Source organism: Hemitrygon akajei, chromosome 19 (genome assembly GCF_048418815.1).
Source record: "Hemitrygon akajei chromosome 19, sHemAka1.3, whole genome shotgun sequence".
Taxonomy (NCBI): domain Eukaryota; kingdom Metazoa; phylum Chordata; class Chondrichthyes; order Myliobatiformes; family Dasyatidae; genus Hemitrygon; species Hemitrygon akajei.
Window position 1 is genome coordinate 907,262 of NC_133142.1, and position 72,089 is coordinate 979,350.

The following is a 72,089-nucleotide window of genomic DNA, read 5'->3' on the forward strand; positions in this document are numbered from 1 at the left end:
GATTCTTCAAGAATTTACAACAAGCCTTTTAGATCCACTGTGAGGTCAATTCCACTGAAACACTTGGACTTGACAGGGAGAAATGGACAGGACATCTTTCTGGTTCAGCTGTCTAGAACCATTGTCACAAAATACAAGGTTGGGATTGAAGAGACAGTTTTTCAATAAGAGAGATGAATCATTAGAATTCTCTCCCCAGAGGGCTGGGGTTTCAGTTATTAACAGCATTCTAAACTGAGGTCAATAGATCTGTGGATATTGGAGGAATTGACTGATACAGAGACAGGACAGGAACAAGCTTCAAAGGGAGAAATCAGCCATGATTTTGTTGAATCGTAGAGCAGACCTGTTGACTTTTCCTCATCCTCCTCCTACCAGATGAAACACAACTATCCGTCTTCTCCCACCATTCAGTGCAATACACACACACACATCTTTGACTCCACTGCTAAGGGAAAAATATCTGTCTGCTAATGGGACATGTGGCCACTGGGAGATCCTGCTTTCTCTGGCAGACAGAGCGTAGGTGTTCAGCAAAACAGTCTCCCAGTCTACGTCCGGTGCAGCCTTCAATATACTGGATATACTGCATCCGGTGCTCCCGGTGTGGACTTCTATACATCGGCGAGACCTGACGCAGATTGGGGGACCACTTCGTCGAGCACCTCCGCTCCGTCCGTCACAACAGACAGGATCTCCCAGTTGCTACCCACTTCAACTCTGCTTCATATTCCCATTCAGATATGTCCATACATGGCCTCCTCTACTGCTATGATGAGGCCAAACTCAGGTTGGAGGAGCAACACCTCATATACCGTCTGGGTAGTCTCCAGCCCCATGGTACAAACATCGAATTCTCCAACTTCCGGTAATTCCCTCCCTCTCCCTTCCCCCATCCCACTTTCACTCTGCCTCTTCTTCCAGCTGCCTATCACCTCTCTCATGATTCTGCCTTCTTCTACTACCTGTAGTGCTTTCTCCTTACATTCCTTCTTCACCTCTCCTGCCTATCCCCTCCCTGCTTCCCCTCCCCCACCCCTTGATCTTTCCTCTGATTGGTTTTTCACCTGGTAACTTTCCACCCTCACCCCACCTTCTTTATAGGGCCCCTGCCATCTCCCTCTTCAGTCCTGACGAAGGGTCTCTGCCTGAAACGTTGACTGCTCGTTTCCATGGATGCTGCCCAACCTACTGAGTTCCTCCAGCTTGTTTGTATGTGTTATATTTTGTCTGGGTAGCCTCCAACCTGATAGCATGAACATTGATTTCTCTAACTTCAGTTAATGCCCCCGTCCCCTTCTTACCCCATCCCTTTATTTATTTGTTTGTTTGTTCCCCCCCCCCCCCGCTTTTTTCTTTTCTCTCTTTGTCCCGCTGACAATAACTCCTTGCCTGCTCTCCATCTCCCTCTGGTGCTCCCCTCCCCCTTTCATTCTCCCTAGGCCTCCCATCCCATGATCCTCTCCCTCTCCAGCTGTGTATCCCTTTTGCCAATTACTTTTCCAGCTTTTAGCTTCATCCCTCCTGATTCTGTCAGTGATAATAAAACTGATTCTGATGTCAGTGATACTAAACGTGATTCTGATGACAGTAATTATAAATGAGATGGTGATTCTGATATCAGTGATAATAAAGTTGAATCTGATGCTGATATCTGTGATAATAAACATTTTGATTTTGATGACAGTGATAATATCCTTGATTCTGATTCTAATGTCAGTGATAATAAACCTGATTCTGATGTCAGTGATAATAAACCTGACTCTGATGTCAGTGATACTAAATATAATTCTGATGACAGTGACTATAAATGAGATTCTGATTCTAATATCAGTGATAATAAAGCAGAATCTGATTCTGATGTCTGAAATAAACCTGATTTTAATTCTGATGACAGTGACAATATCCTTGATTCTGATTTTAATGTCAGTGATAATAAACCTGATTCTGATGACAGTAATTATAAATGAGATTGTGATTCTGATATCAGTGATAATAAAGCTGAACCTGATGCTGATATCTGTGATAATAAACCTGATTCTGATATCAGTGATAAAAAGCCTGATTCTGACATTGACAATAAACATGATTCTGATGTCAGTGATGATAAATGTGATTCTGATTCTAATGTCAATGATAATAAACTTGAATCTGATGACAGTGTTAATAAACCTGATTCTGAGATCAGTGATCATAAACCTGATTCTCATGTCAGTGATAATAAACCTGATTTTGATTCTAATGTCAGTGATAATCAACGTGATTCTGATGTCAATGATAATAACCTGATTCTGATTCTAATTATAGTGATAATAAACCTGATTTTGAATATGATGACAGTGATAATAACCTTGATTCTGATATCAGTGAAAATAAACCTGATTCTGATGTCAGTGATAATGAGCTAGATTCTGACATTGACAATAAACCTGATTCTGATGTCAGTGAAAATAAAACTGATACTGAAGTCAGTGATTATAAACCAGATTCTGATGTTAGTGATAATAAAACTTAATCTGCTGTCAGTGATAATAAACCTGATTTTGAATGTGATGACAGTGATAATAACCTTGATTCTGATATCAGTGAAAATAAACCTGATTCTGCTGTTAGTGATAATAAACCTGATTCTGATGTCAGTGATAATGAAGCTGGTTTAGATGTCAGTGATAACAAAACTATTTCCATTGTCAGTAATAATAAACATAATTCTGATGTGACAATAAACCAGTTACTGATGTCACTGATAATAAAGCAGAATCTGATGTTAGTGATAATAAATCTGATTCTCATGTCGGTGATGATAAACCTGATTCTGACGTCAGTGATAATGAAAATAAATCTGATTCTGATGTCACTGATAAAATCGATTTTGATTCAATGTCAGTGATGAAAAAAACCCTGATTCTGATATCAGTGATAATGAACTCAAGTCTGATTCTGATATCAGTGATAATGAACTCAAGTCTGATTCTGATATCAGTGATAATGAACTCAAGTCTGATTCTGATGTCAGTGATAATAAACCAGATTCTTTTGCCAGAGATAATAAACCTGATCATAATGACAGTGAAAATAAACCTGATATTGATTGTCAATAATAAAAACCAGATTCTGATTCAGTGATAATAAACCAGATTCTGATGTCACTGATAATAAAACCGATTTTGATTCGATGTCAGTGATAATAATCCTGATTCTGATATCGGTGATAATAAACCTGACTCATGTCAGTGAAAAAAAACCTGATTCTGATATCAACAATAATAAACTGGATTCTGATGTCAGTGAAAATAAACCAGATTCTGATGTTAGTGATAATAAACCTGATTCTGCTGTCAGTGATAATAAACCTGATTTTGATTCTGATGTCAGTAATAATAAACTCAAGACTGACTCTCATGTCAGTGATAATAAACCAGATTCTGATGTCAGTGATTAAAAAAACCTGATTGCAATATCAGTGACAATAAACCTGATTCTGCTTCTGATGTTAGTGATATTAAACCTGTGTTTGATTCTGATGTCAGTAATAATAAACCTGATTCTAAAGTCAGGGATAATAAACATAAGTCTGATTCTGATATCAGTAATAATAAACCTGAGTCTCATTTGGATTATTTTGTGTTGATGTTAACTGAGGATTTGGAGGATAGTAAGGTCAGAGAGAGAGAGAGACAGAGACAGAGAGAGAGTAAAGCTTCTCTGCATTACTCCTTTATTCTTTCATAGAGTCATATAGTATGACAGTACAGAAACATGCCCTTCAGACCATCTAGTCCATACTGAACTAGTATTCTGCATAGTCACATCAACCTGCACTGGGACCATAGCCCTGCATGTCCCCATCATCCAGGCACATAACCAAATTTCTCTTGAAAGATGAAGTCAAGCACCACTCATGCTGGCAGCTCATTCTGCACTCTTACTACCCTCTGAGTGAAGAAGTTCCCCCTCATGTTCCTCTTAACCTTCTCACCTTTTACCCTTAAGCCATGACCTCTGGTTTTACTCCCAGGCAACCTCTGTGGAAAAAGTATGCTTGCAGTTACCGCTTAATACCCCTCTTAATTTTGTATACCTCTATCAAATCTTCTTCAATCTTCTACCTTCTAAATACAGTCCTAACCTATTCAATCTTTCCTTTTAAATCAGATTCTCCTGACCCAGCAACATCCTCCTACAGTTTCTCTGCACTCTTTCAACCTTGGTTACATCCATAAGTAGGTGACCAAAACTGCATCTAATACTCCAAGTTAACCCTCACCAACATCTTATACAACTTCAACATAATAACCCATCTTCTGTACTCAGAACATTCATTTATGAAGGCCAATGTGCCAAAAAGCTCCCTTCATGACCCTATCTACCCATGACTCCACCTTCATAGAATTACAGGTTTTTACTCCCAGATCCCTCTGTTCTACTACACCTCTCCATGCCCTCCATGTAAACCCTGCACTGGTTTGTCCTCCTAAAGTGCAAACCTTGCACTTAACTGCATAAATTCCATCTGATATTTTTCAGCCCATTTTTCCAGTTGGTCCAGACACTGTAGCAAACTTTGATAGTCTTCCCTACTGTCCATTACACCCCCAATCTTGGCATCAGCCACAAATTTGCTGATCCAGTTAACCACATTATCATCCAGATCATTGATACAGATGACAAAGGACCCAGCCTGATCCCTGAGGCACTCCACTGGTCACAGACCTCCCTCCAGTCAGAGAGGCAACCATCTACCACTCTCTGGCTTCTCCCATAAAACCAATGTCTAATCCAATTTGCTACCTTATCCTGAATTCCAAGCGACTGAATCTTCTTGACCAACATCTCATGTGGGACCTTGTCAAATGCCTTGCTAAAATCCACGCAGAATATCAACTTTCCGGCTAACTTCTTTGGAAAACTCTATATGTTTGGTTAGACACAACTTATCAGACACAAAGCCACGTCAACTATCCCTAAACAGTCCCTGTATGGCAATATACTTAATATATCCGGTCCCTAAGAATACCTTACAATAACTTACCCACTAAAGATGTCAGGCTCACTGGCCTATAATTTCCCAGTATATTCTCAGAGCTTTTCTCAATGGAAAAACATGAGTTATCCTCCAATCCTCCACCACCTCACCTGTGGTTAAGGATGTTTTAAATATCTCTGCTAGGCCTCTTGTAATTTCTGTGCTAGCCTCCCACAAGGTCAGACAGAACAGCTTGTCAGGCCCTGGGGAATTATCCACCCTAATTTGCCTCAAGACAGCAAACACCTCCTCCTCTGTAATCTGTAAAGGGTCTATGACCTCGCTGCAGCTTCAATAGACTGCACGAAGTGTCAGAAATAAGGCAGATGAGCTTGAAGCTCAGGTGCGAATGGGTAACTATGATGTTGTTGGGATAACAGAGACATGGCTGCAGGGAGATCAGACCTGGGAAATGAATGTACAAGGGTATACGTGCTATCGTAGGGACAGAAATGTGGGCAGAGGGAGTGGGGTGGCCCTGTTGGTAAGGAATGAGATTCAGTCCTTTGCAACGGAGGACATAGGATCAGGAGAAGTAGAGTCTGTGTGGATAGAACTGAGGAACAGTAAGGGCAAAAAGACCCCAATGGGTGTTGTCTACAAGCCACCAAACAGTAGCATTGATATTGGGTGCAAATTGAATAGGGAGTTAACATTGGCATGTGGCAAAGGTAATGTCACTGTAGTTATGGGGGATTTCAACATGCAGGTGAATTGGGAGAATCAGGTTGGTGCTGGACCCCAGGATAGGGAGTTTGTAGAGTGCCTACGGGATGCATTCTTGGAACAGCTTGTACGAGAGCCGACCAGGGACAAGGCTATTCTGGATTTAGTCTTGTGTAATGAACAGGATTTGATAAGCGATCTTGAAGTAAAGGAGCCATTAGGAGGTAGTGACCATAATATGATAAGTTTTTATCTGCAATTTGAGAAGGATAAGGGCAGATCGGAGGTGTCAGTGTTGCAGTTGAACAGGGGAAACTATGGAGCCATGAGGGAGGAGCTGGCCAAAGTTAACTGGACGGATATCCTAGCAGAAAAGACAGTGGAACAGCAGTGGCAGGTATTCTTGGGAATAATGCACAAGGTGCAAAATCAGTTCATCCCCCAGAGAAGGAAGGATTCAAAGGGGGGAAAGGGGCCACAGTGGTTGACAGAGGAACTCAGAGATTGCATAGCATTAAAAAAAAGTATGACAGAGCTAAGGTGAGTGGGAGGACAGATGATTGAGAAATTTTTAAGGAACAACAGAACTTAACTAAAAAGGCAATATGGGGAGAAAAAAATGAGGTACGAACGCAAGCTAGCCAGGAATATAAAGGAAGATAGCAAAAGCTTTTTTAGGTATGTGAAGAGAAAGAAGATAGTTAAGAACAATGTTGGGCCCTTGAAGAATGAATTGGGTGAAATTGTTATGGGAAACAGAGAAATGGCAGAAGAATTTAATAAGTACTTTAGTTCTGTCTTCATTAGGGAAGACACAAGCAATCTCCCAGATGTATGGATGGGCCAAGGACATAGGGTAACAGAGGAAATGAAACAGATTGACATTAGGAAGGAAACGGTGATGAGTAGGCTGATGGGACTGAAGGCTGACAAATCCCCAGGTCCAGATGGTCTGCATCCTAGGGCACTAAAGGAGGTGGCCCTGGAAATTGCAAATGCATTGGTAATCATTTTCCAATGTTCCTTAGATTCAGGATCAGTTCCTGAGGATTGGAGAATGGCTAATGTTATCCCACTTTTTAAGGAGGGAGGGAGAAAACAGAGAACTATCGTCCTGTCAGCCTAACATCAGTAGTGGGGAAGATGCTAGAGTCCATTATTAAAGATGAAATAGTGGCATATCTAGATAGCAGTGATAGGATTGGGCTGAGCCAGCATGGATTTACCAAGGGCAAATCATGCTTGACTAATCCATTGGAGTTTTTCGAGGATGTAACCAGGAAGTTAGACAAGGGAGATCCAGTGGATGTAGTGTACCTCGATTTTCAGAAGGCATTTGATAAGGTCCCACATAGGAGATTGAGATTGGTGGGTAAAATCAGAGCTCATGGCATTGGGGGGAAGATATTGACATGGATAGAAAACTGGTTGGCAGATAGAAAGCAAAGGGTAGCGGTGAATGGGTGTTTCTCGGAATGGCAGGTGGTGACTAGTGGGGTGCCACAGGGCTCGGTATTGGGACCACAGCTGTTTATGATTTACATCAACAACTTAGATGAAGGCATTGAGAATAACATCAGCAAGTTTGCTGATGATACTAAGCTGGGTGGCAGTGTGACGTGATGAGGATGTTAGGAGAATTCAGGGTGACTTGGATAGGCTGAGTGAGTGGGCAGATACTTGGCAGATGACGTTTAATGTGAATAAGTGTGAGGTTATCCACTTTGGGAGTAAGAACAGGAAGGCAGATTATTATCTGAACGGTGTAGAGTTAGGCAAGGGAGAAATACAAAGAGATCTAGGAGTACTTGTTCATCAGTCACTGAAGGTGAATGAGCAAGTGCAGCAGGGCAGTGAAGAAGGCTAATGGAACGTTGGCCTTTATTACAAAGGGAATTGAGTACAAGAGCAAGGAAATCCTTTTGCATTTGTACAGGGCCCTGGTGAGACCACACCTGGAGTATTGTGTACAGTTTTGGTCTCCAGGGTTAAGGAAGGACATCCTGGCTGTAGAGGAAGTGCAGCGTAGATTCACAAGGTTAATTCCTGGAATGTCCAGACTGTCTTACGCAGAGAGGTTAGAGAGACTGGGCTTGTACGCGCTGGAAGTAAGGAGATTGAGAGGGGATCTGATTGCAACATATAAGATTATTAAGGGATTGGACAAGATAGAGGCAGGAAATATGTTCCAGATGCTGGGAGAGTCCAGTACCAGAGGGCATGGTTTGAGAATAAGGGGTAGGTCATTTAGGACAGAGTTAAGGAAAAACTTCTCCCAGAGAGTTGTGGGGGTCTGGAATGCACTGCCTCGGAAGGCAGTGGAGGCCAATTCTCTGGATGCTTTCAAGAAGGAGCTAGATAGGTATCTTATGGATAGGGGAATCAAGGGATATGGGGACAAGGCAGGAACCGGGTATTGATAGTAGATGATCAGCCATGATCTCAGAATGGCGGTGCAGGCTCGAAGGACTGAATGGTCTACTTCTGCACCTATTGTCTATATTTGTAGTAAGCACAGGGTTGTGATTGTGGGAGATTTTAATTTTCCACACATAGACTGGGAAGCCCATACTGTAAAAGGGCTGGATGGTTTGGAGTTTGCAAATTGTGTGCAGGATAGTTTTTTTGCAGCGATACATAGAGGTACCAACTAGAGAAGGGGCAGTGTTGAATCTCCTGTTAGGGAATGAGATAGGTCAGGTGACGGAGGTATGTGTTGGAAAGCAGTTCGGGTCCAGTGATCACAATGCCATTAGTTTCAATATAATTATGGAGAAGGATAGGACTGGACCCAGGGTAGAGATTTTTGATTGGAGAAAGGCTAACTTTGAGGAGATGCAAAAGGATTTAGAAGGAGTGGATTGGGACAATTTGTTTTATGGGAAGGATGTAATAGAGAAATGGAGGTCATTTAAAGGTGAAATTTTGAGGGTACAGAATCTTTATGTTCCTGTTAGGTTGAAAGAAAAAGTTAAACGTTTGAGAGAGCCATGGTTTTCAAGGGATATTGGAAACTTGGTTTGGGAAAATATAGGCAGCATGGAGCAAATGAGGTGCTCGAGGAATATAAAGAATGTAAAAAGAATCTTAAAAAAGAAATTAGAAAAGCTAAAAGAAGATACGGGGTTGCTTTGGCAAGTAAGGTGAAAATAAATCCAAAGGGTTTCTACAGTTATATTAGTAGCAAAAGGATAGTGAGGGATAAAATTGGTCCCTTAGAGAATCAGAGTGGACAGCTATGTGTGGAGCCAAGAGAGATGGGGGAGATTTTGAACAATTTCTTTTCTTCGGTATTCACTAAGGAGAAGGATATTGAATTGTGTAAGGTAAGGGAAACAAGTAGGGAAGTTATGGAAACTATGACGATTAAAGAGGAGGAAGTGCTGGTGCTTTTAAGGAATATAAAAGTGGATAAATCTCCAGGTCCTGACAGGATATTCCCTAGGACCTTGAGGGAAGTTAGTGTAGAAATAGCAGGGGCTCTCTGACAGAAATATTTCAAAAGTCATTAGAAAAGGGAATGGTGCCGGAGGATTGGCATGTTGCTCATGTTGTTCCATTGTTTAAAAAGGGGTCTAGGAGTAAACTTAGCAATTATTGGCCTGTAAGTTTGACATCAGTGGTGGGTAAAATTAATGGAAAGTATTCGTAGAGATGGTATATATAATTATCTGGATAGACAGGGACTGATTAGGAACAGTCTGATGCACCATCAATAACTCTTGGAGACGTGAGGCGAGATATAGGCTTTTATTGGCTGGAAGAAAGAGCAAGCAGCAAGTGATCACCACACAACATCCTGGAGACTGAGGAAGGGGCTGTGCCTCCAATCGCCTTTATACCGGGGTCTGTGGGAGGAGCCACAGGAGCAGTCAGCAGGGGGGCATGTCCAGACAGGTATATGTAGTTCACCACACAGTCAACATGGATTTGTGCATGGAAGGTCATGTTTAACAACTCTTACTGAATTTTTTGAAGAGGTTACGAGGAAAGTTGATGAGGGTAAAGCAGTGGATGTTGTCTATATGGACTTCAGTAAGGCCTTTGACAAGGTTCTGCATGGAAGGTTAGTTAGGATGGTTCAATTGTTAGGTATTAATATTGAAGTAGTAAAATGGATTCAACAGTGGCTGGATGGGAGATGCCAGAGAGTAGTGGTGGATAACTGTTTGTCAGGTTAGAGGCTGGTGACTAGTGGTGTGCCTTAGGGATCTGTACTAGGTCCAATGTTGTTTGTCATATACATTAATGATCTGGATGATGGGGTGGTAAATTGGATTAGTAAGTATGCAGATGATACGAAGATAGGTGGCGTTGTGGATAATGAAGTAGGTTTTCAAAGCTTGCAGAGAGATTTAAGCCAGTTAGAAGAGTGGGCTGAAAGATGGCAGATGGAGTTTAATGCTGATAAGTGTGAGGTGCTACGTTTTGGTAAGAATAATCAAAATAGGACATACATGGTAAATTGTAGGTCACTGAAGAATGCAGTAGAACAGAGTGATCTAGGAATAATGGTGCATAGTTCCCTGAAGGTGGAATCTCATGTGGATAGGGTGGTGAAGAAAGCTTTTGGTATGCTGGCCTTTATAAATCAGAGCATTGAGTATAGGAGTTGGGATGTAATGTTAAAATTGTACAAGGCAATGGTAACTGTCCTGTCTCCCTTTCTCTTCACCATCTACACCTCGGACTTCAGCTACAACACAGAGTCTTGCCATCTTCAGAAGCTTTCTGATGACTCTGCCATAGTTGGATGCATCAGCAAGGGAGATGAGGCTGAGTACAGGGCGACAGTGGGAAACTTTGTCACATGGTGCGAGCAGAATCATCTGCAGCTTAATGTGAAGAAGACTAAGGAGCTGGTGGTGGACCTGGGGAGGGCTAAGGCACCGGTGACCCCTGTTTCCATCTAAGGGGAAAGTGTGGACATGGTGGAGGATTACAAATACCTGGGGATACGAATGGACAATAAACAGGACTGGTCAAAGAACACTGAGGCTGTCTACAAAAAGGGGCAGAGCCATCCCTATTTCCTGAGGAGACTGAGGTCCTTTAACATCTGCCAGACGATGCTGAGGACGTTCTACGAGGCTGTGGTGGCCAGTGCTATCATGTTTGCTGTTGTGTGCTGGGGCAGCAGGCTGAGGGTAGCAGACACCAACAGAATCAACAAACTTATTCATAAGGCCAGTGATGTTGTGGGGGTGGAATTGGACTCTCTGACAGTGGTGTCTGAAAAGAGGATGCTGTCCAAGTTGCATGCCATCTTGGACAATGACTCCCATCCACTCCATAATGTACTGGTTAGGCACAGGAGTACATTCAGCCAGAGACTCATTCCACCGAGATGTAACACTGAGCGTCATAGGAAGTCATTCCTACCTGTGGCCATCAAACTTCACAACTCCTCCCTTAGTGTGTCAGACACCCTGTGCCAATAGGCTGGTCCTGGACTTATTTCCACTTGGCATGATTAACTTATTATTTAACTATTTATGGTTTTATATTGCTATATTTCTTCACTATTCTTAGTTGGTGCGGCTGTAACGAAACCCAATTTCCCTCGGGAACAATAAAGTATGTCTGTCTGTCTGTAAGGCCAAATTTGGAGTATTGTGTACAGTTCTGGTCACTGAGTTATAGGAAAGATGTCAACAAAATAGACAATAGACAATAGGGAGAGTACAGAGGAGATTTACTAGAAGTTACCTGGGTTTCAGACCTAAGTTACAGAGAAAGGTTGAACAAGTTAGGTCTTAATTCTTTGGAGCGTAGAGGGTTGAGGGGGAACTTGATAGAGGTATTTAATATTATGAGGGGGATAGATAGAGTTGATGTGGATAGGCTTTTTCCATTGAGAGTAGGAGAGATTCAAACAAGAGTACATGAGTTGAGAGTTAAGGGGCAAAAGTTTAGGGGTAACACAAGGGGGAATTTCTTTACTCAGTGAGTGGTAGCTGTGTGGAACGAGCTTCCAGTAGAAGTGGTAGAGGCAGATTTGATATTGTCATTTAAAGTAAAATTGGATAGGTATTTGGACAGGAAAGGAATGGAGGGTTATGGCCTGAGTGCAAGTCGGTGGGATTAGGTGAGAGTAAGCGTTCGACACAGACTAGAAGGGCCGAGATGGCCTGTTTCCATGCTGTAATTGTTATATGGTTATAAAGGGAGACTTTCCTGGTTGGCTGCAGGTGACAAGTGGTGTTCCACAGGGATTTGTATTGAGACTGCTTCTTTTCACATTATATGTCAATGATGAAATGCTCGGATGATGGAATTGATTACGTTGTGGCAAAGTTCATGGATGATATGAAGATAAGTGAAGGGGCAAGTAGATTTGAGGAGGTAGCGGGACTTAGACAGATTAGGAGAATGGATAAACAAATGGCAGATGGAACAGAGTGTTGGGAAGTGTATGGTCATGCACTTTGGTCGAAGAATGAAAGGGTATCTTCTAAATGGAAAGAAAATACAAAAGAAACTGAGGTGAAAAGGGACTTGGGAGTCCTTGTGCAGGATTCCCTAAAGGTTAATTTGCAGGTTCAGTTGGTGGTGAGAAAGGCAAATGCAATGTTAGCATTCATTTCAAGAGGACTAGAATATAAAAGCAAGGATGTAATGTTGAGGTTTTATAAAGCACTGGTGAAGCCTCACTTGGAGTTTTGCAAGCAGTTTTGGGGCCCTTATCCAAGAAAGGATGTGCTGACATTAAAGAGGTTCAAAGGAGGTTTATAAAAGTGATTCTGGGATTGAAAACTATCATATGATGAGTGTTTGATGGCTCTGGATCTGTACTCATTGGAATTCAGAAGAATGAGGTGGTATCTCATTGATATGAATTGAATGTTGAAAGGCCTCAAGAGTAGATTTAGAGAGAATGTTTCCTATGGTCGGGGTCTAAGACCAGAGGGCACAGCCTCAGAGTAGATGTCGATTTAAAACAGAGATGAGGAGGAATTTCTTCAGCCAGATAATGGTGAATCTGTGGAAGGTGAAGCTGCGGAAGCCTAGTCATTGTATATACTTAATGCAGAGGTTGATTCTTGATTAGTTAAAGCATGAAAGGATATAGGGAGAAGACAGGAAATTGTGGCTGAGAGGGGAAATGGATCAGCCACGATGAAATGGCAAAGCGAACTCGATGGGCCAAGTGGCCTAATTCTGCTCCTATATCTCATGGTTGAGGTGTAGACTGGCATGGAGACCTGAATCAGCAATTTCCACTCTGTGAAGCTGAGTGTGTCACTCTAAGCTCTGACAGTGACTGAGACTGGTGGGAATGCCAAGCTGTACAGCACCCTCGCAGAGTGCACGAGGATTACAAGGTGTTTTCCAGTTTGGAGAGGCAACAGCTGGTGAACTGTAACTCCACATGAGAGAAAAGTGAAACATATCTCCTTTCACACCCCGGCATTTCCAGAGTAACTGCCAGACATTGCTCTGAAGTCACAGAGTCACTGACTCATAGAGCAAGGAAACAGGCCATTCAGCTAAACTTGTCCATACTGGCTGTGTGGCACAATGTATTGCCTTCATTAGTCAGGGGGTTGAGTTCAAGAGCCATGAGGTCATGTTGTAGCGCTACAAATCTCTGCTTTGACCACACTTGGAGTGTTGTGTTCAGCTCTGGTCGCCTCATTATAGAAAGTATGTGGAAGCTTTAGAGAGAATGCAAATGAGTTAAGACAATAAGATTTAGGAGCAGAATTAGGCCATTTGACCCATAGAGTCTGCTCCATCATTTCATCATGGCTGATCCATATTTTTTCTCAGCTCCAAGCTCCTGCCTTTCCCATGTCCCTTCATGCCCTGACTAATCACAAATCAATCAACTTCTGCCTTAAATATACATAAAGACTTGGCTTCCACAGCCACATGTGGCAATGAATTCCACAGGTTTACCACTCTCTGGCTGAAGAAATTCCTCTTCATCTCAATTCTAAAAGGATGCCCCTCTATTCTGAGGCTGTGTCCTCTGTTCATAGATTCACCTACCATAGGAAACATCTTCTCCATATCCACTATATTGAGGCCTTTCAATATTTGATAGGTTTCAATGAGGTCACCCCTCATTATTCTGAATAGTAGTGAACAGAGGGCCAGAACCATCAAATGGTCTTCATATAAGAAGCCTTTCAATCTCTTTTTGTGACACAGACTAAATTCCAGAGGAACTCAGTAGGCCAGGCAGCATCTATGAAAAAGAGTAAACAGTTGACGTTTCAGGCCGAGACCCTTCATTTTGTGTGTGTCGCTTGGATGTCCAGTATCTTCAGATTTTCTCACGTTGTGCTCTATCATCATTTTTGTGAACCTCCTTTGAACCCTCTCCAATGTCAGTACATCCTTTCTTAGATAAGGTGCTCAAAACTGCTCACAATACTCCAAGTGAGGCTTTACCAGAGCCTTATAAAGTTTCAACATTGCATCCTTGCGTTTATATTCTAGTCCTCTTGAAATGAATGCTAACATTACATTTGCCTTCCTCAGCGCAGACTTCACCTGCAAATGAACCTTCAGGGAATCCTGCATAAGGAATCCCAATTCCCTTCGCACCTCAGATTTTTGAATTTTCTCTCCATTTAGAAAATAGTCAACACTTTCATTTCTTCTACCAAAGTGCATGTCCATACACTTCCTGACACTGTATTCCATCTGCCATTTCTTTGCCCATTCTCCTAATCTGTCTAAATTCTTCTGTGGCCTACTTCCTCAAAACTACCTGCTTCTCCACCTATCTTCATGCCATCTGCAAACTTTGCAACAAAGCCATTAATTCCATCATCCAAATCACTGACATGTAACGCAAAAAGAATTGGTCCCAACACAGACCCCTGCAGAACACCACTAGTCACTGGCAGCCAACAAGAAAAGGCTCCCTTTATTCCCACTCTGCCTTCTGCCAATCAGCCCCTGTTTTATCCACGATAGAATCTTTTCTGTACGAAGAAGTGAAGCAGCTTGTTAAGATGCTCTCTACTATGCATCTGTAGAATGACAAGAGTATACATGTGCATAGTCTAGCTCTCTTCAGCCTCCTCAGAAAGTAGCGGCATTGATGAACTTTCCTGATTATGCACTCCCAGGAGTCTGAAACTGATCGCATCTGATAACCATCTCCTTTGTCTTTTTGACATTGCGGAGGAGGTCATTTGTCTGGAACCAGTCCTCGAGCTCTCATTGGCTGTCTCATTATTGTTGCTGATGAGCCCCACACTGTTGTGTCATTGGCAAACTGAACTTATGTGATTACTTGGGTGTTTGGCCATGAATTCATATGTGAGCACAGTGTACAGCAATGGACTTAGTACTGTGTACTTACACCTTTTCCTTTTGGGGTGAAAGAGAATGAGAAGCAACTTGATTCCGGTAAGAGGGCAGTGCCCTCCGACTTAGTGGCCACTTTGGGTACAAACAAAGATATAAATGTTCATCTTTTATGTCTTTTTTACAATCACAAGACACTACTGGACACTAAGAACATCAAGTACTGGCGACAGTCAGGAAAAGGGTTAAGGAGCCATTGCAGAGTACCCCTCTGGCCATCCCCCTCAACAACAAGTATATCACTTTGAATACAGTTGGGGGGCGGATGACCTAAAATGGGTCACAGTGGTCAAGTATCTGACACCGACTCTGCCTCTATGACTCAGAAGGGAAGGGGGAGAAGAGGCACGTTGTGGTGATAGAGGATTCATTAATTAGGGAAATAGACAGTTGATTCTGTGGGTGAGAATGAGTTTCCCTGATGGTATGTTGCCTCCTGGGTGCCAGGGTCCAGGATATCTCTAATCGAGTCCTCAGCATTCTTCAGTGGGAGAGTGAACAGAAGGCATGGTCCATGTAAGTACCAATGGCATGGGTAGGATGAGTGACAAGGTTTCGCTTAGGGAGTTCAGGGAGTTAGGTGCTAAGTTAAGGGCAGGACCTCCAGGGTTGAGATCTCAGGATTGGCACACATACCACATGCTAGTGAGGCCAGAACTGGGAAGATTATATAGTTTAATACATGGCTAAGGAGTTGGTGCAGGAGGGAGAGCATTAGATTTTTAGATCATTGTACTCTCTTCCAGGAAAGGAAGGACCTGTATGGAAGGGACAACTTGCATCTGAACTGGAATGGGACTAATATCCCAGTCGGAAGGTTTGTTAATGCTGCATGGTTGGGTTTAACTATAGTTGCAGGGGGATGGGAACCAGAGTACCAGAACAGTTAGTGGAGAGGTTGTGCAGGCAGATGTTGGTAAGACTTCAGACAAAGTTAGGAATCAAAAGTGAGCATGGTGTGACTACTCCTGAGCTGCCTGTATTTCAATGCAACAGATATCATAGGAAAAATGGATAACAGTGTTAAAGATGAGGTAGCTGGTTTACAAATAGAGGCAATGTGTACTGAGGAGAGGCCGTTGATGGGGCAAAATTGCAGTCAACAGGATGAGTTGCAATGAAAAAGGCAGACAAAGTCAAAAGGGTGAATACAGAACTGAATGTGTTGTATTTGAATGTGTGCAATATATATAAGGTAGATGAACTTGCAGCACTGTCACAGATTGGCAGGTATGATGTTGCAGACATCATTGAATCATTGCTGAAAGAAGATTATAGCTGGGAGCTTAATGTCCAAGGATACACATTGTATTAAAAGGACAGGCTGGAAGGCAGAGGGGGTGGTGTTGCTCTGTTGGTAAAAAATGAAACCAAATCATTAGAAGGAGGTGACATAGGGGTGGAAGGTGTTGAATAATTGTGGATAGAGCTAAGAAACTGTAAGAGTAAAGTCCCTGATGGGAATTGTATACAGACCCCAAAACGGTAGTAAGGAAGTGGCCTACAAATTAAAACAGGAGATAGAAGGGGTTTCAATATGCATGTTGATTGGGAATAGCAGGTTGGTGCTGGATTTCACGAGGCCAAATTTCTAGAGTGCCTACCACAGAGCAGCTCGTGGTTGCCCACTAGAAGATCAGCTATTCTGAAATGGGGGTTATGCAATGAACCAGAATTGATTAGAGAGCTTAAGGTAAAAGAACTCTGGGGCAAGTAATAACAATATGATCGCATTCACGCTTAAATTTGAGAAGCATTCATGCTGACACAACTGTATTTCTATGTTATATTGACTGCTCATGTTTAACCATTTTCTTACTGTCCTGTTGTACGTACTATTTATTATAAATTACTATGAATTGCACATTTAAACAGAGATGTAATGCAAAGATTTTTACTCTTCATGTACATGAATGATATAAGTAATAAAGTCAATTCAATTCAAGAAACACACAAAATGCTGGTGGAACGCAGCAGGCCAGGCAGCGTCTATAAGGAGAAGCACTGTCGATGTTTCGGGCCGAGACCCTTCATCAGGACTAACTGAAAGAAAAAAATAGTATCTTACCATCTTTTCTTTCAGTTAGTCCTGACGAAGGGTCTCGGCCCGAAACGTCGACAGTGCTTCTCCCTATAGACGCTGCCTGGCCTGCTGTGTTCCACCAGCATTTTGTGTGTGTTGTTTGAATTTCCAGCATCTGCAGTTTTCCTCATGTTTGCAATTCAATTCAAGTCAGATGTGTCAGTATTACAATGGATTAAAGAGAATTACAGAGGCATGAGAGAGGAATTGGCCAGAATGGATTGGAAAAGAACACTGGCAGGGATGACAGCAGATCAGTAATGGCTGTAATTTCTGGAAACAATTTGGAAGACACAGGATATATACATCTCAAAGAGGAAGAAATATTCTAAAGGAAAAATGACACAAGTGTGGCTAACAAGAGAAGTTGAAGTCAACATAAAAGCCAAAGAGAGGGTATATAATAGAGCAAAAATTAGTGGGAAATTAGAGGATTGGGAAAAGTTTAAAAACCAACAGAAGTCAACTAAAAAAAGTCAATAAGGTAAAGATGGAATACAAAAATCAACTAGCCAGTAATTTAGAAACATAGAAAACCTACAAAGCTGTGCCGAACATGTCCTTACCTTTAATTACCTAAGGTTACCCATAGCCCTCTATTTTTCTAAGCTCCATGTACCTATCCAGAAGTCTCTTAAAAGACCCTATCATTAATAAGGATTTATATCATCCTTGGTGACAGGAGAGGTAGGAGGAGGATTGGAAGATAGCAAATGTTATTCAGCTGATTAAGAAAGGTTCTAAAATAAACCACAAAGTTAGGTATTAAGGAAGATACCAAAAGTTTTCTCAGATACAAAAAAGTGTAAAAGAGAGGCTGCTGGAAAATGATGCTGGAGAGGTAACAATGGAGGACAAGGAAATGGTGGACAAACTAATTAAGTATTTTGCACCAGTCTTAACTGTGCAAGACAGTAGCAGTATGGAGGAAATTCCAGGTGTCAGGGACATGAATTATGTGAAATTACCATAACTAGAGAGAAGGGAATGGGAAACTGAAAGGTCTGAAGGTAGATAAGTCATCTGGACTTCAGTTCTTTGCAGGAATGGGACCCGCTCTCAGGATTTCATGACTAGCCATTATCCGACGTGCCAAGGGCATGGCCTAAGAGTTTGGCTCACATTTGTAGGCCTAGGGGCTTGAGGATCTGGAGATGGGTGGTTCGAAGGCCGGTGTCCCGACAGCCCAGTGTGTCGTGGGAGCTGGAAGATCTTTGGCTGTGTGCCCAGAGACCTGAGACCTTTGGGCACAGGGCTCAGAAAAAGCGATGCAATGGACTTTTAACATCATAAACCAGTGAGTTGTTTGTTATGTCTCCCCTCTCGCTGTGAAATGGAGACTCCTCTTTCTCCCTTATTAGGGAGAGAAAGCCTGTGGTATGTCGGATACCTGGTGAAATGCGAAGTCTTTGGGGTAACTACAAGTCTATGTCTTTGCTGTTGTTTTGCTCACGTTTGAGTGCTCAGTGGCAGGTGCCAATGCTTCTTTTTGTTGGTGGGGGGGGATTATTGTTGATTGTTGCTTTGCTGCAGCTTATGCGTGGGGAGGGTGAGCTTGGGGGGGGCTTTGGGGTTCTATCATTTAACTGTCATTCATTCTTTGGGGCACTCCTCTGTTTTCGTGATCCCTGTAGCTTAGCCTGGGATGGTAAGATACCCAGTTTCTGCATGTGGCCCCGAGGAGGCACTGCAGGAGTATTGGTGGTGGAGAGGCTCTGTACTGGCAGGAGGAGGTTTACACACTCGGCTCCTCTTTTCACCCTCTGTTGAGAAGGCTAGCCAGTGGCAATAGCCGTAAGCAGAGAGTAGCAAGCAGAGCACTATGCAGCATACAGCATGCAACATGCACTAACTTCAAGCACTACTACACTACTGCACGAGACGCTTCACACATACCCTCTGAGCAAATACTCCACCCACACTACAGGGGTTCTCGGAGCAATAGTGGGCCCCAGAGATGTGGTGTGCAGGCCCACCACTGTGTGGATACGCCCTGACGCCTGTCAACCACTGTCCCAGCTATGGGTAAATAACCCCACTGCCTTGTGGTAAGTTTGTTGAGACAAGGCTAAGGAAGCACAACCTGACAGAAAAGCAACGCGTTGGTGGCGCACATTAGGCAGGCCTTAACAGACAAAGGATCCGGCAGCCTCCTGCAGCCAAGATGTGGGACCGGTTGTCCTGGGTCCACCCTTGCCACCAGGATTTACCTCAACATGCTGAAGATAGTGCTACTGGGGATGGCGCACCCCCAGTGGCACTTTTATATCTTCCTTGTCATTGAATGGTTTATTGTACATAATTTTATTTTTGAATAAAATATATTTTGTTTAATAAAAAAATCTTCCTTGTGCAGGTCACCACCTCTGATCACAGTGAACAATACCTGGACCTTACATATGGTTAAAGTCTGACAGCGATGGGGTGTCTGGCAATGGGAGCAGGAATGAATAGACTGGGAGCTCCCATTCAGAACCCTGCATGGCAGCGGCACAGGGTATTTGGTCGCTAGCAGCTAGGACTGAGTGGCAGCTGTTTTTGGCAGACCCCTGTGTGACTGAGCAGCCCTATTTAGGGACCGCACTGCTCACCCCAGTTGGGGAAGGGCCTAGAAAAGGTGACCTAAAAAACTGACCATTCAACCACTCACCTGGATAGGTTACCGCACCTACCACGCTATTCCACTACTGCGGTCGAAATAAGAAACAATACAACTTAAAACTGGCAACATGGAATGCAAGGACTCTCCTGGACTCGTATGGCATCTCTGACAGACCTCACCGGAGAACAGCCTTGATCGCTGCTGAGCTGAGGCGCTACAACATCGACAATGCTGCCCTGAGTGAGACCAAGCTCCTGAATGAAGGCTCTTTAACAGAGGAAGGGACGGGTTCCACCTTCTTCTGGAAAGGTTTCCCCCCAAGTAGACAACATCTCCACGGAGTAGGATTGGCCATCAAGAACACCTTTCTACCAAGTCTCACAGAAACACCTCTTGGCATTAGTGAAAGACTAATGACCCTCCGTATCCCCCAGCAAAGAAACGTTATGCCACGCATCTCAGTGCCTATGTACCAACTTTGCCATCTGAGAATGCCAAGAAATGCTTTTATCATACATTGGATGAAGCTCTTTGCTGGATCCTAAGAATGATCAGATCCTTTTGCTTTGGGACTTCAACACCAGGGTGGGACAGAACAACAGGATATGGAGTGGAGTGCCAGGTAGGCATGGTATTGGCAAGGTCAATGCAAATGGCATGAGGCTACTTACTCTTTGCTCTGAGCATAACCTTACCATAACCAACACCATCTTCCAGCAGAAGGCAAAATATAAGACCTTGTGGATGCACCCTCGCTCTAAACAATGGCAAGTGATCGCCTTCATCATTGTGAGTCATAGTGTCATCAAGGATGTTCTCATCACCCATGCTACGAGAGGTGCAGAGAGCTGGACTGACCATCATATGATTGTGACCAAGCTCCATATGAAAATGTGTCCTCCCTTGCGGCTGCAAAAGCCCAATAAAAAGTGACTAAATTTCAACAGCCTGAGAAACACAGAAGCAAGAAGTAAGTTTCGACGCATCCTAGCTGAGAAACTAAGGGAGCTGGAACCTTGTCTGAGTTCAGAAAATACCATGGATTAACAGCAGACCTATATCAGCTCTGCACTCTATGAGGCAGCAGCCCAATCCATCAGCCATAAGAGCAGAAACCACCAAGACTGGTTTGACGATAATTCAGATACCATCCACAACTTGCTTAAGGACCTGCACAAAGCACACCGGGCAACTTTAGATAACCCTTCATCCATCAGCGTCAGACAGCACTAGCAGGCAGCTCGGAAGAAAGTGCAAAAGACAACACAGTACGGGTCATACAAAATGAGTGGTGGACTGAAAAGGCACATGAAATACAGTCCTTTGTCAATAATAATGACATGCATAGTTCTTACAATGCTGTCAAAACCATCTACGGCCCAATAAATCGATGCGTTACTCCCCTGAAAACAGCAGATGGTCTAACACTTCTGAAGAATCAGAATACCATTCTGCTGAGGTGGGCTGAGCATTTTAACACCCTGCTTAATCAGGAATCTGATGCAGACCCCACCATCCTGGAAGAACTGCCTGAACTTCCTCCTATCCATGACCTCAGTCTACCACCAATCTTCCAGGAGGTTCTATCAGCTGTCCATTCCCTTAAGAACAATAAGTCCCCTGGCAGTGACAATATCCCTGCTGAGTTACTGAAGAACGGAGGGTACATGTGTATGCGCATCCTCTACCAGTACATCACCAAGGCCTAGACTGATGAGAACATCCCACAGCAATGGAGAAATGCAAACATCGTTGTCATTTATAGAACAAGGGAGACAAGGCCATCTGCAGCAATAGTAGGGGCATTTCACTCCTTTCTGTTGCTGGAAAGGTCCTGGCTAAGGTGATGCTTCAGAGGCTCATCAGCAACATCAGTGAATCAATGATGCCTGCTGCCTCTGTTTTCGTGGATGGTTGCAAAGAAAAAGCATTTCAGGATGTATATTGTATACATTTCTCTGATGTGAAAGGGATAGATAAGATAGAAGTAGGAAAGTTGTTTCCATTGGTAGGTGAGACTAGAACTAGGGGACATTGCCTCAAGATTCAGGTGAGAAGATTTAGGATGGAGATGAGGAGAAACTGTTTTTCCCAGAGAGTGGTGAATCTGTGGAATTCTCTGCCCAGGGAAGCAGTTGTGGCTTCCTCACTAAATTATATTTAAGAAACAGTCAGTTAGGTTTTTACATAGTAAGGGAATTAAGGGTTATGGGGAAAAGGCAGGTAGATAGAGCCGAGTTTATAGGCAGATAACCCACGATCTTATTGAATGGCGGAGCAGGCTCAATGGGCCGGATGGCCTACTCCTGCTCCTATTTCTTATGTTCTTATATACCTTTGAAATCAGAGTTGACAAAGGCATGGCATAAACATGATGTAGACACAATGTAGAGGCAACGGAAACACAGTGTAATCAATATAGACATGACATACTGTAGATACAACATAGATATGATGTAGACACAACGTAGTTGAAGAATTTTAAGATTTTAAGGGAAACATCAGGTTTGGTGAATACCATTCTATCTTTGCAACTGTTACAGCTCATCCTGAGAATCAGGATGGCGAAGGAATCGAAGCTGGTCACCAACAATAATTCTCTCCTAATCTCTCCAAGGCTAAGATTAGCTCAGAGATGATCCCAGTATAAATAACAAAACAAGGCTTCTCTCTGTAAACATTTCCAATACTCTCCCTCCTCCCAGAACCTCAGAACAAGCACAAATCTTGCTAAAATTTCTAAAGCCGCTGTCTGCCTTTTCAGTTAAAACATCAGAAATTCTTATCATCATTTCTCTGCAAATTTTGGCCAATCCCAGAACAGCAACTACATAGAGTTGTAAACCCAGGCCTTGTACTCACAGTGGCTCTGCTCTGTCCTCCAGTGAACGGAACGTGCACAACATGATTGCAGTTTGCACTCAGCTGAGGAAAGCTCGGATTCCACACTCGATACTGAACCTGCCAAGGTTTTATATTTAGCTGCGTGCCTCTGTCAGAATGTAGAGATCGTTTGCTATCTGTTTACAGAGCCATCAAAACCTACAACTTTTCCCATGTGCCGAGCTATGGTCCTGGGATGAAATGTTACATGATTAGTTGTTATTTATTTACAGCTGATCAAGAGATATTAAAAAATGTAACAACAGATTCAAAGGTTAACTGAGATGGCACCAATTGAGATTAAAGCTTAATCCAAACTCAATATACGCCAGCACTCTGTGCTCCATCACGTTATTTCATTGCTCCCAGTCACTAACAATCCAAATCAATAGACAATAGACAGTAGGTGCAGGAGTAGGCCCTTCGGCCCTTCTAGCCAGCACCGCCATTCACTGTGATCATGGCTGATCATACACAATCAGTACCCCGTTCCTGCCCTCTCCCCATATCCCTTGACCACACTATCTATAAGAGCTCTATCTAACTCTCTCTTGAATGCATCCAGAGACTTGGCCTCCACTGCCTTCTGGGGCAGAGCATTCCACATATCCACCACTCTCTGGGTGAAAAAGTTTTTACGCATCTCAGTTCTAAATGGCCTACCCCTTATTCTTAAACTGTGGCCTCTAGTTCTGGACTCAACCATCAGCGGGAACATGCTTCCTGCCTCCAGTGTGTCCAATCCCTTAATAATCTTATATGTTTCAATCAGATCCCCTCTCATCCTTCTAAATTCCAGTGTATACAAGCCCAGTCGCTCCAATCTTTCAACATATGACAGTCCCGCCATTCCAGGAATTAACCTTGTGAACCTACGCTGCACTCCCTCAATAGCAAGAATGTCCTTCCTCAAACTTGGAGACCAAAACTGCACACAATACTCCAGGTGGGGTCTCACCAGGGCCCTGTACAGCTGCAGAAGGACCTCTTTACTCCTAAACTCAATTCCTCTTGTTATAAAGGCCAGCATGCCATTAGCTTTCTTCACTGCCTGCTGTACCTGCATGCTTGCTTTCATTGACTGATGTACAAGAACACCTAGATCTCGTTGTACTTCCCCTTCTCCTAACTTGACTCCATTTAGATAGTAATCTGCCTTCCTGTTCTTGCCACCAAAGTGGATAACCTCACATTTATCCACATTAAACTGCATCTGCCATACATTGGCCCACTCACCCAACCTGTTCAAGTCACCCTGCATTCTCATAACATCTTCCTGACATTTCACACTGCCACCCAGCTTTGTGTCATCAGCAAATTTGCTAATGTTACTTTTAATCCCTTCTTCTAAATCATTAATGTATATTGTAAACAGCTGCGGTCCCAGCACCGAACCTTGCGGTACCCCACCGGTCACAGCCTGCCATTCCGAAAGGGACCCGTTAATCGCTACACTTTGTTTCCTGTCAGCCAGCCAATTTTCAGTCCATGTCAGTACTCTGCCCCCAATACCATGTGCCCTAATTTTGCCCGCTAATCTCCTATGTGAGACTTTATCAAAAGCTTTCTGGAAGTCCAGGTACACTATATCCACTGGCTCTCCCTTGCTCATAGATAACACCTGAATGTAAAAAAGTTACCCCTCCCCATTCCTATTAAATCTCTCCCCTCTCAGCTTAAACCTGTGCCCTCTAGTTTTAGATTCCCCAACCCTGGGATAAAGACTGTGCATTCACCCTATATCTATATCCTAGATTTGATACACCTCTGAAATTCCCCAGGCTGTCATCTCTATTAGATAGGATGCACTTTGGGAGACCAAATACTGAAAGGTAAATGATAAAGTCCTTGGGAGCACCAACGTACAGACAACCTTTGGAGTGGAGGGGAGGTGGGGGGGGGGGGGGGGAAGAGGTCACCCTGAACACAATATTCCAGTCACAGCCTCACCTAGACTGAAGTCCAATGTGCCAAAAAAACCTTCTTTACCTACCTCCACTTTCTTACTCTGGCAACTCACCTTTTTTCCCCCAGTCCTAATGAAGGGTCTCAGCCCAGACTGTACTGTTTTCCATAGATGCTGCCTGGTCTGCTGAGTTCCTCCAGCATTTTGTGTGTGATGCTTGGATTTCCAACATCTGCAGATTTTCTCTTGTTTCTGATTTTACCACACTGTACTTGTGACTTCTCTTTCAGGGATCTATGTACCTTAAAGCAGAGGGACATTGGAGTACAACACTCCCCAGGGGCCTACCATTCACTCTGGAAGTGAACCTGGATTGGACCTTCTCAAATGCAACACCAAGTTCTTATCCAAATTAAACTCAGCCCATTCACCCAGCTGATCCGGATAAACCAGAACTTTTTGATAACCTTCACTATCCACTATACCACTAATTTAGTGTCAACTTTTGAGGGGTGATTGATAAGTTTGTGGCCTAAGGTAGAAGGAGTCAATTTTAGAAAACTTAGCACATTCATTTTTCAACATAGTTCCCTCCTACATTTACACACTTAGTCCAGCAGTGTTGGAGCACGCGGATCTTGGACTTCCAGGAAGTGTCCACAGTATGGGCGATTGATACATTCGTGGCCTAAGGTAGAAGGAGATGAGTTATACAGCTCTCTTTACATGTACATGCAGTTCAACTCTGAGTGATTATGCAGAAACTTTGATGTTAATAACTCATCTCCTTCTACCTTAGGCCACAAACTTATCAATCACCCCGATGAGTTATTAACTTCAAACTTTCTGCATAATCACTCAGCGCGTGTGCGGGACCATCCCCCAGTGAGGGTTAGCGAGGTTCAGTGTGCGTGCGGGACCGTCTCCTCAGTGAGGGTCAGTGTGCGTGTGGGACCGTCCCCCCCAGTGACGGTCGGTGTGCGTGTGGGACCGTCCCCCCTCAGTGAGGGTCAGTGTGAGTGCGGGACTGTCCCCCAGTGAGGGTCAGTGTGCGTGTGGGACTGTCTCCTCAGTGAGGGTCAGTGTGCGTGCGGGACCATCCCCCAGTGAGGGTCGGTGTGTGTGTGGGACCGTCTCCCAGTAAGGAAACATCCCACCGAGGTGCTGTCGGATCGGTGAGGGTCAGTGTGCGTGCGGGACTGTCTCCTCAGTGAGGGTCAGTGTGAGTGGGACCGTCCCCCCCAGTGAGGGTCAGTGTGAGTGGGACCGTCCCCCAGTGTGTCAGTGTGTGTGTGGGACCGTCTCCCAGTAAGGAAACATCCCACCGAGGTGCTGTCGGATCGGTGAGTGTAGGTGTTCCGGAATCACGCCTCTTACCTGTACCTTGAATAACGGATTGATAAGCCGCTGTTTCTGGACTCTCATCCCCAGAATGAAGTGTCGCCGCTTCCCCTTGGTCTCTGTCCAGCACAGGTCTCTGCCCCTTATCCGTCATCGGTCACCGTCTCGTGTCCATTCCCTCTGTCCGTCAGTCCATCGTTGGTCACTGGTCACCGGCCACCGGCCACCGCCCCCTGCCAGCCAGTGGTCCACGGCTCCTGTCCATCAGGGGTGCCCCATCCCATTTCCTCCCGTACCGTCACCGTACCCCACCAACCGTTTAGATGTCCTCGCTAATTAATCTAATCGATCTCTAGTATTCGGCCGTTCGCCCACGTCCCTCCCCAGCATCCATGCCGCGACTGCCAGCTCAGTATCCCGTTCTGGACCTGACCCCGTCCCGGCGCCTGGCTCCATCCTTGTGACAAACCTCGCCAATCAAGCATAGAGCGTTGTAAATCCAAGCAATAGTCACAAGATGCTGGAGGAACTCAGCAGGCCAGGCCGTCCGCGAAAAGGGTCTCGGCCCGAAACGTCGACTCCATAAATGCTGCTGCTGACGGGCTGAGTTCCTCCAGCATCTTGTGAGCGTCACTCAAACCCGGAGCCTGGCCCTGGCCCCGCCCCCAGCAGCACCTCCCGCCCTTGGCTCCGCCCCTGACCCTGACCCCGCCCTCCGTCCCATTATTGGCGGGAGGCCGGACTGTACTACTAATCCCCGTTTGGAGGGAAGATGATCAGTTCCCGACTCAAGGACCGAATGTTAGGGGGCCCAGGAACGGGGCTCAGCTAGCTGGAGGGGAGAGAATAGCGAACGATCTGAAAAGGGATACCGTGGGGTGGCTGCGTAGAGCAGCTGGAAAGCGGCTCGTTTGTTGTCGGAACAGGATTACCCCCTCTCTGGAGGGTGGTGAGTCTGGTTTAGGTTATCGCAGATGGGCCGAGTGGCGTCAGGACACGCCTGGTAACGGCTCCACGAAGCGGTGAGCAGAGCGAGTCTGTGCCGCACCACCTTGCCCACCCCCCCCCCCCGACAGACTGAGATCCGCCGTCCTATTCTGTCACACTCTCCGATATATCCTCCTTTCATCCACCCCCTCACCGACTTCCCACTTCACCCTCTCAAACCCCTCCCCTTCACCCTCTCAAACCCCTCCCCTTCACCCTCTCAAACCCCTCCCCTTCACCCTCTCAAACACCCCCTTCACCCTCTCAAACCCCTCCCCTCACCCACTCAAACCCCTCCCCTTCACCCTCTCAAACCCCTCCCCCTCCCCCTCACCCTCTCAAACCCCCTCGTCACCCTCTCAATCCCCCTTCACCCTCTCAAACACCCCACTTCACCCTCTCAAACCCCTTCGTCACCCTCTCAATCCCCCACCCTCTCAAACACCCCATTTCACCCTCTCAAACCCCTCCCCTTCACCCTCTCAAACCCCTCCCCTTCACCCTCTCAAACCCCTCCCCTTCACCCTCACAAATCCCCCTTCACCCTCTCAAACACCTTCCCTTCACCCTCTCAAACCCCTCCCCCTCACCCACTCAAAACCCTCCCCTTCACCCTCTCAAACCCCCTTCACCCTCTCAAACACCCCACTTCACCCTCTCAAACCCCTCCCCTTCACCCTCACAAACCCCCTCGTCACCCTCTCAATCCCCCTTCACCCTCTCAAACACCCCACTTCACCCTCTCAAACACCTCCCCCTTCACCCTCTCAAACCCCCTCGTCACCCTCTCAAACCCCTCCCCCTTCACCCTCTCAAACCCCCTCGTCACCCTCTCAAACCCTTCCCCTTCACCCTCTCAAACTCCCTTATCACCCTCTCAAACCCTCCCCCTCACCCTCTCAAACCCCTCCCCTTCACCCTCTCAAACTACCTCGTCACCCTCTCAAACCCCTCCCCTTCACCCTCTCAAACCCCTCCCCTTCACCCACTCAAACCCCTCCCCCTCACCCACTCAAACCCCTCCCCCTTCACCCTCACAAACCCCCTCGTCACCCTCTCAATCCCCCTTCACCCTCTCAAACACCCCACTTCACCCTCTCAAACCCCTCCCCCTCACCCTCACAAACCCCTCCCCCTCACCCTCTCAAACCCCTCCCCTTCACCCTCTCAAACCCCCTTCACCCTCTCAAACACCCCACTTCACCCTCTCAAACCCCTCCCCTTCACCCTCACAAACCCCCTCGTCACCCTCTCAATCCCCCTTCACCCTCTCAAACACCCCACTTCACCCTCTCAAACCCCTCCCCTTCACACTCTCAAACCCCCTCATCACCCTCTCAAACACCCCCTTCACCCTCTCAAACACCTCCCCCTTCACCCTCTCAAACCCCCTCGTCACCCTCTCAAACCCCTCCCCCTTCACCCTCTCAAACCCCCTCGTCACCCTCTCCTGCCATCTTCCCTCTCTCCTTTATCTTTTCCCTTTCCCTCCCCCTGTCCCACACCCTGCTCTCCCCTCCCTTTCACCCCTGTCTGAAACTCCACACATTGTCCCCTCAATCACACCTGATGCCTCCCACCATCTTTTCGCATCTCTGTCACTCGCTTCTAACTTAGTTCCATGGAGAATCTACCAGGAAGCTCTCCTGAAGGGTTTCCTGTCATTCTGACTAGCTGGAGATGAGGTGTGTTGGGATGGGTGAGGGTAACTAGGATGGAGAGGTAAGGGTGTGTGGGTTGGGAGTTACATTTCTCCCCCTCTCCCCAATCTCACCCTTTGGAAACACCAGCCTCTGTGCTCAAGTGAACATCTACAAATGTTTTTCATACTTTTAGCTGCTGCTCCCCTGTCTGTCCAGGTATCACTCAGTCACCAAGCGCTCTGTCCTGCCTTTTTTTTTACACTGTTGGTTTGTCCCTTATCTCTGGTCTTTATGGTGTCACATTGCTCCTTAAATGTGTGAATGATTCATTATTGAATTGTGACCTGGATCTGACCCAATAGTTTCTTGGGAAAGTTGTCTCATCACACAGTCAACATTCCCTGGATCTCAGGAGCAGTTTGACATTTCCTCCCCTTCTGATTGCAGTTACAGAAATGTACCAGCACCCCTGGGCCATTTACCAATTGAACCCTGCCGTCTCTTGTCTGTCCAACCAAACTAATCTAATCTGAATTCCCCCAGGTAGATTTAGGACACTGTCACAGGAAGGAATCCAGGTCAGACTCCAGAGAGTCACTACACTGCAGAGTTTCCTATCCCAGTGAATGTGGATATGAAATCTCCCGTTAAACCACCTTGCCTTTCAGATTCTAATTCAGATATAACCATCACATGGACACGCAAACACAGTGAAATATGCCACTTGCAATATGACCAGCACAAGCTGGGGGCAGCCTGCAAATTTCGGCTCCAACACAGCACGTCCACAATGTTCAGCAGAACACCTCGAAATAGAACATGAGGCTTGAATTGGCTTGCGGACTGAGCTACTCTCCGTACCCACCACCCACACTATCTGCACAAATTACCCATCAACCAGCACCTGGCAGGGATTCAGGAGTAAGCAGGAACATCTGACAGGTTAGTCAGGGAGAAGCCAGCTTGCCAGATTCAGGAGGAAGAATATTGTTTCCCCTGTGGTTCAGGTGTGGCCCATCCCTCTTGTACAGGTCACACCTGGCCCAGAAGAGGTCCAAATCCCTGCCCCTACACCAAGTCTTAAGCTGCACATTCATGGGCTATATCCTTCTCATTCTGCCCTCAATAGTGGGAGGCACTGGGGGGGAAATCTGGAGATTACTGGCCACTACCCACCCTCGAATACCCGCTTGTTAACTCTCCCCTCAAACAGTTGCAGAGATTTACAAGATTACATATCATCAGTTGCCTACATGCAACTATCAATGTGGATGTTGTAGCAGGCTTGATGGACTGGCATTGGTGTGGACCAAGTTGGCAATACTGTGTGCACCAGACACCTCTCCCTACAGCTTACCCCCTCTGTACCACTCTGTGCTTGGTGATGTTTGCCCATGTCACCCACAGCAACCCCACCAAACAAGCTATACCCCCTATAATGAAAGACCAGCCCTTCCTCGTCTTCTGGAACATTCCGACTGAGAAATGCAGCACTCACCGAGGGGTTGACCTCCACCTGGGTGACTATGGGATCGTGACAAATAAAAATGAAGTCTTTATGGGAGAGAACATCACCATATTTTATATTGGACAATTGGGCAAGTATCCCTACTACATGGGTGACGAACCAGTTAATGGGGGCTGTCCCCAGAATGCCAGTCTGAAGGAGCACAGCAGAGCGATGAGGGTTGATGTACAGAGGTATTTATCCAGGAACTACAGGGGCCTGGCTGTTATTGACTGGGAAGAATGGCGACCCTTCTACTGGAGGAACTGGGGCTCCAAAATCATCTACAGGAACAAGTCACAGGACATTGTCCGGGCCCGGCACCCAGAAAGCTCTTTCAAGCAGATAGAGAAGCAAGCCCAGGTGGAGTTTGACAAGGCCGCAAGGCTCTTCCTCAGCAGCACCCTGAAACTGGGCCAGCAGCTGAGACCTGCGGCACTCTGGGGCTACTACCTCTTCCCTGACTGTTACAACTACCATTACGGGCATGAATATGCCGAGTACGATGGCCGCTGTCCCGCAGTCGAGATTAAACGCAACAATGATCTGGGCTGGTTGTGGGCACAGAGTAATGCTCTTTTCCCGTCCGTCTACGTGGAGGAACAGTTAAAGTCTTGCAAACGAGTGAAGCTCTATGCCAGATACCGAGTGACAGAGGCCATGCGAGTAGCACTGATGTCAGGCTCCAAGTACGCACGGCCTGTCTTCGTATACACCCGCTCGCACTACGTTGAAACCCTCAAACCTCTGACACAGGTGGGTGCATCCGGATAGGAACTGGATTTGGAACTGCTTTTTTGTTGTTACGTGTACAGTGAAACCTATGAATGTCAAAGATAAAAGCTATGAGGGGCATGAGGGAGAATCTCACTGGGAGGGGTGGTGAGGGAGTCGCACACTGTGGGAGGGGCGGTGAGGGAGTCGCACACTGTGGGAGGGGTGGTGAGGGGGACTCTCACTGTGGGAGGGGTGGTGAGGGAGTCGCACACTGTGGGAGGGGTGGTGAGGGAGTCGCACACTGTGGGAGGGGCAGTGAGGGAGCAATCCCCAATGTGGCAGGTTTAGTCCAGCTGAAGCTTCTCAGAGAAGGAAGCCAACACTCAAAACCAGTTTCTCTACACCTAAAAACCTATTCACCTCCAACTCTCCCAGCTTGAACACAGATCAGTACAGCACTTGGGGCTCCACAGTGTTTTTAGTGAACACAATACCAAATTAAACTAATCCCATGTGCCAGCACAAGGTCCATATCTGTCCATTCCCTGGTCCTGTGCCTATCTAGCAACCTCTTAAACATATTGGTTGTGTTTGCCTCCACCATCTCCCCAAGCAGCAGATTCCAGGCACTCACCAAACTCTATAAAATCAAAAAAAATTCCTCACACATGCCCCTTGAAATCTTCCTTTCTCACCTTAAATCCATGCCATTTCCATCCTGAGAAAATGACTGTCCACCTTATCTGAGCCTCTCATACCTTTATAAAATTCTCTCAGATCTCCCTTCAGCCTCTGACACTCCCAAAAAAAATCCAAGTTTGTCCAACCTCTCCTTATTCCTAATGCTTTCTAATCCAGGCAGCATCATGGTGAACCTCCTCTGCACCCTTTCCAAAGCTTCCACACCCTTCCTGTAATCAGGTGATCAGAACTGCACACAATAATTCTGCCTACAGAGATGTAGCATGAGTTCTTGACATAGTCATTGTTGCAAATGATGGGGAGCACATGGTACACCTTCTGTACCACCCTTTCAGTAGTTATGGACTTGCACCCCAAGATCACTCTGTACATCAATGCTGTTAAGGGTATTGTCCTTTACTGTACACTTTCTCTTATATCTATCCCCTCAAGGTGCAACATCTCACACTTTCCAGGATTAAGCTCCTTCTGCCATCTCTCCGCCCATATCTGTAACTGATCTATATCCTACTGTATCATTTGATGTCCTTCTTCACTGTCCACGACTCCACCAATGTATGAAGGATCATTAACTGTTTCTTCTCTCTACTGATATTGCCTGACATGCTGAGTGCTTCCAGCATTCCCACATTTTTTTTTAATTTTTTTATTAGTTTTTCAAAACATTTTACAAAATTAAAAACCCCAAATCCCAATGAGGAGCATTAATACAGAGCAAGGTTAAGCATACAATAACAATATGCTACAAAGGAAGAGAATTTAATAAAAAAGCACCTAAATTAAAGACAAGTGAGCTTAGTGTCCTCCCCAAACCCCACAACACAAGAAAAAAACAACAATTCCAGACCAACCACCACACAATATAGAGAGTATAAGTCCGGACAGTCAAACTCCCAGACTGTGAATACACTTAGCAACAGAGGATAATAATGCCTACTACCAGAAAAAAAAAGGGAGCTGAAAGCAAGGGACCGAAAAGAAAAAAAACCCTAGTCAAGAGGAAGGTTATGAAAGTACTCGATAAAAGGCCCCCAGACCTTATGGAACTTTAAATCCGAATTGAGAACTGAATAATGAATTTTTTCGAGGTCCAAGCAGGCCATAATGTCGTTAAGCCATTGCGCATGAGTGGGCGGGGCAACATCTCTCCATCTAAGGAGGATCAAGCGTCTCGCCAGGAGAGAGGCAAAGGATAGTATTTGGCATTTGGTCGGACCCAGACATAAATCTGTCTCGCCCCAAAAACCGAACAGAGCAATTAAGGGGTTAGGTTCTAGGTGCTGATTCAGAATACCCGATAATGTAGTGAAGACATCTTTCCAGAATTTCTCCAAGCTAGGACAGAACCAGTACATATGGATGAGAGAGGACTAATGCCAGGGTAGAATCGAGATAGTTTGGATTTAGACATATGGGCTCTATGAACAATCTTAAACTGTAAGAGACAATGGTGAGCACAAAGAGAGGTTGAGTTAACCGATTTGAGAACTGAGTCCCAGCTCTCCTCAGATAAGGAGATATTTAAATCCTGCTCCCAGGCCATTTTAATTTTATCCACAGGGGCCCGTCGTAAGGCTGCTAGCTTATCTTGGATAATTGAAATTAAACCTTTACCTAGTGGATTAATGGAAAGAAATAGGTCCATAGCATTTTTCGCAGGCATTTCAGGAAAGTTAGGAATTAAAGGAGCAGTAAAGTGTCGGATTTGGAGATATCTGAAAAAGTGAGCGTTAGGCAGGTTGAACTTAACAGAGAGCTGTTGAAAAGAAGCGAAGCGATTATCAATGAAGAGATCTTCAAAATGTCTAATGCCCTTCCTGTACCAAACATGGAATGCTGAATCGAACGTGGTAGGTAAAAAAAGGTGATTATGTGCGACAGAGCTAGAAACGGAAAACCCCTGGAAACCATAGCATTTCCTGAACTGAGCCCATATACGCAAAGTGTGTCTAACCAGAGGATTAGCTATTGATCTGGGCAGACTGCTAGGGAGTGCAGAGCCAAGAAGTGCAGATATAGATACTTCTTTAGTGGAGCTCAACTCCATTGCCACCCAGTTAGGGCACTCAGGTTGACCGTGGAAGAAAGACCAGAAGGCAGCACAACGTATATTAGCTGCCCAGTAATATAAGCGAAAGTTAGGTAAAGCCATGCCACCCTCTTTTTTAGATTTTTGGAGGTGGATTTTATTAATTCTAGAGCGCTTATTCTGCCACAGATATGACAAAATAAGAGTCTAAGGAATCAAAAAAAGATTTAGGAATAAAAATTGGGATAGATTGAAATAAGTATAAAAATTTGGGGAGAACATTTTGACAACATTGATACGACCTACCAAGGACATAGATAGAGGTGACCATTGTACCAGACTCTGTTTTGTAGCATATAAAAGATTGACAAAGTTTTCACGAAAGAGATCTTTAAACTTCCTTGTGAGCATTCCCACATTTTATTTACACATTTATCCTACATTTTATCTCTCTTTTGCCAGTGTGTCCAGAGAACCCATGAGTGGAGCTATTCAAATGGAGTTCTGTAGGTTTTTAAATTCCTCCCTCCACTATGCCATCTAAGCTCCTTTCTCCTGAGAACAAAGCCAGCCTCTTTTCTTTACATTGTCCCTGCGGACCGTGTTAATGAAGGGTTCGACGGCATCGTTCCAACCACTCCCAGAACACTTCCTGCGGATCAGTCCCCACCCGGGAACTGCTGACCTTGATTTCCTGTTGACAGGATTAGCCCACATCCCGTTAGCTCGCTCACTCCCTCATCTTCTGGATGGCTATTGTTAATCATTCATCTCTCTCCCCCTCCCCCAATCACCCTCTCCCCATCACCTGCTGCAGGCTCTCCCATCCCACTCCTTTCCCTGCAGCCCCACCCCCATCGCCCTTCCCTCCTCATCTGTTGCCTTGTGTTACAGATTGATCTGATACACACCATTGGAGAGATTGCAGCCTTGGGGGCGAGTGGAGTAGTTCTCTGGGGGTCTATCGACTTCTCCAGAACCACGGTAGGGAGCACGGTCTTTCACTCATTTCCCTTACATATTCACACTGGCGTGCATCACACCTAATTGCACCCAACTTCCTTTACAGACACAATGGCATGCTTCACACACTTGATCAGACTCACTTCCCTTACACATTCTTACTTACCTTACACACTCACAATGGTGTGCCTCAAAAACCTCTTCACCCTCACTTCCCTTACACACTCTCACTGACAAGCTTCACACACCTGATCACTCTTACTTCCCTTACACACTCACACTGGCATACTTCACACACCTGTGTGGTGTAATGACCCATTGTTTTGTGGTGACATCATTGGGGATGCCCTAGGATGTTGGCCAGTACCTCAAACGAACAGTGGAGCTGTAGATGGGTTTTGGGGGTTTACACCGTGAAATGTGTGGGCAGTCACTGACAAACCAGGGTCACCGAGTTCTGCTACATCACTGCACAGAAATGCCCCGAGAGTCCAAAACCAGACAGCATTGAGTTGCAGAGAGCGTGGAGGAAATTTATGAGGACATTGCTGGAATTTGAGGGACTGTGCAGAGAAAAGCCACAACTTTTTCACCCAGAGGGCAGTGGGTATATGGAATGGGCTGCCAGAGGAAGTAGTTGAAGCAGGTACATGAACAGCATTTAAGAGATACAAGGAACTGGGACAAGCACCTTGGTGGGCTGAAGGGTATTTCTGTGCTGAGTGATTGCTTTCCTGTTGTGCCCGTTTAGGACCTCATCAGAAGCCATTGCTGTGATCTATCACATGACTGCACTGAATGATACCTTCCTGCTGCCGGCCTCAGTGGATCTGTGAGCTGGACTTGGTGGGTTTGGTCAGGAAGGTCTCGATGGCTTGCTAACTAAATGAGAAAGGAGCTGACGGCGAACCAGCCAGGGTTGAGTGTTGCCAAGTCAAGTTGATGTTGTTGTCACGGTGAGGTACAGATATTGGAATTAGTTTATTATTGTTATATGTACTGAGATACAGTGAAAGACTTGTCTTGCATACTGTTCTTTCAAATCAGATCATTACACATTGAGGTAGAACAAGGGAAAACAGTCACAGTGCAGAATAAAGTGTTCTAGCTACAGAGAAAGTGTGTAGGTGATGTACAGTAAATCTGTGGAAGTTTGTTAGAGTGTTCAGTGACAAGCCTAGTCTCCTTAGACTTCTCAGAAAGTTGAGGTACTGGCCCACCTTTATCATGATTGCATCTGTGTGTTGGGCCCAGGACAGGTAACCCGAGATATTAACGCACAGGAATTAGAAGGTGCTGACATTCTGTGTCCTGTCTCTATGCAGGAAAACTGCCAGAGTGTGAAGGATAATCTGAAAAACATCCTGGGCCCCTACATTTTGAATGTGACAATGGCCGCCCGTTTATGCAGTCACATGCTGTGCAGGAAACATGGGAGATGTTACCGCAAGTGGCCCGAGGATGATGCCTTCTTACACCTGAGTCACAAGTCCTTCCACATGGTGACCCGGGAAAGAATCTATGTTAAAGGCCGTCTCAAGTTCTCGGACCAGAGGTGGATTCGAGCCCACTTCCACTGTCAGTGCTACAAGGGCTGGAGTGGTTTACGATGCAGCCACTTTGAGGATAGCTCAGTGGCACCTCGTAGTGAACAGTCTGTCTTCACCATGGCTTTTCTCCCACTGCTGATGCTGATCCAGTTCCTCTGCTGACAGGAGCCATCTTTCCCAAAATGAAGACAACTTCCTGAAAGTTATTAAGTTGACTGGCATTGTTAATTCTACATGATTGTTGTTGCTGTTACACACAAAGCTATAGAATCAGGCCATTTGGTCCATTTAGTCCATGCCAGTCTATTAAGCTGTCTAGTCCCATTGACCTGCACCAGGACCATAGCCCTCCATACCCCTCCCATCCATGTACCTATTCAAACTTCACTTAAATTTGAAATCAAGCCCGCATCCACCAGTTCTACTGGCAGCTCATTCCACACTCTCATCACCTTCTAAGTGAAGAAATTACCCCTCAGGTTCCCCTTCAATATCTCACCTTTCACCCTTAACCCATAACCTGTAGTTGTAGTTTCATCCAACCTCAGTGGAAATAGCCTGCTTGCATTTACCTTATCTATACCCCTGATTCAGGGTGTTTCAGGTCTCAATGCTTTTAAATGAGGTCCCTGCCTCCACCTCCCCACTGGACAGAGAGTTCCAGATTCCAGCCACTTACTCATGTGAAAATAGCTCCCCCCCCCCCCCATTCCCTCCCTCTCGCTTTAACCTGTGTCCTCATGTCATCCACTCACACCATAGGGAAAATATTTTTACTACCTCACTATCCAGTCCTACCTTCCCACACCTCTATTGGGTCCTCCAGAGAAGACAAACTCAGCCTCTCCAGCAGGCAACATCCTAGTGAGTATTTTCTGCATCTCCTCCATTGATTGAGTTATAATCACTGTTCCCAATTGCCTGACCTGGCCTACTTCTCAATAACGGTCTAGAACAGCCCCTTCCCTAATTGGATTATCTAGATACTGTGCCAAGAAACCCACCTTGCAACTTCTGCCCCACCTACGTCTCTTGCATAATGGAAATCTGGACCACCTATGGAGAAAATGAAGTTACTGACAACACAAACTGAAGCTTTTACATCTTTCCATAACCTGAGACAGATCTGTTCCTCCATCTCCCACTGACAATTGGGAGGCCAAGCTTGTTACCCCATCATAGTGACTGAATCATTCTTAATCCTGAGTTCTCCCCGAACTTTCTCAGTGGATGAGCCCCTGCATGCAGCGGATAGGAAGGGTTTAGAGCAGGGGTTCCCAACCTGGGGTCCGCTGACCCCTCAGTTAATGATAGGGGTATATGGCGTAACAGAGGTCGGGAACCCCTGGTTTAGTTGGATATAGGCCAAATCTGAACAAATGGGACTTAGAAGGTAATCTTGGTCAGCATGTTGATAAGCACTGGGACTTTATTGAATCAATGACTACAGTTCACTGTGTCTTGGATGTAAAATGTTCCGAGTTGCCGTGTCTGGGAGTTCAGTTGCTACCAGTACACCATCCTTGGTCATGGAGGGACATCCCCATGTGTCATTGACCGGACTGGGCGACATTTACCAAGGTGGTGTTTTCACTTCTTGGGGTCAGCCATTGTCATGCAACCAGGAGAAACCCAGAGGGAGATTCAGGTTCCTGGCCTCGACCCGGCCCATCCTGTGCCCCTGTCCTGTGCTCCGTGCTACTGCCTCGGCCTGGCCTCACCCCTCTCCCGTGCCTCACTGCGCTCTTGTCCCGCTTTCCTTCCTGTGCCGCACTCTGTGCCCCTGTCCTGTCCTGCCCTTGCATTGCCCCGACCGACACGCTCACCTTCTCCCGCACTGCTGTCCGTCGCCCTCTCCCCATCCCATTAACCGGTCATGCTGGGAAACAAACTGGCTTGGACTGAGAGTCACACGCAAAATGCTGGAGGAACTCCACTGGTTGACAAATCGGGCCGCCAGCTCATGATACCTGACATTGGGCATTACATTGCCCGAACTACACACACAAAATGCTGGAGGAACTCCGCAGACCAGGCAGCATCAATGAAAAAGAGTACAGTCAATGTTTCGGATCGGGATCCTTCATCGGTACACTCATCGAGACCCTTCAGTAATCAGTGGGGTGGACAAAGGAGAGGCGTTTACTTGGATTTTCAAAAGGTATTTGATAGGGATGATTCCAAGAGTGAAAGGGTTAAGAAATGAGGGACGTTTAGCAGCTTTGGGCCGATACTCATTAGAATTTAGAAGAGTGAGTGGGGGATCTCATTGAAACTTACTGAATGTTGGGAGGACTGGATAAGGTGGATGTGAAGAGAATGTTTCCTGTGTTGAGGGTATTCACAACTTCCAGAACTAGAGGGCGCAGCCTCAAAATAGAGGGGTGACCTTTTATAAAGAGGTAAGGATGTCTTTTTTTAAACCAGAGAGTAGTGAATCTGTGGAAAGCTCTGCCACAGGTTGCGGTGGAGGCTAAGTCTGTGGCTATATTTAAAGCGGTTGATAGTTTCCTGATTGATTGGGGCGTCAAAAGATATAGTGAGAAGGCAGGTGTATGGGGTTGAGTGGAATCCGGGATCAGCCATGATAGAATGGCAGAGTAGACTCGATGGGCTGAATGGCCTAATTCTGCTCCTATGTTTTGTGGTCTTATCAGGACTGAGTCCTGATGAATGGTCTCAGGCCGAAACGTTGACTGTTTGCTCTTTTCCACAGATGCTGCCTGGCCTGTTGAATTCCTCCAGCATTTTGTTTGTGTTGCTTTGGACTTCCAGCATCTGCAGTTTGTGATTGGACTGAGAGTTTTCCCTTCCACGAGCGATCTGATCCCCCTCTCCCTCCCCTGTGGCCTGCTCCCGACACGGTAGGCGGGAGTAAGTGACTTTAGACGAGGGCACAGGAGAAAGTGAAGGAGCTAGGTAGCTGGTTTAATATTGTTGCACATACCAAGGTACAGTATATCATGTTTTGTAAATGATCCGCAGTTTCATTTCAGTGCATCGAGGTGGTACAAGGGGAAAAAAACAATGCAGAGTAAAATGTTACACTTACAGAGTGCAGTGCGGGTAGACAGTAAGGTGCAAGGCCATAACGAGGAAGATTGTGAGTTCAAGATTCTATCTTATTGTTCTAGGGGGCCATTCAATAGTCTAATAACAGCTATCCTTGAGCCTGGTGGGAGAGGGGAGAAGAGACAATGTCTGGGGTGGGTGGGGACTTTGATTATACTGGCTGCTTTACTGAGGCAGTGTGAAGTCCGTGGAGAGGAGAATGGTTTCCATGATCAAAACACAGCACAACGCTCTGTGGTTTCTTGTGGTTATACGCAGAGTGTAAGTTCGGCCCATTGACTGTTCCTCGGACATCTGAATAGAATGCTTTGTATGGTACTTCAGTAAAAATTGGTGAGGGTCGATGGGAACATGCTGAATTGCTTTAGCCTTCTGAGGAAACAGAGGTGTTGGTGAGTTTCTTGGCCATGATGGCTACGTGGTTGCACCAGGAAAAATTGTTGGTGGTTAATACCTGGGAACTTGAAGCCCTCAACCACCTTGTAACAAGAATCACCCCTTGTAATAATGATAAGTGAAGCACAGAGAATTTGTATTTACCAATAAGTAACTTTTAATGTTTCAATTAAAAAGCATGAGGGTTCACAAACTATCTACATGTGTGCACCCTACTGGATTCCCTGACCCTCCATGAATAGTTAATGAAGAGAAAAGGTATTACCCAGGAAAGGAGTCTACACTGGCCAGGTGTTCCTCGTGGTCCCGATCGCCACGTGTCCATGGGGTCCTCCTTATCTGCGATGGTTGGTCTCTGATTGCTGGAGAGTTATCGCCCCTGCGTATTTGTATCTCCTGAGTCTTATACTGTTCCTCATCAATTGAGCCCAATGGATCTCCATCCCATTGGCTCATGGTCACCTGACCTATCTGGGTCACCTGCTTACTGGTCATTGTACACGGCTACAACCAACATTGTTTCATGGTTCTGCCCACCCCAGCCTTGTGTCTCTAAACTCTGACTGGTCCAAACCAGTTAAATGAGGCAACACAGAGAGAGTCTAATGAGATTACAGATTGCCTCTTTGGTAGGTCTGTTATTATTTTACATAATAAGTAGCTACTCCTCCGAGAATGGCCTCAGATTTAGCAGGTCGTTACCTGAAGTTCCTTGTGTCCACATTCAATTGCTCTGATTAGATTATCCAAGAGCAAGAATCAGTTCAGAGTCCACAAATTGGGGCAGAACAAAGACGAAGGACACCTCCTGCCTGGAGGTGGAGGAGGTTGGGGAGGTCCTAAGTGAATACTTTGCTTCAGTATTCACAAGTGAAAAGGATCTTGATCAGGATGAGGTCGAAGTAGAGCAGGCCTGTGTGCTGGACAATGTGGAGATTAAGGAAGAAGAAGTGCTGGATCTTCTTAAAAACATTAAGATTGATAAATCCCCAGGGCCAGATATGATACACCCCAGGTTGTTGTGGGAATTGAGAGAAGAGATCACAGGAGCATTAGCTATGATCTTTGAATCCTCTTTGGCTGCAGGGGAAACATAGAAACATAGAAAATAGGTGCAGGAGTAGGCCATTCGGCCCTTCGAGCCTGCACCGCCATTCAGTATGATCATGGCTGATCATCCAACTCAAAACCCCGTATCTGCTTTCTCTCCATACCCACTGATCCCTTTAGCCACAAGGCCCATATCTAACTTGTGCCAGAGGACTGGAGAATGGCAAATGTAGTTCCCTTGTTTAAAAAAGGTAACCATATAACCATATAACAATCACAGCACGGAAACAGGCCATTCCGGCCCTCCTAGTCCGCGCCGAACTCTTAATCTCACCTACCCGCACTCAGCCCATAACCCTCCACTCCTTTCCTATCCATATACCTATCCATATACCTATCCAATTTTACCTTAAATGACACAACTGAACTGGCCTCTACTACTTCTACAGGAAGCTCATTCCACACAGCTATCACTCTCTGAGTAAAGAAATACCCCCTCGTGTTTCCCTTAAACTTTTGCCCCCTAACTCTCAAATCATGTCCTCTCGTTTGAATCTCCCCTACTCTCAATGGAAACAGCCTATTCACGTCAACTCTATCTATCCCTCTCAACATTTTAAATACCTCGATCAAATCCCCCCTCAACCTTCTACGCTCCAATGAATAGAGACCTAACTTGTTCAACCTTTCTCTGTAACTTAAGTGCTGAAACCCAGGTAACATCCTAGTAAATCGTCTCTGCACTCTCTCTAATTTATTGATATCTTTCCTATAATTCGGTGACCAGAACTGTACACAATATTCCAAATTTGGCCTTACCAATGCCTTGTACAATTTTAACATTACATCCCAACTTCTGTACTCAATGCTCTGATTTATAAAGGCCAGCGTTCCAAAAGCCTTCTTCACCACCCTATCTACATGAGACTCCACCTTCAGGGAACTATGCACTGTTATTCCTAGATCTCTCTGTTCCACTGCATTCCTCAATGCCCTACCATTTACCCTGTATGTTCTATTTGGATTATTCCTGCCAAAATGTAGAACCTCACACTTCTCAGCATTAAACTCCATCTGCCAACGTTCAGCCCATTCTTCTAACCGGCATAAATCTCCCTGCAAGCTTTGAAAACCCACCTCATTATCCACAACACCTCCTACCTTAGTATCATCAGCATACTTACTAATCCAATTTACCACCCCATCATCCAGATCATTTATGTATATTACAAACAACATTGGGCCCAAAACAGATCCCTGAGGCACCCCGCTAGTCACCGGCCTCCATCCCGATAAACAATTATCCACCACTACTCTCTGGCATCTCCCATCTAGCCACTGTTGAATCCATTTTATTACTCCAGCATTAATACCTAACGACTGAACCTTCTTAACTAACCTTCCATGTGGAACTTTGTCAAAGGCCTTGCTGAAGTCCATATAGACTACATCCACTGCCTTACCCTCGTCAACATTCCTCGTAACTACTTCAAAAAATTCAATAAGGTAATAGGGAGAAACCTGGGAACTATAGACCCGTGAGTCTTACGTCAGTGGTATGCAAACTACTGGAAAGGATTCTTAAGGGTAGGATCTACGAGCAGTTGGAGAAGTACAGTCTACTCATGGATAGTCAACATGGCTTTGTGAAGGGAAGATCGTGCCTCACGAGCCTGACTGAATTTTTTGGAGAGGTAACAAAAGAAATTGATGAGGGTAGGGCAGTGGATGTGGTCTACATGGACTTTAGCAAAGCATTTGACAAGGTCCCTCATGAGAGACTCATCCAGAAAGTCATGAGGCATGGGATCACTGGAACCTTGGCTGTTTGGATAAAAAATTGGCTTAAAGGAAGAAAGCAGAGGGTCGTTGTGGAAGGAAAGTATTCTGCCTGGAGGTCGGTGACTAGTGGAGTGCCGCAGGGGTCTGTCCTGAGACCCCTGCTATTTGTGATTTTTATAAATGACCTGGATGTAGAGGCGGAAGGATGGGTGAGTAAGTTTGCAGATGACATGAAGATTGGAGGAGTTGTGGATGGAGCTGTAGGTTGTTGAAGGTTACCAGAGGATATAGACAGGCTGCAGAGTTGGGCAGAAAAATGGCAGATGGAGTTCAATCCGGACAAGTGTGAGGTGATGCATTTTGGAAGGACAAACCAGAAGACTGAGTACAGGATTAATGGTCAATTACTTAAGAGTGTGGACGAACAAAGGGACCTTGGGGTTCAAATCCATACATCCCTCAAGGTCGCTGTGCAGGTTGATAGGGTAGTTAAGAAGGCCTATGGGATGCTAGGCTTCATTAATAGGGGGATTGAGTTCAAGAGTAGAGAGGTCATGTTGCAACTCTACAAATCTCTGGTGAGACCGCACTTAGAGTATTGTGTTCAATTCTGGTCACCTCATTATAGGAAGGATGTGGAAGCTATGGAGAGGGTGCAGAAGAGATTTACCAGGATGTTGCGTGGTTTGGAGAACAAGTCATATGAAGCAAGGTTATCAGAGCTGGGTCTTTTCTCGTTGGAGCGTAGAAGAATGAAAGGGGTCTTGATAGAGGTCTACAAGATTCTGAGAGGCATAGATAGGGTGGATAGTTAGTACCTGTTTCCCAGGGCACCAATAGCAAACACCAGAGGGCATATGTACAAAATTAAGGGAGGGAAGTTTAGGGGAGACATCAGGGGTAAGTTTTTTTTACACAGAGGGTTGTGAGTGCCTGGAATGACTTGCCAGGGATGGTGGTGGAGGCTAAAACATTAGGGGAGTTTAAGAGCCTCTTGGACAGGCACATGGATGAAAGTAAAATGGAGGGTTATGGGGTAGTGTGGGTTTAGTACTTTTTTTTAAGGATTATATGGGTTGGCACAACATGGACGGCTGAAGGGCCTGTACTGTGCTGTAGTGTTCTATGGTTCTATAGCCTGCAGGTCACCCTTGGGCAAGGTGTAGCACCTGCTTAGGCCCCCCATCAGGGTCATGTGAAGTCGTGGGAGCAAGTGGTGGATGGTCGTATGAGCATCTGGTGCAGATCACGAGTCTTGATTATGCGACCACTGATGCCAAGTAAATCTCTGAAGAGTATTGATAATGGCTGGGGTCACCCATCTTGTAAAGACACTGCTCAGAAGAAGGCAATGGCAAACTACTCCTGTAGAAGAAAATGCCAAGAACAATAATGATCATGTGACCTTCATCGCCCAGAATATGACTCGGCACATAATGATGATGATCTTCGGAACAGACTAATTATGTCTATCTATGTCCCTCATAATTTTATAAAACTCTATCAGATTTCCTCTCCGCCTCCACCGTTCCAGAGGAATGGACCCAAGTTTGTCCAGCCTCTCCTTATAACCAATGCACTCTAACCCAGACAGCATCCTGTGAGCAGAACTGCACACGATGCTCCAAGTGTGGCCTAACCAAAGCACAGAGCTACACCACGACTTCCTGACTTTTATACTCCGTATGGCACCTGCATATCAGCCAGGACGGATGAAGGCCAGCATTTATAACTACCCTGCTTGCCTGTGCGGCCACTTTCAGAGAGCTGTGGACTTGCACCCCAAGATCTCTCTGTACATTAGTGTCTGCGCAGTCCTGCCATTTACTGCATGTACACTTTTCTGGTAAATTGGTTTATTATTGTCACATGTACTGAGGTACCCTGAAAAACTTTGTTTTGTATGCTGACCAGACAGTTCATTTCATCACATCGGTGCTTTGAGGTAGTACAACATAAAACAATTAACAGCATGCTGAGTAAATTGTTACAGTTACTGAGAAAGTTCCTTGCAGGTTGACAGTAAGGTGCAAGGGACCATTTAATAGTCTCAGAATAGTGAGGTAGAAGCTGTCCTTGAGCTTGGTGGGACGTGCTTTCAGGCACTTGTGTCTTCTGCCCAATGGGAGGCGGAGAAGAGAGAACGTCTGGGGTGGATGAGATTATGTTGGTGGCTTTTTTTTAATTGATTTTTTTAATGCATTTTCTACAACACTACAAACAAAAAAAAAACCCCAAAACAAAGTAAGAAATTAGTACAGTGCAAGATAAACATACAATAGTAATATAATACAAAATAAGATAATTGAGAAAGCACCCAAGTTGAAGTCATGTAAAGTTAGTGTCCACCCCAAGCCCCACAACAAAAAAAAACTCCAGACCAACCAAAACAAAATGTAGAAAATATAAATCAGAACATTCAAACCCCTAAAACTGTAAATACACTTGAAAACAGAAGATAATAATGCCTACTACCCAAAAAAAAGAGCTGAAAGCAAGGGACTGAAAAAAAAACTTAATTAAGAGGAAAATTATGAAAATACTCAATAAAAGGTCCCCAGACCTTATGAAACTTTATATCCGAATTAAGAATTGAATAATGAATTTTTTCAAGGTCTAAACAGGACATGATATCGTTAAGCCATTGCGCATGCATGGGTGGGGCAACATCTCTCCATCTAAGGAGGATTAGACGTCTAGCCAGGAGAGAAGCAAAAGATAATATTCGACATTTAGTTGAACGCAAGCATATATCTGTCTCACCCAAGAAACCAAACAGAGCAATTAAAGGGTTAGGTTCTAAGTGGTGATTCAGAATACAAGATAAGGTTATAAAAACATCTTTCCAAAATTTCTCTAAGCTAGGACAGGTCCAATACATATGAATAAGAGAGGCCTCGCCACTTTTGCATTTATCACAAAGAGGACTGATATTAGGGTAAAATCGAGATAATTTTGATTTGGACATATGGGCCCTATGAACAATCTTAAACTGTAAAAGACAGTGGCGAGCACAGAGAGAAGTTGAATTAACCGATTTGAGAATCGAGTCCCAAACCTCATCAGATAAAGGGATATTTAAGTCACGCTCCCAAGCCATTCTGATTTTATCCACAGGGGCACGCCGTAAGGATACTAATTTATCACAGATAAAGGATATTAAGCCTTTACCCAGTGGATTAATAGAAAGAAATAAATCCATAGCATTTTTCTCGGGCATTTCAGGGAAGTTGGGAATTAAAGGATTGATAAAGTGTCTGATTTGGAGGTATCTAAAGAAATGGGCATTAGGCAGATTGAACTTAGCAGAGAGCTGTTGAAAGGATGCGAAGCGATTATCGATAAAAAGATCTTCAAAATGCCTAATGCCCTTTCTATACCAATCATAGAATGTTGAATCATACATAGTAGGTAGAAAAAGATGATTATGTAAGATAGGACTAGAAAGGGAAAACCCATAAAAACCATAAAATTTCCTAAACTGGGCCCATATTCGCAAAGTATGTCTAACAAGAGGATTAACAATTAGTCTAGACAAACTACTAAGGAGTGCAGATCCAAGAAGTGCAGAAATAGATAGATCTTTAGTGGAATTCAGCTCCATTGCTACCCAATTAGGGCAATTAGATTGGCTATGAAAAAAAGACCAGAAGATAAGGCAACAAATGTTAGCTGCCCAGTAGTATAAACAAAAATTAGGTAAGGCCATGCCACCCTCTTTTTTAGATTTTTGAAGATAAACTTTATTAATTCTAGAACGCTTATTCTTCCACAGATAGGACAAAATAATAGAGTCTAAGGAATCAAAAAAGGTTTTAGAAATAAAAATTGGAATAGATTGAAATAAATATAAAAATTTAGGGAGAACGTACATTTAAATAACATTAATACGACCTACCAAGGACATAGATAGAGGTGACCAGTGTGAGAGACTCTGTTTTGTAGTGTATAAAAGATTGGCAAAATTTTCATGAAAAAGATCTTTAAACTTCCTTGTAACTGTAATACCAAGGTAAGTAAATTGATTATGAACTACTTTAAAGGGGCGGTCATGAAATGCTAATACTTGTGCTTTATTAATTGGGAAAAGTTCACTCTTATGTAAATTAAGTTTATAGCCAGAAAACTGGCTAAATTGATCAAGAAGTGAAAACATTGGAGGTAAGGATGTGGACAGATCTGAAAGAAAAAGTAATAGATCATTAGCATAAAGAGAAACTTTATGCTCAACACCCCCCCTCCAAATCCCGGTCAATTCAGGACAGCTTCGGAATGCTATCGCCAGAGGTTCTACAGCCAAATCGAAAAGAAAGGGACTTAAAGGGCATCCTTGACGGGTGCCACGTTTAAGGTTAAATAACTGGGATTGCTGAGAATTAGTCAAAACAGAGGTGGTAGGACATAGATATAGCAATTTGATACAAGAGATAAAACTTTGACCAAGGTCAAATTTTTCTAAAACCGCAAAGAGGTAGTTCCACTCTATATGATCAAATGCTTTCTCCGCATCGAGAGAAATAACGCATTCAGGAATCCCAGTTGAAGGTGAATATTAAATATTAAATAAATGCCGTATGTTAAAAAAAAGAAGACGGTTTTTAATAAAACCAGTTTGATCATCAGAAATAATAATAGAGGGAATAACAGTTTCTAATCTATGAGCCAAAACTTTGGCCAAGATTTTAACATCAACATTAAGCAAAGAGATCGGTCTGTATGAGAAACACTCTGTTGGGTCTTTACCCTTTTTTAATAAAAGAATAATACATGCCTCATTAAATGAGGGTGGCAATTTACCATAGTTAAACGAGTCAGATAGTACTGAGAGTAACTGAGGTGAAAGAAGTGAAGAGAATGATTTATAAAATTCTGCGGGGAACCCATCAGGTCCAGGAGATTTGCCTGAAGACAGTGCAGAAATTGCAAAAGATATTTCTTCTAATGATATAGGCTCATTAAGTTTTGCTTTAGAATCAGATGAAAGCGAAGGGATATTCAGAGTATTTAAAAAAAGATCAACAGAAATATTCTCATTCAGAGATTCAGAGGAATAAAGCCGAGAATAACATTTTTTAAATATGTCATTGATTTCTGAGTGATTCGATGTAATATCCCGTTCTCCTTCCGGATCTTTGTGATATGTTGTTTAGCTTTAGAACGCCTCAACTGATTAACTAGAAATTTACCAGATTTGTCACCGTGAATATAAAAACGACTCTTACTTTCAAGAAGCTGACTTTCAACAGGTTGAGTAGAGAGAAGGTCAAATTTAGTTTGAAGTTCTACACGCTTCTTATATAATTCAGGATTATTAGTTTGAGCATATAATTGATCTAATTCTTTAATCTGATTAATTAGGTCTAATTGATCTATAAGGGACTTTCTATTAAGATTTGCTGTATATGAAATTATTTGACCCCTCAGATATGCTTTCATACAATCTGGGATGACATTTCAGATGACGTATTAGTGTTTTAAAAAAGTTATCGGATCCTTAATAAATTTTAGAAAATCATCATCCGATAATAAACAAAACGCTGGTCGACGTTTCGGGCCGAGACCCTTCGTCAGCGCTTCTCCCTATAGATGCTGCCTAGCCTGCTGTGTTCTACCAGCATTTTGTGTGTGTTGTTGTTTGAATTTCCAGCATCTGCAGATTTCCTCGTGTTTATCCGATAATAAAGTCAGGTTAAAATGCCAATGTTTATTCCTATGAGGGAGACCAGGAAAATTTAGAGACAAAGACAAAGTAATTGGGGCATGATCGGAAATCAGTATACTCTGATAGTCACAAGAATGGACAAATGAAATAAGTTGACTATCAATTAAAAAATAGTCAATTCTATTAAAGGTATGGTGAAAAGGAATAATCTCTCTCAGTAGGATGAAGGAAACGCCATATATCAGAGATACCATAATTAGATAGAAAAGAGTGAATAGCTAAAGCAGATTTAGTAGGTGATCTAGTAACAGGGGACGATCGATCCAAATTTGGATCTAACCAGCAGTTAAAGTTTTCTCCTCATTACCAGATTTAAATTCATATTCTCTTATATTGGGTGGCGACTTTAACTGCTGGTTGGCGGCTTTACTGACTCATTGAAATGTAAACAGAGGGAAGGTTGGTTGTGAAGTATTTTTTACTGTCTTAGACTGCCCTTCTTGGCTCGTTATCTGAGTTCCCAGCGCCCCACTCCCGGTGGCTCCACTCTTCACTCCATCCACACGCAGTCAATACAGACTTCCTGCCTCTGGTCACAACTCCCTCCCTTTCCTCAGCCCTCAACCTTCTCTCAATCCTCTTCCTTCCTCCCTTCCCTCCCGCACCTTTGCTTATCCTTTTCCTCACTCAATATTGTTGTTCCCTGACACATTACATCCTGGGCTTTGCTTCAACGCCCTCTCCCCATCTTCCTGAATCATCCACTCTGCCCGAAAGGTCTGTTCCTCTGCCCCCTCCCAGTTCGGTGCTTTGGCAGGGGGCCGCTAAGTTTTCGATCCAGTTTCCAGAGGTCACGTCACTCGTCGTTTTCACATTTCACACAGGCAACCCCCCCCTCCCCCCCGCCATCACTCCGGGTTTCTCCCTCACTACCTCCTTCTCCTTCCCCACCCCACCCAGTCTGACAGTATCACCTCCCCCCCCCCCCCCCCCCCATCCGCGTCTCACACCGAGTCCAGTCCTGTTCACCGAAATCATCAGGGGAAAGAAGGAGACGTACTGGGGAGACCATGAGACCGATGAGCAGAATTCGGCCGTTCGGCCCATCGAGTCTGCTCCACCATGGCCGATTTATTACCTTATCCTTCTCAACCCATCCTTCTGCCACTCCCTTAATGAGCTTGCCTCCACAGCCGTCTGCGACAATTAATTCCACAAATGCACCACTCTCTGGCTAAAGAAATTCCTCCTCATCTCTGTTCTAAAGAGACGACCCTCTACTCTGAGGCTGTGGAAACTATAGGAAACATCCTCTCCATTCTTTGGTGCGCTGAGGGGGAGGTCCCGGCGGAAGGAGGAAAGGAGAGGGAGATCCCAGGGAGGGGTGGAGTGAGGGGTGAGTGGAGGAGAGCAGGAGTGGGGAATAACCTCCCCGAGCCACAGGTCCGAGGAGTCCGTGTGAAGATCCCAGAGGATGGAGATCGCGGGATACGAATCCCCGGGGGTTCCGGTTTAAGGATGGAGAGAGATCGGGGTCCAGTTGACTTGACTGGGAATAGTAGAGCCGCAGTCTAGTACAGGAGTGACGGACTGAGCGGCCGTTGGCTCGGAATGGAAGTGTAGATGAACATCGGGTGACAGGAAGCGGGTGACGTACGGGGCCGCGCGGAGAGTGCAGCGTCCAGCCGAGGCTGCGGAGCGGAGATAGGATCAGGTAGGAGCAGTGCCTGTCTCGGAACGGAAAAAGGAGCCGTTGGAAAGGGGCTGAGGAAAGGTTGGGAACAGGGGAAAGGGGCTGAGGAAAGGTTGGGAACAGGGGAAAGGGGCTGAGGAAAGGTTGGGAACAGGGGAAAGGGGCTGAGGAAAGGTTGGGAACAGGGGAAAGGGGCTGAGAAAAGGTTGGGAACAGGGGAAAGGGGCTGAGGAAAGGTTGGGAACAGGGGAAAGGGGCAGGGGAACGGGCAGGAGAAAGAGACAGAGCTACGTGCAGGAGCGGGATCTGATCCTATAACCGCGACCGCCGGCACTCTAGAATCTGCATCAGGTTTATTAACGCTGACATGTAGTTCGAATTTTACCAGGTCACGCAGCACAAAGAGGAATAAGCAGTCTACGTTTCGGGACAAGACCCTTCATTAGGACTTGATGGAGAGCCCTGAAGAAAGGTCTCGGCCTGAAACGTCGACTGTTTAGATGTTGCCTGACCTGCCGAGTTTCTCCAGCATTTTGTGTGTGTTGCTCTGAATTTCCAGCGTCAGCAGAATCTCTTGTGTCTATGATTTGAAATGTGTAGTTTTGTGGTAGTGGTACAATACAAAGACACAAAATTTACCATGTTGTAAAATAAACAATGCAAAAGAGAATAAGAAATGGGATGGTGGAGGGGAAGAAGCTGCTCCTGAATCATTGAGAGTGTGTCTCCAGGCTCCTGTACCTCCTCCCTGATGGAAGTAATGAGAAGAGGGCATATCCTGGATGGCGAGGGTCCTTCATGGTAGCTGCCACTTTTCTGAAGCTCTGCCTTTTGAGAATGTCGGACCGTGGCCTCCTCGTTAACATCTGAGATTCTGACAACAGTTGTGTCATTGGCAAATTTATAGATAGCGTTGGCACTGTTCTGGCCACAGTTGTGGGTGTAGAGAGAGTAGAGCAGTGGCCTAAGCACGTCCTTGAGGTGCCTCAGTGTTGATTGTCAGCGAGGAAGAGATGCTATTTACGATCCACACTGACTATAGTCTCCCTGTGAGGGAGTCACAGCAGGAGGCCCAGAAGCCCAGATTTTGGAGTTGGTGGATTAGATTGAGGGTACGATAGTGTTGAATGCTGAGCTGACACTGATGTTGCTATTGTCCAGGTTATCCAAGACCGAGTGGAGAGTTAGTAAGATTGCATCTGCCATAGGGTGGTAAGCATATTGCAGCGGGTCCAGATCCTTGTTTACACAGGAGTTGGTTCTAGCCATGACCGATCTCTCAAACACTACATTGAGTGTTCCTCTTGGGCAGGTGGTCTTGGTGTGATTGATGCCCGTTTGAAGCAGGTGGGAACCTCTGACTACAACAGTGAGAGATTGAAGATGTCCTTGAACACTCCTGCCATTTTGTCGGTACAGATTTCAGTCTCCTACCCGCTTCCTAGTCCTGAAGAATGTTCTGGCATTGGTCTCCGAATCAGAGATCATGGGGTCGCCGGGTAAACTGTGCATTTACCCTGGACCGTGGCTGTTGTGTATGGCCTGATGAAGGGTCTCGGCTGTTCTTCCCCCTCCATAGATGCTGCTTGACTTGCTGAGTGTGTGAGGCTGTGCACGGCAACCGGGACTCTGTGCACGTGTACGAGACAGACGTGGAAATCTCCTGCTGTTCAAAATCTGCTCCACAAGAGAGTCCGCAGATGCAGGAAATCCAGAGCAGGCCTCACAAAATATGGAGGATCTCAGTTGGTCAGGCAGCAGCTATGGAAAGGGATAAATAGTCGAGACCCTTCATCAGGACTGGAAAGGAAGAAGGAAGGTGGCAGCTGATAAGTGAAACCAGATGAGGAGGAAAGTAGGGGAGGGGGATGAAGTGAGAAGCTGGGAGGCGATAGGAGACCCCGATGGGGTGAAGAGGAGGTGGGAGTTCAAAGTTCAGAAGTTCAAAGTAAAATTTATTAGAACAGTACGTATCGCGACAACCATGATCTTTTTTTTCCTTGCGGGTATACTTCGCAAATCTATAGGGCAGTAACTGTAAACAGCACCAGTGAACAGCAAACTGTGCAAATGCAGATATAAATAAATAGCAATAAACAATGAAAGCATGAAACAGGGTAAAGAGTCCTTGAAATGAGACCGTCGGTTGTGCGAACACCAGAAATAGAATGAGTGCAGTTATTCCCTTTTGTTCAAGAGCCTGATGGTTGAGGGGCAGTAACCGTTCTTGAACCTGGTGGTGTGAGTTCTGAGGCACCTGTACTTTCTACCTGATGGCAACAGCAAGAAAAGGGCATGGCCTAGGTGGTGGGGATCTCTGAGGATGGATGCTGCTTTTCTACCGCAACGTTTCATGTAGATGCTCAATGGTTGGAAGGGCTTTACCTGTGATGTTCTGGGCCAAATCCACTACCTTTGAAAGATTTTCCGCTCAAAGGAATTGGTGTTCCCAGTCAGTCGGTAGACTTTCTACCACCCATCTATAAAACTTTTCCAAGATCTTTGATGACATGCTGAGGAAGTAGTGGTGCTGTGGGGAAAGGGGAATAAAGTGAGAAGCTGGGAGGTGATAGGTGGAAGAGGTAAAAGGCTGAGGAAGGAGGAATCTGATAGAGAGGAGAGTGGACCACTGGAGAAAGGAGAAGAAGATGGACACCAGAGGGAGATGGACACCCGAGGAATCTGACAGAGAGGAGAGTGGACCATGGGGGAAAGGGGAGGAAGATGGACACCAGAGAGAGATGATGGGCAGGTGAGAAGAAGATGTGAAAAGGGGAGCAAAATGAGGCATGGAATAAAAGAGAAGGGGGAGGACAAAAAAGTGTGAGTGGGATGACAGGAATTAGAGAAATTGATGTTCATGCCATCAGGTTGGAGGCTACCCAGACGGAATACGAGGTGTTGATCCTTCAACCTCAGTTTGGACTTCCTGATGAAGGGTTGGCCCAATATGTCGACATATTCCTCTCCATAGATGCTGCCTGACCAGCTGAGTTCCTCCAGCATTTTCTGTGTGCTCTGAAACGTGAAAGAGAGGACCTAATTTAATATCACACCACGCCTTTCACACAGGGTGTGTGGGGAGGGCGGAGGTGGTGAGCATCGGTCAGTGGGAGTGGGATTGGTTTGGGCACTGTTTTGGTGAGGTATTGTTCTGGTGGTGCGTTAATGTCTGGGTCTGGAGAGGAATTTGCCTAAAGGATTGCTTGGGTACAGGTACCTTAAAATCAACACTCAATGATTCAAACTCAACGATTCAGGAACAGCTCCTTCCCTTTCGCCTTCAGATTGCTGAATGAGTCATTGAATTGAATTGACTTTATTGCTCACATCATTCACATACATGAGGAGTAAAAATCTTTACATTATGTCTCCTTCTAAATGTGCAATGTGCAATTTATAGTAATTTGTAATGAATAGTATGTACAACAGGACAGTTAATATAACATAGAATTACAGTTGTGTCAGCATGAGTTAATCAGTCTGATGGCCTGGTGGAAGAAGCTGTCCCTGAGCCTGTTGGTCCTGGCTTATGCTGCAGTACCGTTTCCCGGATGGTAGCAGCTGGAACAGTTTGTGGTTGGGGTGACTTGGGTCCCCAATGATCCTTCAAGCTCTTTTTACACACTTATCTTTGTAAATGTCCTGAATCATGGGAAGTACACATCTACAGATGCCTTTTTCAACACACAGCCAGTGTGTACAGCCCACGTGATATCCTCGGTGATGTGTATGCCAAGCAACTTAAAGCTATTTCCCCTCTCAACCCCAGATCCATTGATGTCAATAGGGGTTGACTTGTCTCCATTCCTCCTGTAGTCCACAACCAGCTCCTTTGTTTTTGTGACATTGAGAGAGAGGGTGTTTTCTTGACACGACCATGCCAGGGTAATTACTTCTTCTCTGTCGGCAGCCTCATTATTATTTGAGATAAGGCCAATCAGTGTAGTGTCGTCGGCAGATTTAGTTAGTAGACTGGAGCTGTGGGTGGCGACACAGTCATGGGTACACAGAGCTTAAAGGAGTGGGCTTAGTACACAGCCCTGAGGGGCACCTGTGTTGAGGGTTGGAGGGGCAGCGATGAGGGAGCCCACTCTTACCAATTGCCGGCGATCTGACAGGAAGTCCAGGATCCAGCTACACAAGGCAGGGTGAAGGCCGAGGTCTCTGAGATTCTTGTCCAGCCTGGATGGAACTATGACGCTGAATGCTGAACTGTAGTCCAAGGACACCATTCTCATATAAGCATCCTTCTTCTCCAGATGTGTAAGGAGGGTGTGTAGAGCTGTGGCTATTGAACTCATGATCATGATCTGATTGTTGTTTCTGCATTTTATTTATTTTATGTATGGTAATTTTAATGTATTGCAAAGTACTGCTGCCGCAAAACTACAACTCTCACGACATATGTCAATGGTAGTTAAATAAAACCCGACACCTGAAACGAACGGCCTTAATTTCAGTGCGGGGTTTGGTCGGGGTGTAGGAGGGGAGGGTGATTCGCAATGTCAGCTATGTTTTGGGTGAGGTAACAGTGAACCCCTAATGGTTCGAGCGGGTAGATCACCTACCCCGAGGGCGGGGCCTGTAACTAGGGCCGGAACTATTAAACAGAGGGCGGGTCTGTAACCAGAGGCGGCTCTGTATCCTGGGGGGAGGGGGCGGGCCTGTATCCATGGGGCGGAGACTGTAACCAGAAGGTGGGGCCTGTATCTGCGGTGTCTGTATCCAGGGAGCGGAGCCTCCTGTGCTCCTCCCCGGCCCCGCGAGTCGCCCGGCGGCGACACAGCTCCGGGATGAAGCGGGAGGCCCGATCGGGGCGCGGGTGAGTGGGGATCGGCAGGCCAGGTCCCAACCGCAACAACCCAGGGTAGGTGAAGAGATAAATCGAGTTCGGAGGCTGCGGCCTAGTGTCCGTCGTAAGGCCGGAGCCGGGGAAGGCTTGCAACCACGTGACCACATCGCGAATGGGATCTTGCTGTGTTAGGGTGGTGGGAGCTGGGGGAGTCCCCGGACTCTCTGTGAGTATGGTTCACATACGGAGAGAGAGGAGGACGGAGACCCAGGAGAAGCCAGCAATGGTATCCCGGGCTGGATAGAACGGGTGGTCCTAGGGAAGGCGAGGGGTGTCGTCCCGGGTCCCGAGGTTTTGGGGAAGGGAGGGGAGTGGGGGTGACTCCTGTGGGAAGGGGGGAGAAGGCAGCGGAGGGGACGGGGAAGGGCAGCTGGTGAACGACGCCTCATCTCGAGAACAGTGGCGGCACAAAGAGACTGAACAAGAGAACAGAGGCGCGGTCGATGGAGCAGCAGGTGTGGAGGGAGGGGACGGTGAACAGCCCGGATCAGGAGTGGGAGGGGGAGGATAGTGGAAGTCCCGGGAAGAGGGGCATGGGTGCGAGCACCGTAGGGGGAGTGGAGGAGAGGGGAACAACAGGAGTGGAGTGAGAGTTCGGTGAACAGATCAGGAAGTGGCGATAGTGGAAGAGTGGTGAGGGTGGCCTTGTGTGGGGGTGATTGGAGGGGTTGGTGGAGACCATTGGTATTGGTTGTGGGGTTTGGCAGGTAACAGGTGGAACCAGCTTAAGGAGTACAGACAGGATTTGCTGGGTGAACGCTGAGGCTCTGGGGGAGGGGTCAGGTGAACGATTTCCTGGATGTGGACTGTGTGGTGGGCGCAATGTTTGGCACGCTGGCCTTAATCAGTCAAGGCACTGAATTCAAACCAGGAATACTGTGTGCAGTTCTTGTCACAGCTGTTGTACAGTGTAGGATCAGCCCGTCGGCTCATCTTGATTGTGCTGACTCAGATGCCTATTCTAAGCCAATCCCATTTGCCCATGTTTGACTCGTATGGTTCTGATTCTTTCTTACCCCTGCACCCATCCAAGTTTTAGGAACGATGTCTTTAAACTGACAAGGGCACAGATTCAACAGGATGTTGCCAGCGCTGGAGTTGCAAGGAGAGACTAGACAGGCTGGGACTTTTTTACTGAGGCGACCTTACAGAAGTTTATGAAACCATATGTGGTGTAGCTATCATTAATGGGCATAGCCTTTTCCCCAGGGCAGGAGAGTCTTAAAAATGAAGGATATAGGTTTGGGGAAGATTTAGGAAAGGTCAGTGGATAGAGGATTTGGGCTGAATGGCCTGTTTCCCTGCTGTGGAACTGCTTCAGTCATAGGTGGAAGGAGAGAGACAGTGAATAGCAGGATAGTGCTGAGGAAGAAAGTGTGACTGGTGGTAGAATTGTGTGATGAAGGGTTTTGGCCCGAAACGTTGACTGCTCGTTTCAACAGATGCTGCCCGACCTGCTGAGTTCCTCCAGTGTGTTGTACGTGTTGGTGGGATTGTGTGACAGCTGGTGGAGTGATGAAAGATAACCTGCCAAATGCAGAGGCTGGTTGGATGAAAGGGGAGGTCTAAGAGATCTCTTTTTGGTGGGAGAACAGAAATGTGGGAAACGGAGGAGAGGGCTCAGGCTGAATTTGTGGAGGCAGAGGGACAGTCAATGTTTCTGTCAAGGGGAAGTGACTTTTTTCTTGACAGAGGACATCTCAGTTATCCAGAAACATTGACTGTCCCTCTGCCTCCACAGATACAGCCTGACCGGCCCCCCCACCCCCTTTCCTCCAGTAATTTGCTTTCATAGATTCGAGATTCTCCCATCTCTCTGGTTTAAATCAATTTCTTGATGCGGGTGTTGTGAGGGCACAGGATGCAGCACAGAAACTGGCCTTCCAATCTGTGTTGGAACACTCCAGATTAAAACTCACTGATTTAGTTTTTCTCTTTTTCCTAAAGTGTCTCAGATTTTCCACTATTATCTTTGTGGAAGTGTGTCAATGAAGAGGAACCACACCCTTCTGATTCTGCTCCCCTCAATTAAATTTTCCTTAAAGGAGAACAGTCCAGGCTTCTCTGGGACTTTTCCTGTCTGTTCCCTCCACGACATCTCCAAGCCCCCCCCCACCACCCCCTCCGTCCTTACCCCATCTGTCTTGATTCAACTGACGCTGCAGGATATTGTCAGACTCTGCTGTCAAGTTTTAGAGGGTCAGGAGGAAATCTCACTGTAACAGGCAGTCTGACCTTCCTATTTGAACCTGTTGGAATAACCAGTGACAGTGAATCACAGCCCAGTCCTCCCAGCCCGTCAACCCCTGTAGGAATTAGGTAAATTCCAGTGAGATCTCTCTCTTTCTGTCACCTTCTGTACCTGATTTCTCATAATGAAAACTAAGACGCCAGTTGCCTGATGCCACACAATAACCTTCCATCTGGAGTCCCAACACACCCAGCTCACTCCGTACATTACACCTCAGAGCCTCTGCACTTACATACTCCGATTATCTGCAGAATGGATAATTTTGGATTTTCCCCACTGCCATGTTACAGTCATAGAGGACAACAGCACTAAAACAGGCATTTTGGCCCATTAAGAAGAAAAGAAAAGCTTACAAAAGGTTCAGGGAACTAGGTAATGTTAGAGATCTAGAAGATTATAAGGCTACTAGGATGGAGCTTAAGGAAATTAGGAGAGCCAGAAGGGGCCATGAGAAGGCTTGGCGGGCAGGATTAAGGACAACCCCAAGGCATTCTACAAGTATGTGAAGAGCAAGAAGATAAGATGTGAAAGAATATGACCTATCAAGTGTGATAGTGGGAAAGTCTGTATGGAACCAGAGGAAATAGCAGAGGTACTTAATACTTAAGAATTCACTATGTAAAAGGATCTTAGTGATTGTAGTGATGACTTGCAGCAGGCTGAAAAGCTTGAGCATGTAGATATTAAGAAAGAGGATGTGCTGGAGCTTTTGGAAAGCATCAAGTTAGATAAGTCGCCGGGATCAGATAAGATGTACCCCAGGCTACTGTGGGAGGTGAGGGAGGAGATTGCTGAGCCTCTGGCGATGATCTTTGCATTATTACTGGGGACGGAAGAGGTTCCAGAGGATTGGAGGGTTGCGGATGTTGTTCCTTTATTCAAGAAAGGGAGTAGAGATAGCCTAGGAAATTATAGACCAGTGAGTTTTACCTCAGTAGTTGGTAAGTTGATGGAGAAGATCCTGAGAGGCAGGATTTATGAACATTTGGAGAGGTATAATATGATTAGGAATAGTCAGCGTGGCTTTGTCAAGGACAGGTCGTGCCTTATGAACATGATTGAATTTTTTGAGGATGTGACTAAACACATTGATGAAGGAAGCACAGTAGATGTAGTGTATATGGATTTCAGCAAGGCATTTGATAAGGTACCCCATGCAAAGCTTATTGAGAAAGTAAGGAGGCATGGGATCCAAGGGGACATTGCTTTGTGGATCCAGAACTGGCTTGCCCACAGAAGGCAAAGAGTGGTTGTAGACGGGTCATATTCTGTATGGAGATTGGTCACCAGTGGAGTGCCTCAGGGATCTGTTCTGGGACCCTTACTCTTCGTGATTTTTATAAATGACCTGGATGAGGAAGTGGAGGGATGGGTTAGTAAGTACAATGCTCAGTTCTGGTTGCCTCACTACAGGAAGGATGTGGAAGCCATAGAAAGGGTGCAGAGGAGATTTACAAAGATGTTGCCTAGATTGGGGAGCATGCCTTATGAAAATAGGTTGAGTGAACTCGGCCTTTTCTCCTTGGAGCGAAGGAGGATGAGAGGTGACCTGACAGAGGTGTACAAGATGATGAGAGGCATTGATCGTGTGGATAGTCAGAGGCTTTTTCCCAGGGCTGAAATGGTTGCCACGAGAGGACACAGGTTTAAGGTGCTGGGGAGTAGGTACAGAGGAGATGAGAGGGGTAAGTTTTTTTTTACTCAGAGTGGTCAGTGTGTGGAATGGGCTGCTGGCAATGGTGGTGGAGGTGGGTACAATAGGTTCTTTTAAGAGACTTTTGGATAGGTACATGGAGCTTTGTAAAATAGGTAAGCCTATTAATTTCTAAAATAGGGACATGTTCGGCACAACTTTGTGGGCCTAAGGGCCTGTATTGTGCTGTAGGTTTTTGTCTGTTTCTAGTCCTTGTCGAACTATAATTTGGCCTAGTCCCATTGATCTGCACCTGCACCCTTATATCCTCTGCGCAACCTACATTCCCACCTAGGATTGTGACACGGCAAACATACAAGGGTGATGTTTGGTCCTCTTGACAAAACCCCTGAGTTGGGTGGGGAGCAGCTCGCCAGATGAGGACCATTTATCCCCAATCTTTGTTTTGTATGATGCCTTCTATTCCATGTGTTCTGACTAAATTCATTAGTCAGGGGATTGAGTTCAAGAGCTGTGGGGTAATGCAGCTCTATAAAACCTTTATTAGACCACTCTCGGAGTATTGTGTTCAGTTCTGGTCACCTTATAGAAAGGATGTGGAAGTTTTAAAGGGATGCAGAGATTTACTAGGATGTTGCCTGGATTAGAGAGCATGTATTACGAGGATAGGCTGAGTAAGCTAAGGAGGATGAGAGGTTCTAGGTAATGTACAAGATGATAAGAGATACAGATAGAGTGGACAGCTAGACACACTTTCTCATAGTGGAAATGGCCAATATGAGGGGGCATAATTTTAAGGTGATTGTAAGGAAAGTTTCGAGTGATGCCAGTGAGTTTTTGTTTACACAGAGTGATGGGTACTTGGAACACACTGCCAAGGCTAGTGGTTGGGGCAGATACAATAGGGGTATTAAAGTCACTTGTAAATAACCACATAGATGACAGAAAAATGTAAGGTTATGTAGGACGGAAGGGTTAGATTGATGTTAGAGCAGGTTAAAGGCCATCACAACATGATGGGTCAAATGACCTGTACTGTTGTATTGTTCTGTGTTTATAGACCTTTTGACCAGGACCTTATCAAAAGCCCTCAAGATGCAAAGACACCTATTTGATGGGTCACCACCTCAAAGAATTCCTACAGATTAGTCAGATCTGACTCTGCTCATACCAATTGTCCTTTATAATCTGTCCTGTTAAGAGATTAGATTTATTATCACTGTGATATGTTCACTGGTATTTGTAAGGGGGACACATTTCCTGTGCTCCACTCTCATTTGCTATGTACTATGCTGTGGCGACCCACTTTCTGCGCAGGCGAACCGGCTCACAAATAGCCAGCGTGTGGGGGGAGACTTTGGTAATGCACCTCTGATGTCATTTCCGCCCAGAGAGGGCGGGCGCTAGGGATTAAATGCCAGTGCTGCGAAGTTTTAATAAACTAGTCTCGAAACGACTTACCGACTGTGTGTCGTTATTTCAGCACTGTGTGTAGCACATCGCTACATTGGTGACCCCGACGGTCCAAACAGGATTTGGAGCAAAGATGACCGACTCTTCATCTGTTCACGCAGTTTCGCTAAAATTGCTGACTTCCTGGATGCTGCGACCACGCGTGTGGTTTAGCCAAGCAGAAGCCCAGTTCCAGATTCGGCAGATATCTTCTGATTCCACGCGTTACTATCACGTGGTGAGTGCCCTTGACCAGGAGACGGCCGCCCAGATTGTGGATTTCATACAGTCACCCCCAGAAGAAGGCAAATATGAAGCATTCAAAGCGCTGCTCATTGGGACCTTTGGCCTCTCACAGCGTGAGCGGGGTGTCCGCCTGCTTCACCTGGACGGTTTGGGAGACAGACTGCCGTCAGCATTGATGAACGAGATGCTGGCTCTGGCTGACGGACACAAGCCCTGCCTCATGTTCGAGCAAGCATTCCCAGAGCGACTGCCCGAGGACATACATCTGCTGCTGGCTGACGCAGATTTCAGTGACCCCCCGGAAGGTAGCGGCCCGGGCAGACGTGCCGTGGAAAGCCAAGAGGGAGAGCGTGGCATCCGTTGGTCAGATTACCAGGCCATGCGCCCAACAGTGGACCAGACCAGGCCTGGCAGTGGGGGTCACACAACACAGAGGCAGGAGTGAGGAGGCCAGTGAACAGTGGTGTTTCTACCACCAGCGGTGGGGCACAAAAGCCCGCCGTTGTCGCCCGCCCTGCAAGGGCCAGCTGCCGCTAATGACTATGGCGGCTGGCCACTAGGACAGCCTCTTGTACGTCTGGGACAAACAGTCGGGACGCCGCTTCTTGGTCAACACCAGAGCGGAAATCAGTGTCTTGCCCCCGACGGGGTACGACACCCGCAACAGGAAGCCAGGACCCGCCCTGAGGGCTGCAAACGGCGGTATGATACGGACCTACCTACAGTGCAGCTGCAGTTCGGTGCCAGCCGGTTCACGTGGGACTTCACACTGGCCGCCATGGTCCAACCACTCCTGGGGGTGGACTTCTTGCGAGCTCACAGCCTGCTGGTCGACTTGCAAGGGAAAAGACTGGTACATGCCGAGACTTTCCAGACGTTTTCCCTGGGTGAAGCCAAGTTGCCGGCCCCACACCTGGACTCCATCGTGCTGTCAGACAACGAATTCACCAGAATCCTGGCAGACTTTCCATCGATTCTGGCACCGCAGTTCACGGCAGCCATGCCCAGACATGGGGTTCAGCACCACATCCCGACCAAGGGGCCACCCCTCCACACCCTCGCACGAAGGCTCCCCCCGGAAAAGCTCCGCCTGGCGAAGGAGGAGTTCAAGAGGATGGAGGAATTGGGGATCGTACGAAGGTCCGACAGCCCTTGGGCCTCCCCCCTGCACATGGTGCCCAAAGCAGCTGGGGGTTGGAGACCATGCGGTGACTACCGCAGACTGAACGAGGATACAACTCCAGACCGCTACCCCGTGCCGCACATACAGGACTTTGCAGCAAACCTGCACGGGGCAAGAATATTTTCCAAAGTAGACCTCGTCCGGGAATACCATCAAATCCTGGTGCACCCTGAAGACATCCCCAAAATGGCACTTATCACCCCGTTCGGCCTGTTCGAGTTCCTCCAAATGCTGTTTGGCCTGAAGAATGCCGCACAGACGTTCCAGCGGCTAATGGATGCGGTGGGATGCGACGTGGACTTTGCATTCATCTATTTGGACGACATCCTTATAGCCAGCAGTAGTCGCCAGAAGCATCTGTCCCCCCACCTCCGCCAGCTCTACTCCTGCCTGAGTGATTTCGGCCTCACGATCAACCCGGCCAAATGCCAGTTCAGTCTCGATACCATCGACTTCCTGGGCCACAGGATTACCAAAGATGGGGCAACACTTCTGCCCGCCAAGGTAGACGCGATCTGCCACTTTGCCCTGCCCAACACGGTCAAAAGCCTACAGGAGTTCGTTGGTATGGTGAACTTCTACCACCGTTTCCTCCCCTCAGCAGCCCGTATCATGTGCCCTTTGTACACCCTGATGTCAGGTAAAGGCATGGACATTACTTGGGATGAGGAGGCCGCAGCCGCTTTCGTTAAAGCCAAGGAAGCCTTGGCAGATGCCGCGATGCTGGTGCATCCCAGAACGGACGTTCCGACCGCACTCACGGTGGACACATCCGACACAGCAGTCGGTGGGGTGCAGGAGCAGCTCATCGAGGGGCGCTGGCAACCCTTGGCGTTCTTCAGCAAGCACCTACGACCACCCGAAATCAAGTACAGTGCTTTTGACCGGGAGCTGTTGGCACTGTATCTGGCAATCCGGCATTTCAGGTACTTCTTAGAAGGCAGGCCATTCACTGCGTTCACGGACCACAAACCGTTGACCTTTGCGTTCACAAAGGTGTCCGATCCCTGGTTGGCTCGCCAGCAGCGACATCTGTCCTACATCTCTGAGTACACGACAGACATCCAGCATGTCTCGGGAAAGGACAATGTCGTGGCGGACGCACTCTCCAGACCAGCTGTCCAGGCCCTGTCCCTAGGGGTGGACTATGCAGCACTGGTGGAGGCGCAGCAGGCAGACGACGAGATGCCCAGCTACAGGACCGCAGTCTTGGGTTTGCAGCTGCAGGACTTTCTCGTAGGCCCAAGTGTGAGGACCCTCCTGTGCGACGTGGCTACCGGCCAACCTCGCCCCATCGTCCCAGCAGCCTGGAGACGGCAAGTTTTCAACTCCATAGACGGTTTGGCGCACCCATCTATCAGGACAACCATCCGGCTGGTCTCCAGCAAGTTCGCGTGGCACGGACTTCGCAAGCAGGTCAGTGAATGGGCCAGAACGTGCGCGCAGTGCCAAACAGCCAAGGTGCAGCGGCACACTAAAGCCCCGCCACAGCAGTTCGAACCCACCCACCAGAGGTTCGACCACATTCATGTGGATATCGTGGGCCCCCTACCAGTGTCCCGAGGAGCGCGGTACCTCCTAACTATGCTAGACCGGTTCACGAGGTGGCCAGAGGTGGTCCTGCTCACTGACACATCTGCCGATTCCTGCGCCCGAGCACTGGTTGCAACCTGGGTAGCACGCTTCGGGGTACTGGCTCACATTACCTCCGACAGAGGCGCCCAGTTCACCCCAGCCTGTGGTCGGCTGTGGCCTGCCTGTTGGGAACGCAGCTACACCACACTACTGCCTACCACCCACAGTCGAACGGACTAGTGGAACTCTTCCACCGTCACTTGAAGTCAGCTCTCATGGCCCGCCTGAGAGGACCTAACTGGGTGGACGAGCTTCCCTGGATCCTGCTTGGAATTCGCACAGTGCCCAAACAGGATCTGCACGCCTCGTCGGCCGAGTTGGTGTACGGCGCACCCCTGGCCATCCCAGGAGAGTTCATACCAGCCCCAAGGGGGCAAGAGGAAGAACCCGCAGCAGTCCTGGACAGACTACGTGAGAGGCTCGGCAAGCTGGCCCCCGTACCGACTTCACAGCACAGATGGACCCCGACCCATGTACCCAAAGACCTGCAGAACTGTAAGTTTGTGTTTGTACAAAGGGGCGGACACCAGGCACCGCTACAGCGGCTGTACGAGGGGCCGTTCACGGTGGACCAACTCAAACCAGCCCATGTGGACTTGGCGCAGCCGGTCAAGGTTCATGCACCGCGGCGCAGAGGCAGACCTCCCAAACAGAGGCTGATCCAGACTGTGGACGTCGGGGGGTGTATCGCCGGTTCTGGGGGGGGGGCGGTTATGTGGCGACCCACTTTCTGCGCAGGCGAACCGGCTCACAAATAGCCAGCGTGCGGGGGGAGACTGGTAATGCACCTCTGATGTCATTTCCGCCCGGAGAGGGCGGGTGCTAGGGATTAAATGCCAGCGCCGCGAAGTTTGAATAAACTAGTCTCAAAACGACTTACCAACTGCGTGTCATTATTTCAGCGCTGTGTGTAGCACATCGCTACAATGCCTCTCTTGTCTGTTTTCTGTATCCCTCATTCCTCTGTCAATTCCGTTGTCCTTTCCTGAAATGTAAAATGCCCTGTCTGTTGACCATCACTGCAAATCTCTCACTGTGCTGTTTCTAACTTCACATGTCAGCCCCTCCCCACTGGGTTGTTGTGATTTCACAGAGTAGTTTGTCCTTTGTCTAGGGCAGGTCATGCCTTATGAGCCTGATTGAATTCTTGAGGATGTAACAAAACAAATTGATGAAGGTAGAGCAGTGGATCTAGTGTATATGGATTTCAGTAAGGCATTTGATAAAGTTCCTCCCCATGCAAGACTGATTCAGAAAGTAAGGAGGCATGGTATCCAAAGTGACCTTGCTTTGTGGATCCAGAATTGTCTTGCTCACAGAAGGCAAAGTAGATGATTTGTATTCTACATGGAGGACGTTGACCAGTGGTGTTCCACAGGGGACCCCTCCTCTTTGTGACTTTTTTAAATGACCCAAATCAGGAAGTAGAAGGGTGGGTTAGTAAGTTTGCTGATGACACAAAAGTTGGGGATGTTGTGGATAGTCTGGCACAACATTGATAAGATGCATAACTGCGGTGAGAAGTAGCAGGTGGAGTTCAACCCAGGTAAGTGTGAAGTAGTTCATTTTGGTAGGCTAAATTTGAAGACAGAATATAATATTGGTAAGACTTCTGGCATTGTGGAGGATCAGCGAGATCTTGGGGTCCGTGTCCATAGGCCACTCAAAGCTGCTGCCCAGGTTGACAGTGTGGTTAAGAAGGCGTATGGTGTGTTGGTATTTATCAACCGTGGGATTGAGTTCAAGAGCCGTGAGGTAATGTTACGGCTATATAAGACCTTAGTCAGACCCCACTTGGAGTACTGTGCTCAGTTCTGGTAACCTCACCACATGAAGGATGTGGATATTATAGAGAGAATGCAGAGGAGATTTACAAGGACGTTGCCTGGATTGGAGAGCGTGATTTATGAGAATAGGTTGACTGAACTTGGCCTTTTCTCCTTGGAGCAACAGAGGATGAGAGGTGACCTGAAAGAGGTGTATAAGATAATGAGAGGCAGTGATTGTGTGGATAACCAGAGGCTTTTTCTCAGGGCTGAAATGGCTAACACAAGGGGGCATAGTTTTAAGGTGCTTGGAAGTAGGTACAAGGGGGAATGTCAGAGGTAGGTTTTCCACACAGTGAGTGGTGGGTGCATGGAATGCACTGCTGGCGAAGATGGTAGAGGCAGATACAACAAGGTCTTTTAAGAGGCACATGGAGCTTAGAAAAATAGAGGGCTATGCGGTAGGGAAATACTAGCTAGTTTCATGGTCGGCACAACATTGTGGGCTGAAGGGCCTGTAATGTGCTGTAGATTTCTATGTTTCCCCATTGGTACTCCCTGTCCACTGCTGGGCCTCTCTATTTCTTCTATCTCTCCTCACTGGGAACAAACCTTATACCTTCAGGAAGTTCTGAGTTTGCATGAGTTGCTGCCTCTGTATCGGTTTTCTGTTGTGTGCCGATGTGATCACCACACCCTTGCCCCAGGGATGAGAGGAGAAAAGTCCTGAGAGCCAGTGTACCACAGAAAAGTGTGGGAGGTAGCAGGGACAGGAGCAACATTGGAATGACTCTGCGGGTGCAGGAAGTGGTGTGTGGGCAAGTTGGGAGGGGGCCTTGAGGGGAGAGTGAGATTGGATACACCCAAGTTCTACAATATGTACCTAGCCCAGTGTAAATCCCAGTCATTTCCCAGTTTCTACAATGAGTACCACGCCCAGTATAAAAGGAGTCCTCTTATAGAAACATAGAAAAACTACAGCACAATACAGGTCCTTCGGCCCACAGAGTTGTGCTGAACATATCCATACCTTAGAAATTACCAGGTTTACCCATAGCCCTCTATTTTTCTAAGTTCCAAGTACCTACCCAAAAGTCTCTTAAAAGACCCTATTGTATCCGCCTCCACCACCGTTGCCGGCAGCCCATTCCATGCACTCACCACTCTCTGCGTTTTTAAAAAAAAAACACTTACCCCTGACATCTCTGTACCTACTCCCCAGCACCTTAAACCTGTGTCCTCTGGTAACCATTTCAGCAAAGCCTCTGACTATCCACACGATCAATGCCTCTCATCATCTTGTACATCTCTATCAGGTCACCTCTCATCCTCCTTCGCTTTAATTCGTTATGGATGGAGCTAAGAAACTGTAAGGGTAAAAAGATCCAGATGAGAGAATGCACAGACTCCCCCCAAAAAAAACCAGTAGCAAGGATTGTTCTACAGATTACAATGGGAGATAGAAAATGCATGCTAAAAGGGCAGTGTTACAATAGTCATGGGAGATGACAATATGCAGGTTGATTGGGAAAATCAGATTGGTGCTGGATTCCATGAGGGGGAATTTTTAGAGTTCCTTTGAGATGGCTTTTTAGAGTACTCATGGTTGACGCCACTGGATCATGGATCAGCTATTCTGGAGTGGGTGTTGTGCAATGAACTGGAGTTGATTAGAGAGTTTAAGTTAAAAGAACCCTTGGGGTAAGGGATTATAATATGATCAAATTCACCCTGAAATTTGAGAAGGTAGTCAGAAGTATCAGTATTACAGTGAAGTAAAGGGAATTACAGAGGCATGAGAGAGGAATTAGCCAGAACTGATTGGAAGGGAACACTGGTAGTGATGACGGCAGAGCAGCAATGGCTGGAATTTCTGGAAGCAATTGGGAAGGCACTGGATATATACATCCCAAAGAGGAAGAAGTATTCTAAAGGCAAGATGACATAACTATGGCTAACAAGACAAGTCAAAGCCAACATAAAAGCCAAAGAGAGGGTATATAATAGTGTAAATTCAGTGGGAAGTTAGATGATTGGGAAACTTTTAAAAACCAACAGAAGGAACTTATAAAAAGAGTCATTAAGAAGGTAAAGATGGAATATAAAAGTAAGCCAACCATTAATTTTAAAGAGGATACCAAAAGTTTCTTGAGATACATAAAGTGTAAAAGAGGGACGAGAGTGGATATCGGACCGCTGGAAAATGATGATGGAGAGGTACTAATGGGGGAACAAGGAAATGATGGATGAACTGAATTAAGTATTTTGCATCAGTCTCCTCTGTGGAAGACACCAGCGGTATGGTGGAAGTTCCCGATGTTGGGGTCATGAATGTGTGAAGTTGCTAGAGAAAGGTTCTTGAGAAAAAGAAAGGTCAGAAGGTGGATGGGGCACCTGGACCAGATGGTGTACACTTCAGAGTTCAGAAAGAGGTTGCTGGAGAGATTGTGCAGGCATTAGTAATGATTTTTCAAGAATCACTAGTTTTTAGAATTGTTCCGGAAGACAGGAAAATTACAAACACAAAATACTGGAGGAACTCAGCAGGCCAGATATCTGTGGAAAAGAGTACAGTAGACATTTCGTGCCCAGACCCTTCATCAGGACTGGCGAGAAAAAGGTTGAGAAGTCAGAGTAAGAATGTGGGGGGAAGGGAAGGAAGAAATACAAGGCAGTTGATGATGGGTGAAACCAGGAGAAGGAGGGGCTGAAGTAGATTGGTGCAATAGATAAAGGGCTGGAGAAGGGGGTATCTGACAGGAGAGGACTGAAGGCCATGGGGCAAAGGGTAGGGGGAGGAGCACCAGAGGAGGAGAGAGGGGGAAATGGGAATAGGGAGTAGTGAAGGAGGTGAGGGGGCACGGCCAGAAGTTTGAGAAATCAATGTTCATGCTGTCAGGTTGGAGGCTACCCAGATGGAATACAAGATGTTTCTCCTCCAACCTGAGTGTGACCTCATCGTGACAGTAGAGGAAGCCATGGGCTGACATGTCAGAATGGGAAGAGGAATAAAAATGGGTGGCCAATGGGAGATCCTGCTTTTTCTGGCAAATGGAGCATAGGTGCTTGGCGAAGTGGTCTCCCAATCTATGCCAGGTCTCGTCAATATACAGGAGGCCACACCAGGAGCACCAGATACAGTAGATAACCCCAACAGACTCTCAGGTGAAGTGTCACCTCACTTGGAAGGTCTGTTTGTGGCCCTGAATGGTTGTGAGGGAGGAGGCATAGGGTGCTAGGGTATTTGCGTCCTGGACGATTGTGTCCCAGTCATTAACGTCCCTGGATATTTGCACCCCACTATATGTACATTTGCATCTCGCTATAATAAACCCCGTGTTATATATGCTAAGCCTCTCATCTCAGCTCAAAAAGCAACCGTCTAATCAATTAGGGTAATTGTAGGCAAATGAGGGTTGCCTCGTTTGCGACCAACCTACTTGTAAACAAATCCCCACATGTTTCCTATTACAATTTGGCTTTAAATTTAATTTTTTTCAGAAACTAAGCTATGTCACAGTTCTTGAAATCAAGCAAAGGTGGAAACATACTTGTTGATGACAGAAATTATATCTATCACTATCATAAGAAAAATGCTGTAGGCACGAAAACTTACTGGAGATGTGTGGTACGATTCTGCAAAGCAAGAGTTCATACTGAGAGTGATGTAATAACAAAATGAATTAATGAGCATAACCGTGGTTCTTCTGCTGCTGCAATTAGAGCAAAAGAATCAATTTTAGAGTGGAAAGAAACTGCGATATCCTCAAGAACCAACAAGCCATCTCATTGGAACAACTTTGTCAAAACATGATGAATTTTCAATGGCAGAAATGCCCTCTGTTTGGACTTATAAATTAAATTTTTTAATCAATAAAATGCATGCTACAATACCTTTAAAACTGTTTTTGATTTTAAAAATTACATGAATATGTAAAATTATATCTTTTATGAAATATACATATATTGAGACAGAAATGTCCAGGATGCAAAGAAAACGGACGCAAATGTCCAGGGTCGCCAATTACCAGGACGCATTTGACCAGGATGCAGTTGTCCTGTCACTGAGGTGTAAGGGTAGGTGTAGCACTTGTTCCACTTCAGGCTTTCTTCCAGTGGCCACCCATTTTAGTTCCACTTCCCATTCCAACATGTCATTTCTTTTCTGTCACGATGAGGCCGCAGTCAGGTTGGAGGAACAACACCTTGTGTTTTGTCTGGGTAGCCTCCAACCCAGAACATCAGTTTCTCAAACTCCAAAAGAGCCCAACCCCCACCCCGCACACTTCCCCATTCCCTTTTCCCCCTCTCACCTTATCTCCCTACCTACCCATCACCTCCCTCTGGTGCTCCTCCCCCTTTTCTTTCTTCCATGGCTTCTGTCTTCTATCAGATTTCCACTTCCCCAGCCCTGTACCTCTTATCAATCAACTTCCCAGCCCTTTAGTTCACCTCTCCCACCCCCACCCCTCAGTTTCACCTATCACCTTACATTTCTTCTTTCCCTCCTCCCACCTTCTAACTTTCTAACTTTTTTTCTTGAGTCCTGATGAAGGGTCTCAGCCCAAAATGTCGACTACTCTTTTCCATAGATGCTGCCTGGCCTGCTGATTTCCTCCAGCATTTTGTGTGTGTTGCTTGGATTTCCAGCATCTGTGGATTTCCTCTTTTTGTGTTGGAAAATTTCAAATGTGACTCCACTCTTCAAGCAGGGAGAGAGGCAGAAGAAAGGGAACTGTAGGCCAGTTAGTCTGACCTCAGTAGTTGGGAAGATGTTGCAATCGATTAATAAGGATGAGATCTCAGGGTACTTGGAGGCACTTGATAAAATAGGCTATAGACAGCATGGTTTCTTCAAGGGAAAATCTTGCCTGATCTATTGGAATTCTTTGAAGAAATAACAAGCAGGATAGACAAATTTGGATTTTCAGAAGGCCTTTGGCAAGGTATCACACATGAAGCTGTTTAACAAGCTCCGAGCCCATTGTATTACAGGAAAGATTCTAGCATGGATAAAGCAGTGGCTGACTGGCAGGAGGCAAAGAGTGGGAATAAAGAGGGCCTTTTCAGGTTGGCTGCTGGTGGGAATGATTCTTTGTAGGTTATATGTCAATGATTTGGATGATGGAATTGCAGACAATAGGAAGACAGGTGGAGGGGCAGGTAGTTTTGGAGATGTAGAGAAGCTACAGAAGGACTTAGATTAGGAGAATGAGCAAAGTGGCAGATGGAATACGGTGTCGGGAAATGTATAGTCATGCACTTTGGTAGAAGAAATGAGAGGATTTATTTCTAAATGGAGAGAAAATACAAAAAAAACAGAGGTGTTCAGGGGACTTGGGGAGTCCTTGTGCAGGATTCCCTGAAGGTTAATTTGCAGGTTCAGTCCGTGGGGAAGAAAGCAAGTGCAATGTTAGCATTCATTTCAAGAGGACTAGAATATAAAAATAAAGCACTGGTGAGGCCTCGCTTGGAGTATTGTGAGCACGTTTGGGCCACTTATCTCAGAAAGGATGTGCTGAAACTGGAGAAGGTTCAAAGGAGGTTCACAAAAATGATTCCAGGATTGAAAGACTTGTTATATGAAGAGCGTTTGTAGGCTCTGGGTCTGTATTCACTAGAATTCAGAAGAATGAGGGGTGATCTCATCGAAAACTATCACATGGTGAAAGGCCTTGATAGAATGGATGTGGAGAGGATGTTTTCTGTGATGGGAGAGTCTAGGACAAAAGGACACGGCCTCAGAATAAAACTTTTAAAACAGTTGAGGAATTGATTTAGCCAGAGAGTGGAATCTTTACCACAGGCACCTGTGGAGACCAAGTCTTTACATATATTTAAGTCAGAAGTTGATAGATTCTTGATTGGACAGGGCATGAAGGGATACAGGGGGAGGCAGGAGATTGAGGCCAAGAGGAAAATTGTATCAGGCATTATGAAATGGCAGAGCAGATCAATAGGCCTAATGGCCTAATTCGGCTCCTATATCTTATGGCATAAAAGCAATGATGTAATGCTGACAGTTTATAAGGCATTGGTTAGACTGTACTTTGAGTATTGTAAGCAATTTGGGCCCCTTATCTAAGAAAGGATGTGCTGACACCAGAGAGAATGATTCTGCAAATGAAAGGCTTGATCATGTGAGGAGTGATTGATAGCTCTGGGCCTTTACTCACTGGAATTTAGAAGAATCAAGTCATCAAGTTGCTTTTTATTGTCATTTCGGCCATAAACTGCTGGTACAGTACACAGTAAAAATGAAATAATGTTCCTCCAGGACCATGGTGCTACATGAAACATCACAAAACTACACTAGACTATGTGAGACAACTCAAGGCTACACTAGACTACGTAAAACAACACAAAAACTACACTAGACTACAGACCTACACAGGACTACATGAAGTGCACAAAACAGTGCAGGGCAGTACAATAATTAATTAATAAACAAGACAATAGGCACAGTAGAGGACAAATTTCAATATAATAAATGATGTAGATGTAGAATGAGAGGGATCTAATGGAAACCTGTCATATGTTGAAAGGCCAAGCTAGAGTGGATGTAGAGAGGATATTTCCTATGGTGGGGGATTCTAGGATAAGAGGGCACAGCCTCAGAATAGAGGGACGTAGATTTAGAATGGAGAAGAGAAGTTTGTTGAGCCAGAGGGTGTGAATCTGTGGAATTCATTGTCACACATGGCTGTGGAGGCCAAGTCACCGGATATATTTAAAACGGAGGTTGATAGGTTCTTGATTAGTCAGGGTGTCAAAGGTTACAGGGAGAAGGCAGGAGAATGGGGTTGAGAGGGATAATAAATCAGCCATGAATGGAAACATGGAGTGGACTCAATGGGCCAAATGGCCTAATTCTGCTCCTGTGTCTTGTGGTCTGTGTGTGTTGGGACTGGGTGGAGATGAGTGCAGTGAAGGGGGTAGGGTTTGCTGAGGACAGGATTGAGGGGAGAGAGAGGGAGGGATGTGTTTGCCAGGGGGATTGAAATTGCTGACAGCAGTCCAAGCCCCAAGCTGCAGGGTGACTTCTGTCTGCTGCTGTGTTTCAGGGTGGGGGGGGGGGGGCCGACCATTACTGGGGGTAACCACTCTGTGATGCTGTGTTGCAGGCTGGGAGCCAGCGGGGAGGTGAAAGTGACAGAGAGCCATGGGCCAGTGGGCAGCCTGCTTCGTCCAGACAGCGACCTGCGTGGCGACCCTGCTTACTGCCGCAGCCGGGCCCCAGGCACGAAAGCAGACATCCGCCTTTGGTGGGAAGCCATTTGTGACTGTGTGGAACGCTCCAACCCATGACTGCATCCGATATTCCATCTCCCTTGGCTTGGATGTCTTTGATGTCGTGTCCTCGCCCAATGAGGGCTTCTATGACCAGAAGCTCACCATCTTCTACAAGGAGCGCCTGGGCAGGTACCCCTACTTTGAGGGGCAGAGGCCAGTGAATGGGG

At 46.1% G+C, this 72,089-nt stretch overlaps 1 protein-coding gene across 2 annotated transcripts; it reads left to right on the forward strand.

Annotated features, from left to right (window-relative positions):
- Positions 1-25,394: 25,394 nt before the first annotated feature.
- On the forward strand, positions 25,395-36,538 carry LOC140741681 (hyaluronidase-like). Of its 2 annotated transcripts, XM_073071951.1 has the most exons (4): positions 25,395-25,836; positions 29,678-30,727; positions 34,314-34,403; positions 35,708-36,538. In XM_073071951.1, exons 2-4 carry the CDS (start codon positions 29,753-29,755, stop codon positions 36,092-36,094), a joined length of 1,452 nt encoding a protein of 483 aa, XP_072928052.1. In that variant the 5' UTR covers positions 25,395-25,836; positions 29,678-29,752; the 3' UTR covers positions 36,095-36,538. The 2 variants fall into 2 exon arrangements, with proteins under 2 accessions (XP_072928052.1, XP_072928054.1); XM_073071953.1 differs by lacking the exon at positions 34,314-34,403.
- The last annotated feature ends 35,551 nt before the right edge of the window (positions 36,539-72,089 follow it).

Bases quoted from the DNA above. Each gene is read 5' to 3' on its own strand.
- LOC140741681 (XM_073071951.1), top strand. From the start codon at position 29,753: ATGGACTGGCATTGGTGTGGACCAAGTTGGCAATACTGTGTGCACCAG. The intron at 30,728-34,313 runs GTGGGTGCATCC...CTTGTGTTACAG, and splicing joins CCCTCAAACCTCTGACACAG to ATTGATCTGATACACACCAT. The intron at 34,404-35,707 runs GTAGGGAGCACG...GTCTCTATGCAG, and splicing joins TCGACTTCTCCAGAACCACG to GAAAACTGCCAGAGTGTGAA.